Below are 60,948 nucleotides of genomic sequence, written 5' to 3'. Positions count from 1 at the left end.
GAGGATAAATTTCTAAAGTAAAAAAAAAAAACAAATTATATCCGATATAAGATTCAGAGCAACAGCAAGATTAACACAATTGGTGGTGAAAATAACATCATTATCAGTCGATGAGAAAAAACCAGCTCAACTAATAAGTTTGTCCCTCAAAAAGACAAATCCAGGGTACTACAAACTAAAGCTATATCTCAAAACAAGATGATCAAAGCAAAAGATTGACTCCGCTAAGCATCCTATTTCTTCCGTCACAAGTTACCAAATCTACAGATCAGTGAGGATTACCATGATGAAACAAAATTGAGGAAGTTTCTAACCAACTCACTATCATCCTAATCATCTAATTCAAAATCTAGACATTGCACAAATAAACTATCAGTAGAGATAATATAATAACTTACTGCAACTATTTAATAAACTAAATATAATCTGATAAAATAAAATTAAAGTCTCAAAAAATTATCTGTAAACGATAATTCAATTTAAAAGGAGAGACCAAAACATAACACCTAGCGATCACTCATCACTCTTCATCAGGCTTCTTAAAGACATAAGTGGTTCCACACTTCCCACAGTGATGCCTATCGAAATGACTCGCCATGAACGTCCCCGGACCACAGCTCACCGAAGGACACTCTTTCCTCAGCCTCTGAACCTTCCCACTTCCATCGACCTTGTAAAACTGCAGAACCGCGAGCTTCACCTTCTTGTGCTTGTGCTTGATCTTCTTGGGCTTCGTGTACGTCTTCTTCTTCCTCTTCTTCGCTCCTCCTCTCAGACGGAGAACCAGGTGAAGCGTCGACTCCTTCTGGATGTTGTAATCGGCGAGTGTCCTTCCGTCTTCCAGCTGCTTCCCGGCGAAGATCAGTCGCTGCTGATCCGGTGGGATCCCTTCCTTGTCCTGGATCTTGGCCTTCACATTGTCGATCGTGTCGGATGATTCGACCTCTAAGGTTATCGTCTTCCCCGTTAGGGTTTTCACAAAGATCTGCATTTTCTTGTGCTCTCTGTTTTTTTTTTTTTTTTTTGATCGGAGAACGACGGAGATCAGTTCAGCTAAGAGGTTTTATACCAATGGAATTTAGGGCTACGAACTTCATTTCTATTAAACTAATGGGCTTTAGGACCTAAATTAGTTTTAAGGCCCATATTGATTAAAACCATGATGCAAGTATTCACCAAAACAGAAACCACTAAATGGTTTAATTAGAGTTCATTAAAACTCATGTTTAAAACCAAGATTCATAAAGTTGATATATATACTAATAAAGTTGAAGAGAAACTCTCCACAGACCACCACCTCATCTTTATATTCCCATATTGCGCCACGTGTCGAGTAAAGAGAGAGCTTCTTCTTTTTTGCTTTTAATTCACAGAGTAATCGTTGGGTTTTCTGTTAATTTATTGGATCATCACTACTTTGATATCTTTGACCCGTTTTGTGTTTATTGTGTCCTTCCATCATGTCTGACTACGTTTCATGTAACATCTTTTCTTTTCCTTAAACTCAAGCTTTAATACAATCATTAAGCTCCACCCCACCTCTCTTCCCACTCCGTCTCATTTATTACCATTAACGAGCGGTGTCTGTAACAGATCGAAAGTTGACACTATAAATAAGTGTTTATGGAGCGATGAAGATCTACACCATTGAGATGTCTTATAGCTTAAACAATCCGAGGCATCCCCTTCAAATATGTCGTCTACCTATGTTCTTCTCGCCAACTTGGCAGTCTTTAAGCAGTCTGTTGCTCAAACACGGCAGAGTTGCGTCTTCTGAGGTTCTGGGAAGCTCACAATGTCAGGAAAGGTGGAATGCTTATGAGTGTTGACATGCTTCTTCTCGATGAACAGGTAACTTCGACAACTTTTTGTTTCTTATTTCTGTCAATTACGTATTTCACAAACCTCGATGTCTAAATGTTTGGTTCTTTCTCGACGCGTTGCAGTCTACACTCATCCATGGGACCATCAACTAAAATTAGAGTGGAAGATAATCAGGCCTGATCTCGGGAGGATAGAGAAATGGGTGCTACGTAATGCCTTTGATGATGAAGATAAGCCTTATCTTCCAAAGGTTTGCTTTTGTGCTTTTGTATATTTTTTTCTGTCGTAATATTAGCTCTTTTGGTTCTCTATGTTCGAAGCGTACTCTGATATCATTTTGTTTTTCTTCTCAAACATGATTAGATTAGTTGAACACAACCAACACTAAAGTGGCATTTGTCTGTCTTTCTTCAAGATTGTTCAATTATAAATATGCTAGCAAAAAAAAAACCTTGTGTCCTCTCCTCAGCCTCCCATAAGCGACCTCCTTCGTTGATGTCTTATTTGCACGTCGCTGCTCTCCTATGACCATACCACTAAACAACAACAACAACAAGCCTTCGAATGCATCTCCACTTCTCGCTACCAGCATCCCCTCTACAGATATAGCACGGTACCGTAGTGCTATCGACTCTCTTAATTTGTATTTACGGTCTTCTTTCATGATTTTGATCTTTGGTTCCAAAATCTAGCTCGAGCGTCGTAGAGAGCATGGCAAAAAAAGGAAGTAACATATGCAATTTCTTGTGAATCTGATGTGGACACTGGACACAACCGAAAGGATAAACGCTTCTTTTAACCCCTTTCGATATGACACAACTCGCACAGTACTCAGTCACTCATTTATGTTTCTCTATGGTTCCTCCATTTATGAGAAATAAATTGCACAAAACGTTTGTTGGTTGTTTAGTCTTTATGAGAAATAAATCACTTACTCCTCCATTTTTTGGTAATCTTTGAGGAAAGTGCGACGAGTATTTCGATGTGCTTAAATTTTCTTATGGTGTTATTTATTTGATTTTGTTGAGCAAGGTATCTACTTACAATTGAAATGTGATGCTTGCTTTATCGTAATTCCTTTTCTGTGAAATACTAAATAGGACAATATAAAATCTCAGTCTTTAAGACAAAGACAATAGTTGAAATTGTGCATTTGACGTTTGTTACTAATACAAGTCGAGGTGACCAAAATCACGAGGAAAACCAAACAATGAATATTTGTTTATCTTTTTATTTTTATGGAAAGTTTGGGAAAATACTTTAAAGTAAGACTATATATTAAAAACTGCACTATTATTTAGGTTTTTGGAAAAACCCCTTATTTATAAGCGAGACGAGATTACTAAACTATCCAATTTAAATGTGTACTATTATCTTAATAACTAAATTAACAATTTTAATGAAGATTATAAACTATGTGCAAAAGGTAATATTTTCATATCCAATTGTTCATATATACTATGTGCAAAAGGTAATAATTTCACAGCATAATAAATATATATATTTTCACAACATAATAAATAAATATGTACTATGTATAAACACTAAGTTTTCCATAATTATTGTATAATTGTATGAAGTCCACATTTTAAAATTAATCTTATATCTTAGTTAAAATTAATAATTGACAATCAAATAATAAACAATTTGGCTATTACACTTTCAAATTGTCATGCATATGTTCAAACTTAGATTGTCATGCATATATTTAAACTTAAAGTGTTATGCATATATAATAGATAACTTCAAAATCAACTATGTAGAGATTACTATCAAATTAATTGATCTCTATATCATTGATACATTTTTTTTCTAAATAATATTTAAAATGTTCTAAATTATAAAACCAACGAAGTAATACAATATTAGAAAAACCGGCCGGTAAACCACAAGTGCATAAGAAACTAAGAGTAAAAAAATAAGTCAACCATTTGCGAATGCCATTACATGATTTCTTTTTGAACATAGCCATTACATCAAGCTATCTAACAAAAAATTATAGAAACAAATTTATGTAGTTCCACTGAAGTAATGATAGCGATCATGAAGTTCTTTTAGACAATATCCTTGTTCAAGACTTTGAGGCTTTTTTGTTTGAGAAATTAGGCTGTGTATGCACCGTAAAAGACGAAATTAAGAAAATGATCAAACATAGGTCACGGCACTGTGATCTTTTCGATATTCCACTTTTACCCCTATGTACCTATGTATCTATCAATCTATGATATTCTATGAGATATATTTTGTGTCGGAACGTAACCTTTCTCACACGCCTAATAAATCACGAAAACTACTGAAGATAAAAAAAACCTTGGTAAATAAAACGTAAAAGCAGCAGTTTTATATCTGAAAACACAGTTACTACGAGTGAAGAGGAAAAGGGAAAACAACGGAACAATACAACGAATTCACCACCACCACCTTCTCTTTTTTCACCATCACCACCTCCGGCTATAGAAACCTCAACTAATCGCATTGTATTTTAGCCGTCACAACACCGTAACCAAACCGTAACTAAAGAAGATATTTTGCCACCAATCACCACAGTGGCGGAGGCAGCCAAAAACTTTAGGAGGGTCAATTTCATAACAAACATATATTGCATGGGTCAATTGTCAAATTTTTATGATATCTTCTCTGTTTTTTTATATCAAATACAACTTAAAAAAATTACATAGATTTCATGTGGGTTAAGTGACCCACGTCCTCAAGCGATGGCTCCGCCACTGAATCACTATCGTTATCTTTTCCTCACATGATTCGTTCCTATTTTTTTTTGTACTGATGATTCTTTTTTTCTTTTTATCAATTATACTGGTGATACAAGTATTCATGTGTAATGGAATGTGTTGATGTGAAAAGTGTTTGCTTTTGTGGTATATGAAATGGACGCGCTAAATTAGTGAGGTTCCTGAGAAAATTATTTGTAGTACCTTTTTCACCCAGATTTGTATGATAAAGACAATCTATGATAAATAAAAAGTTACTTGTTAATAGTTATTGTTATACGTTAAGATCTAGACGAAGAATGTCAGGTGTGTCATAAGTTTCCAATTATCATTTTCTTAGTTTCCAGGTTGAAGTTGTCTTTCGTGTGTAATTCTTTTCAGTCAATGATATCTACTTAGTTAGATGTTAACATATATTGTGCATGTTATTAATAGCTGAAAACATAAGATGTTAATTTCTGTTGTCTCATTTACATGTTACTAACATAAAATACATTTTACATCTTCTCTTAACCGTTAACTGAAATTATACATTTTACATCTCTTACCAAATTATTATCCGTTAAACCTAATATTTAGTATATACGTACTCATGTTAGATGTCTAACTATTATGTTAGCGCCATAGTAGTAAACGATAATGCTTTCTTAGCTATATATCTCTTGCCTAATATTATCACATCTTTGTAATAATCATGTTAATGTAATGGTTAGAGGTTATTAGTGTTAGCTATAGTACTAATTAACAAGATAAGCCTTAACTATCCTACTAGATTTTAACTCGTTTTCATATTATCCCAAAACAGCATTTTATTCATAAAGGTGCATATATACTATTTAGATGCCAGACGCTACATACGAATGTCAAATTAGAGATTGCATCAATTTACGTGTAATACAGTTGAAAATGTGTGGTCAATAGCTCTCTGTTACAAACCTACAAGTTGAACAGAAGCCTATACTACCGAGTGACATATCTACTTAGATTTAGAATCAGGTTTCTCTCTCACTGTGTGTACACACATTGGAGGTATTTCCGGCATGACACCTAATTCTGCTACAGGGAAGGAAGGGTTTTCAGCAGCTTTGTGTAGAAAATTAATATTGGATGTTTTTGGGTATATTAATCCAATTCTCTCTTTTTGTTTTGTGCTTCTCATAGTAAAAGTATATAACATTGATGATGATAATAGTAACCACAATTGCTGCTATTATGATTCCAACAAGGGCTGAAACATCCAGTGATCCTACTTTGATCTTATGTTTTTTCTTCTTTGAACCTACAATTTAATTTGTATAATGAGTGAATTAAATAAGCGCTTAAGAATATCCAATAAAAATAAAATTAAATGGATCACTTTGTTTAAGTGAAAAAAAATCATTACTCTTGGATGAAGTGTGGTCATAAGCTTTATTCACAGCCACTTTTGAGCCAGCGAGTAGAGCTTGAAAAGTTCGAGCTTTCACTAGATCTTCAACATCAATCATCAACGATCCTTGCTCACTCGTGGCCATAGAGTACGATTCATCATCGTCTTGTCTAAACATATAGAAATAATATGTATTTGTTCAAAGTTTTACGTAAACATATGAGACAAGTAGCTAGGTCGGATTCGAGGTCTTTTTCATACTTAAACAAAACATCTCTTGTGGGATGAGAATAACTAGAAGTTAGAGAAATAGAAACGTGTACGATGAAGACGGTGAGAAGAATATTGTAAGCCATTAGAGTTGTCGCCTTGTGTTTTGCCAAACTATGAGCACATTTGCGTCATGAAAAACCCCAACTTTTTTTGATAAAAAAATATCTCCAACTTTCAAATTTTGGCCACTAAAACATCAACTGTTCGACGGATAATTTAAAACATTAAATTGTGTTTGACTTTCATTTTGAATTCCAATTTTTTTGGTTGACTGAATTATATTAGACATGCTATTAGTCGTTTTGTTTGCTTTGGTTTGAAAGAAAAAAAGAGTTACAAAAATCCTAAATTTTAAAAATTTCAGCCACTAAAAACACCAACATTTATTTAGACCATTTAAGATACCAAACTGTATTTGAATTTCATTTTACATCTCAAATTTTGTGTTGACTGAACCAACATAGGCACATTGTTAAATAGATTAACATTACTTAAATTTAGTTAGTAATTAATAACTAGGTTAAGCAAATCTATACACTTGTCAAGTAATGTCTATATAAGTAATTAATTTATACAATATGTATATATATATGTTAAACTGCTGTTTCGATAGCCAAAATTTATATAACTAATTATGAGTCATTTATAAAAAAAATCATCATTGAAATCTTTTGATACCAGGTAATGACGGAAAGACGAAAGTAAGATAAATCCAAGTTCTTTGATAAAATAGAAGTGAAGAAACGTATATATTGTATAAGTTAATGTATATTTAATTACTTATATAAATATTAATCAATTACACATTATAAATTAAAGTAAAAGATATTTTATAGTAACAGATCAAAAATAAAACTAACAAAACCTATGTTAAGTTATTTATCAATGTTTTAATTTGGTTTAGTCAACACAGACTCATGTTTTAAAATAAAAGTCAAACATAACTTAGGCTTCAGTTGTTTGCCACAATTTTTGAAAAAATGATAGTGAATTTTTTCATTCTTCGAATATAATGTCATTCATGTTGAATTTTTGGTCAAATTATAGATTAATAGATTCCATTTTATTTATCTCATGTCTTTATGAATGAAAACAAATTGCGAAGAAAAAAATTATTCTTCAATTTGTATGAGGAATAAAATGAACACAAATTCATATAATTTAGACTTTTTTTAATTTTTGACTGAATTTGTGTTCATTATTCTATTTTATTTTCAATTCAATTCATTAGTTACCAATTGAAGCCTTAGTAATTTGGATGGTTCAAATGAAATTTGGTACTTTAGCAGTCAAAGTTTTAAAAAGTTCAGGTTTTTATGACCTTTTTTTCCTTTTTTAACTACATATAAATAACTGACGTCTTAAAAAAATTTATGACGCAAAAAATGGTCAAAATTTGAAAAGTTGAGGATTTTTATTGGCATTTTCTCTAAAGTTGTACTAATTCTAGGGAGATGATAAATCAGCTTAAAAACTTAATGGGCTTTAGAGCCAACTTAACTTGTAAAGCCTATAATGATCAATACGACGACGTTTTGGAGAAAGTAATATCTCCAAGAGAAAGATTATCTTCGTGTTCATTTTCGTTTCAGTAAAATTCAAAAACATTATCAATGGCGATTGTAGCATCACTGCCAGACGTTAACCTCTTCTCTTCTGTACCTTCAACGCCTCCACCATCGGACTCACCGTCACGTTCTTTCCGTCCTACTCCACCGATTCCAATCCCAAAGTACTCACCATCCCGTCGCAATCGTAATCCCAGAACCGAGCCGAAGCCACAACCAAACCCCGCCCTGAAGCTTCCGCATCGCCGAACGAGATACTACAAACCAGTGAAAGAAGGAGTCATCTCCTCCGACGGCGAACGCACGATCCTCATCGGCGAATCCGGCGTCTCCTACCAGCTCCCCGGCGCTCCCTTCGAGTTTCAGTTCAGCTACTCCGAGACTCCCAAGGCTAAACCGGTGGGGATACGCGAGCCTGCGTTCATGCCGTTCGCTCCGCCGACGATGCCGAGGCCGTGGACGGGGAAGGCGCCGCTGAAGAAGGCGAAGAAGAAGGTGCCGCTGTTCGATTCGTTCGATCCGCCGCCGGAGGGGAAGGCGGGCGTTAAGTATGTGGAGATGCCTGGGCCGTTTCCGTTTGGGAGGTATCCGAAGGAGGGGATGATGACGAGGGAGGAGGTTCTTGGGGAGCCGTTGAAGAAGTGGGAGAAAGGGATGTTGGTTAAGCCTCATATGCATGATAACCGTCAGGTTAATTTGGGTGAGTTTGTGTTTTTTACATTTTAACCAGATGAGTAAGTTATAATTTTTAATTAGAGTTTTGTATGTGTTTTGACAGGGAGAGATGGGTTTACGCATAACATGTTGGAGCTGATACATTCGCATTGGAAGAGACGGCGTGTTTGCAAGGTTCGCTGCAAAGGTGTTCCCACCGTGGATATGGATAATGTGTGTCGTGTTCTTGAGGTATACTCAAAGCTTTCTCAGTAATTATTAGTTTCTTGCTTAGCAGTAATACTAGAACCTTGTAGGTCATATCCAAACTGGCACTAAGTAGAAATGAGATTTTTTCAGAATGTTTTGTAGCTAGTGTGATTTGTATATGAGAGAGTGTAAGTGGTTATTTGTGTTTGATTTGTTAAGGACCATCTCCAACTCATCTCTATATATTTTCCAATCCATAATAGATAGAATGCTATTTTGAGGGAAAATATAGAGGTGGGTTGGAGATTGGTCTAAAGAAAAGATATACAGCTTGTTGGAATATAATATTATGCAGAATGATCAGGGTTGTTTGATATCTTGATTTAGCTTTGTGGCTTGAGAGAGTAGCAAAAGATACCATCTTTGATGTCTATTGGTGTACTGTTGGGTGAGTGGATGACCTGACTCTTCCAGCTTTCTGAACTGCTGCTTGCCTAGGAAAAAACAGGAGGAGAGATCATTCACAGGGTTGGAGGTGTCTTGTATCTCTTCAGGGGAAGAAATTACAACTACCGCACACGTCCTCAGTACCCATTGATGCTGTGGAAACCGGCAGCTCCTGTTTATCCAAAGCTTATTCAAGAAGTTCCTGAAGGATTGACCAAAGATGAAGCTCGTGAGTTCAGGGTGAAGGGCAAGTCTCTTAAGCCCATATGCAAGCTCTGTAAGTTTATCTTACTGTTAAGGCTTTGGTTTAGCTCTTTCATGTTTTGTTACCTTTGGGCATTAACTTAAGTAGAAGAGGTGAGACAATTGGCTAAGTATTTACTACTTAGTTGTCTCGGTTTTGCATTGCAGCTAAAAATGGAGTCTACGTGTCGCTGGTCAAAGATGTTAGGGATGCCTTCGAACTGAGTCCCTTGGTGAAAGTTGACTGCCCAGGTCTTGAACCAAGTGACTATAAGAAAATAGGCGCTAAGCTTAAGGTCTTTATATCCTTCAGCTCTGCATCTTCATATCATTCACTTTTGGTCGATTTCATCGAAACATTTAATGTTAAAAAAAAAGAGTTGCATGTTCACTTGGCTTAGGAGTTCCTCTTATACTCTTCATTTTCCATACTGTTTGATTTCTCTCTGATTCTCTTTAAAAAACTCCATGCGGTACTTTGCAACATTATGCTTGGTTTCATGCTCTGTCTCTCGTTCTTTTACTCTCATATTCATTATGTAGTTTCTCAGGTCTCATCATCCAACATTCTCTATGAATCTGACAAGCTTTATCTTCATATCTTTTCACAGGAGTTAGTTCCTTGTGTGCTTCTATCGTTTGACGATGAGCAAATACTCATGTGGAGAGGACGAGATTGGAAGTCGCGGTTTCTAGACTATCCTTTAACTCCAATCCCCTCTGAGACCAACATAGCAGATGATGCAGGTATCACCAACACTTGGAATACTCAAAAGAAAACGGCAAAAGGGTCTCCACATTCCAAGCTAACACCTATAAATTGCTTCTGATAAACCTTTCATCTCTTTTTTTCGTTTCAGACAAAACCATTGAAGAACAAACAGTGTCTGATCAGAATACAGTGATCTCAAACCCCAAAATGATCTCACTCTGGAAACGAGCCGTGGAATCGTCTAAAGCAGTAATCCTGGAAGAGCTTGATCTCACTCCAGACGTTCTATTGGAGAAGGTGGAAGAGTTTGAAGGCACCTCGCAGGCTGCAGAACACACTTTCACAGCCTTGGTCTTGCCGGGAAACGACGGTGCCGAGGATTACGTAGATGACGAGGACCGTCCTGAGGAGTATAGTGACATAGACGATGACTTTGACGACGAGTGTTCTGATGATGATGAGTCGTTTGAACCGGTGGGTCCAGAGGGATCTTTGCCCGTTGACAAGATAGTTAGGAAGCTGAGGGAGAAACTAAAGTAGAGCCAGAAGTGTTTTAACTGTAATTTCATCTTTTGTTTCGTGTATATTGTCGATATTTAAAACATACTAAAAACAGTCCCATAAGAAAGTGGTTGCATATTGTCTCTCTTGCTTCCTAGCCAGTGGCTTCCAGCCTCTAATTATTCCAGACAAAAAATAATAAATTAATGGCTAAATTATTATTTTATGAAAAAAAAATTAAGATAGTTTTTCTTTTAAGTTTTTGTCACAAAAAATAGCAAAGAGAAAATAACCAAAAAAATTTTTTACTAAAAAGTAAGTATGCATTTATAACCTAGGATTAACTAATATAGATTTGTGTTTCAAAAAAAAAACTAATATAGACTTAAGATTTGGAGTTAAGGGGTGAAGTTTTGAAAATAAAGATTCAAATTTAAAAAAATAAATATTAAAACACACTCGCACAAAACAACAATTATGCCAACAGAATTACGTAAAATATGCTTACAAAGTAAAAGAGAAAGATGTACCTTTTTTATTTGTTATTTTGATTTGGTCTTTTGATTTTAATTTACATTTTAAGATTCATTGTTTAGATTCGGTGTTAGAATTTTTCAAAACATTTAGGATTGCTGACTTGGATTTGGTGTTTGGTTAAATTTACATCTTGATTTTATGAATGTTACTTGAGTTGTACACGTGAAGTAATGACTATTTGTAACTTGAATTAAACTTTGAAAACAAATAAAATGGGAAGGCGATAGGTGTACAATTCGAGGAATTCACTTCTGTTATAACTTATGAGTAATGACAACTTGTAACTTGATTCAAATTTGATAATGTATGACTAACGCTTTCTTGACTACTTTAAAATTGAAAACTTAATTATAAGTCATAACTAATGGATGTAAAAACAAGTTTTCCTCAACCTAATGTTGACCATGTGTTTATAGTGTGTGCAGGTCCGTAAGCATGTGCACACAATGGAAGAATCTCATCATGCGGGCTCACCTGCTAAATCCCATACACTTTGCAGGGCGGGTTTGGTCATCTTTTCTGGAGATTGTAGCCCTCGCAAGACAGACACACCGAAATCCGCTCGAAACCAAAACTGCAGCATGGCGGAATGGGACGGGAAAACCCAATTACCATCACTAGTTGCATGTGTACTCCAATCAAATGCTGATACACAAACACAACCAACACAAGACCTCAACAGTTTTGCTGTTAATTTTTTTTTCTAGCGGAAGAGAGCATGTCCTTTTTAATAAGGGAAACTAGACATTGACCCGTCCGACCGGACTAGTATTTATTTTATATCTTTAGTATTTTTTACTTTATATTAAATAATTCATTTGTAGTATTTAAACATAAATTTATATTAAAAATTAATCTTTGCGGTTATAATAAAAATTAAAATTAAAAGTTTAATAAAATATTCGGATATAAATTTTATCCTAATTAAAAAAATATAGAGGTCGGTCATAATTTTTCCAATTTAAAAATCTTAGCATCCCTTAAAAAAATTTTATAAATACCTAAAAATATATAAACATATTTAGAACTATAATTTCTATTAAAATAAATTTGTTAAAGAAAAATAATCTTACGCTGTTGTTGTTTATTTCTAGAGATTGGCCGGTGACCGTATAAATATTTGCTTTCACTTTAAATTTTTTCTTTGTACTAATGGTATAATATATATATATATATATATTTGTAAATTAAAATGTATTACATAATTGTTAATATAACATTTTAAGACATAAATTTTTATTTATTACTTTGAATAATTATATTTTGTGATTATAATTGTCTATTACATCACATTGTATCATATAAAAAATCCAATATTTATAATAATCATATATTTTATTTATATGCTATATAAATTGATTATGATGTGTGATATTTTATTTTATTATTTATTACTAACAAATATTAAAAATATTTAATATGTTAATATGAAATATATTAGAAAATCTATTTTGGTTAAGATTTGATTAAGGAAATCTATTATTTAAATTAGGAAAATAAATTAAATGCTTAAATCTATTATTTAAATTAGGAAAAGACAAGCATACTTAAATATAATTTCAATAAATATCTCAATGGCATTCTAATGTAAATAAATTGTAAAATTAAGGGATATTTCTATTTTGTACTTCTATTTTAATAATATAGATAGATAAATAAAAAAAAATCAAAATTTCAAATTTAAGTAAAAATTTTAGTTCCCAAATATTTCATTTTAATCCTAATTTTTTTAATCAGACCTGTATACATCTCATATTTATGTTTAGTGGTTTGTTATTAAATTTTAGTTATATTTAAATGTTTACTGGTTCATTATTTAATTTTGTTAGGTAGATTTAAATGAGGGGAAATTTATTGTTTACCACTTTAATGGTACCACTTTTCATCTTTACCACCACTAAATAGACATTTTCAAAAATATCTTATTCATTAAGTGGCAAAAGACTCTTATACTTTTATTCTCTATATATATAATAAATCATTATTTAAATAAATAAATAAAAATAATAATAATAATAATTTTTTTATGTTTTCTTATTATACTTTTTCAAAAAAAAATTATTTTTTTCGAATTTTTTATTTTATTTTTTCAAATTTTCTTTTTGAAAATTGAAAATTATGTTTGACACTATTTTTTATAAAAGAAATATATATTTATTTATATATTTATTAGAATCCTAAATTTCATATCCCAAAAACCCTACCTTACCTCCCAACTCTAAACCATAAGTCTAGATTAGTCAACCCTAAGGGTATAAGTGTCTTCTATCCTTCATTAAAAGTGAAGGTAAAAGTGATTAATGTAAACATGAAAAGTAGTACTATGAATGTGGTATTTGTGGCAATTTCCCATTTAAATGTTGATTTTTGACGAAACCAAAATAACTTGATCAACACAAAAGTAAGATTTTTTTTTGTTCTCGAAAGAAAATGGCTTACTTAAAAATAATTTATTTAAACATTGTTATATTTTTCTTATTTTGATTAAAATGGCTTTATTTAGCTTGAACTTTTCCTTCTTATAGCTTAAAACTAAACAGTGTTAAAAAAACATAAATTTATAACTGATAGTTGCTTTAACAAGATAATTATGCTCGTAAATGTTTTTGAGACGATCCTGATAATGATTCTTTCTACAAACAAAAGTCATTTAGTGACTAAAACAAGATATTCAAGTAAAGATTAAAACATATAAAATATGCTTTTTTGACCAAAAACAATATGCTTTTTTTGAATTTTTATAACATCAAATAAATACAACAGAGTCATATCGTATATGTGTTCATGTTTGCTTGAAGCATATATCTTACTCTTTTTATTGTTGCCAAAATAAAATAAAAAATCTTACTTGTTCACTAACTACGTATTTTTGTAATACTGGATACATCATTATATAGTCTTCATTTCAATTACAAATTATGATAAATGTTTTCCAACAGTGTGATATCGATGAGCAACTTCACGAAGAAAATCATGTCAAAGCTCTACCTATAACATTCACACTGCAAATATGACATCTTGATGGACTTCTTGTCTCTGCAGCATACGGTCACAACGAACAGTTATGTATGGGTTATTATAAAAATCTATGATAAGTTTGCATTCTATACTTCGCAAAAAATTACATCTTCTAACAATTTCAAACTTAATGCTAAAGTTTTTAAACCACTAGACCACAATGCTTCCACGCAAACATAACTATGTTTCAAGAATATCTATCACTTTAATGTTTATGTTTAAATTTTCTTTGAGATTAACTTTAACCACTTACTTATTTTTATGTTATGTATGAACATTTTTTTAGTTCTTTATTCATTGATTTCAAGTAAGCCATTTTTAAATAAGTTACTTTAATCATTAACTTTTAAACTAAAACCAAAAAATCACATATTTTTGTTGACTAAGTTATTCTGGTCTAAATATAACTAACCAAACTAAACATTGACGTTTAATGGGAATAAAATGGATTGATCAACAAAAATATAAAAAAAATTTGTGTCAATTTTTTTTTTGACACTGCATTTCCTATTGAAACCAACACGATTGGTCCTCTGCACGCGAAAAAAACACTGTCACAGTATATATAACCTCGCGTATATGGTCCACAGAAATTGGTCCAAAGTTCCCATCAACTTATAGTCTCCACTCAGATCACAAGCCCACGGACATTTGTGTCTAATTTAAAGATAGAAACTAAAATAGTGCGTTTGTGAGTATGAGTTAAAAAAATAAGGATTATTTTGTTAATTTTCCCTATTAAATACAATTGCTGATGCTCCATGAAAATAGATACGAATATGTTAGAAATCATCTTCCATGAAATTCAAAGTATTAATGACATATCATTGTCAAGCCTTATCATGTAGGTTGTATGAATAGCTATCGATCTAATTTAAAATCTCAATTTTTCGTTATCCATGTACATCTTTCTCACGATCAGCTGTGGTCCTTGATATCTAACCTGTGGTGGAATGTATTTAACAAAACATTCGGGTCCACTTTTATTGCCCTGTTCGAAAACTCAAACCATCGATAATGTAAACAAATCTGAAAAATACAGTCCATAAATAGTCAAATATTGCATTTATGATTTGAAATGGTAGATAGATACTACAGATTGTAAGAGCATCTAAAAAAACTATCTATTTTTGCAAAACTTTATATTTGAAATTTCAAAATATTTTTCTGCAAATACAAAATTTCAAATCCAACTTTAAAATTATTTGTAATTTACACTATTATTCTTATTATTTGTCATAATTAATAGAAATCCTTAAAACTTTTATAAATAACTAGCACATAAATATTACAGTAATATTAATTAATAAACTCTTACACTAAAATATAAAAATATAAGAAATACATAATTAAATATTAAAGTACAAATAAAATATCACATTATTTCACAAAATTATTCCCAAAATGTTCCATCTTCGATCGATTACGCCAAATTTGTTTGAACAATATTTTAGAGGTTCCCGAAAACATTTTATTAGACAATTAGTGTGGTTGTAATATTTAAATATTTGAAATAATTATGTCTTCATGTATCTTTTTTTAAAGTTATTAAGTTTCCTTTTTAATATTCTTGTTGTCTAATTCTAGTTTTAAAATATTATAAATTTGAATTAATAAAAAATAAATTTGAAATATTTATGATATACAAAAATTTTAACGATTAAAAAAATAAATGAAAAAATATTTAAGAATCATAAATATGATATAATTAATTATAAGGAACAAAATACAAATAAAAAGATGAAATTTTAAATTTGGAGTTTTGAATAGTGAAACTTTAAATATGAAATAAATAGGAGTTAATAAATTGTGACACATTCACTAGCTCAACAAACTCTTGAAATAGCAGAAGAGAACTTTTCACTCCTTGAAACTCTAAATTTGAAGTTTTGAAGCTCGTTTTTTAGAGTAAAAAAATTTATATTTGAAGTTATAAAATTTTTTTTGAAAATGTTCTAAATAATAATAAAAACTTCGTAGACGTCCCATTTGGAGAGGAACACAACATATTGATCAAATGTGCATTTACAGTTTGCTTTATCAACAAAGTATCAAATCCATTAATAATCAATTGATTTTGTGTTAATAGTTTATGACAATCCCAAATTTGACAACTTTAAAGAAAGTTTTATATATAACTAAATGTCATACCACAACAACAAAAAAAAGAATATAACAGATCACTAGACATTGATCTGCGCGTCCGCGCGAATATATTTGTTAAAAATATGTTTTTATTTGTTTTTCATGTCAATAATATAAGGGCTAGGCAAAATAGTTGAATCTAAATCTGAAGAATCGAACCGATCTCAATCCGAAAAAGTAGTACCAAACCGAAACCGAAATTGATTAAATATCTGAATTATTCAAAATTTAGTTTTTGGAGAGCCAAAACCGAATCTGATCCAAACCGAAGTATTCCGGGTACCCGAATGTATCTGAAATAGATTTATGTACTTATATATATTAACTATTTTTAGATTTAATATATATAAAAACATCTAGAATATATATGATATTTTTAAGCTGGTTTAAATACTTGAAAATATATACAATTAATCAATAGTAAATATATAAAATAGTAAAAGTATACTTAAAACACCAAAAACACTTAAAATAATTATTGATTCTCTATCCAAATATTTGAACTAAAATAATTTATATGTTAAGATAACTATTCTGACATATGTTATTCAAATTTCTATTTAATATATTATTTTGTTTATAGTTTTTGAGAAATTTAAAGTATATAAATATATAATGAATTTTAGAAGTAATTTAAATGGGTTATCCGAACTCGAACCGAACCCGCAAAAATCCGAAACGGACCCAAACTAAAATTTAGAAATATTAGAATGAGGTTGAAATCTTTAACCACAGAAACCCGAAACTCAAACAGACCTGAACCGAACTTGATTAGGTACCAGATAGATAGTTTCTCATAATATAATGGACTTCCAAATTTTCTTAAAAATATAAACCAGTTACTTTTTTCTCTCTTAATATACTGATATTCATGTTTCCAAACAAATCTATTTTTTAAAAATTACAATCTATGTTTCCAAACAAACTTTTTTTTAAACTGCAATCCATGTTTTCAAACAAACTTTTCCTTTTAAAACTACAATCCATGTTTCCAAACAAACTATTTTAAGAAATTGCTATATATGTTTCTAAATAAACCTAATTTGTACTTGAATTGTAATAAGATAATATGACTTTTTTTACTACGCTATATAAACACAAACCTCTATTCTTGTATTGCTAGTCTGTGCACTTTTTTCTTGCTTCCCTTTAATTGTGAACTTGTTCTATTTTGAGATTTGAGGTACTACAATAATTGGTAGATTAACTTGTCTTATCTGTGAACTCATTCTATTTTGAGAACGTAAAATAATGGTACGTTGATTTGTCTTGAGCACCACCACAAGTGTTTTACTGCCTTTTTCACGGTGAAATCACTTCCATTTTTACTACGATAGGATCGAAAATTGTAACTGATAAATATGTTTAAAAATTGATGGAATAAAAATTATTGACTGCAACTGGAATGATATGGTCTATATGGAATGAGATATTTCACCAATTTCAATATTTTAGTTATTTACCTTTAATGAAATGAAATTGATAAAACTAAATAATTTCTATTTTTATTTACCCAATAGTTATTTCACCAATTTTAAAAATAAATAGATAAAATGAAAAAAAGTATTCATGATAAATTTGATGACAAACGAATGAAATGAATTTAATCTATTTTTATGTATTCTATTTATGTATCATTTACCACTGACAGCGAAATAGATAACATGAATGATATATATTTATTTCATTCATTTCTAATCAAATTTGTTGTGAAATAATTTCTTTTGTATTTTATTTATTTATTTGTGAAATGTGGTGACAATGCACCTCAATGTGTGAAATAGCAAAAAAATTCTTCACCTCAATTTGTGAAATACAAAAAAAAAAAAAAAAAACTTTCACAATTGATGGAATAACTCATTTTATATCATTTCATTTCAAATACTGACAATACAGTAGTAAATATTATACTACCATAATTCTTCACCTCAATGTATATTGGATGTATTAAGACATTATCGTATAGATAGAATGACCTGAATAAAACAAAAAGTCTATATAAATGCTCGTAGGTGACCAACTTCTCCTCCTAACTCATAAAAGGCCTATCACTTGTGCATTATTATCAGAATCGCATTTGATGGAGGATAAGAATAAGAACGGAGAAGAAGAAGAAGAATGTTCTATAGACTCAGACATACTCGCCTCCATCCTCTCCAACTTGCCCCTCCTCGACCTCGATTCAGCTTGCCACGTGTCCAAATCCTGGAACCGCGCCGTCTTCTTCTCCCTCCGTCGCCTTAAGTCCACACCGTGGCTGTTCGTCTACAAACAGAGGACTTTTTCGCCGTACACCTTGGCGGCGACGGCGTACGATCCCAAGTCCGAAAAGTGGATCGAGCTCAAAACCGCATCTCCCGTCGAACACGTGTCCGCTGCTCGATCCTCCCACTCCACGCTGCTCTACGCGCTCTCCCCGGCGAAACTCTCCTTCTCAGTCGACGCGTTTCACCTAAGCTGGCGACACGTGGCGCCACCGAGAGTCTGGAGGATCGATCCAGTCGTCGCCGTCGTCGGAAGGTGTCTGATGGTGGCCGGCGGCGTGTGCGAGTTCGAGGACGATAGACTCGCCGTGGAGCTGCTCGACGTCGAATCCGGCGAAGAAGCGTGGGAGAGATGCGAATCGATGCCGCGGTGCCTCTCGGGATCCGCGTCGTCCACGTGGCTTTCCGTCGCGGTCAGCGCGGAAACGATGTACGTGACGGAGAAGAGATCCGGTGTTGCTTGTTGCTTCGATCCAGAGACGAAATCGTGGACGGAGCTTCTCGATTTCTCTCCCGGCGACTGTAGATTATACTCGCGCGTGATTGGATTCGTCGGTAACCGTCTACTCATGGCGGGGGTCACCGGAGACGAGGATAATCCGACGGGAATCGAACTGTGGGAAGTTGCTTCCACCGAATCGCCGATGAAACTCAAATTCGAATCGATTGGATCGATGCCTACGGCGTGTTTGGAGAAACTCAGAGGGATTGATTCTGATTGGCCGTTAACGTCGATAGTGTTTAACGCGGTGGGAGATATGGTTTATATGAATAACGCGGCGGAGACGGGAGAGATTGTTGCGGCGGAGATGGAAGGAGGAAAGCTCTGCAAATGGAGGACTCTGCGTTACGCAGACGCTAGAGGTCACGCGGGAGAGAGACTTATCGTTGCGTGTTCAAACGTTAGTTTTAGCGATTTGAAACGTGCGTTTAGAGATGACTTGCGTTTCTCTGTGATGGTCTGAGCTGTGAACAAGTCAATGTTGACGTTATTTTGATTTTTATTACAACAACCCAACTTAAGTAATGTATTCAATAATAATATTGTTTTAACACTTTATAGATTTTAATATATTTAATAATATTATTGTATTAATACTTTACAGTTTGAAGTAGTTACGTGCATAATAATCCAAAGAAGTTAAGAGGCGTCAAACGGATGAGGATTTTTGTTAGCTGAAGACTGAAGAGGAGTTGTTCACTACGCTTAAGTAAGAGTGACGTGCTTGAAAGTTGAATGTACGTGTATTACGTAACTCGGCCCATAAGTCCCAAAATTGCGGCCCATTTTAGCTAGTGAAAATGTGAGTTCATACGATTCTAACATTCTATGACTTGTGATTGGACACTTTTCCTTTGATTATTCGTTTATGTACAAAACCATATACCTGATATAATTCTTTGTTTAAATTACTACGTTTACTTGTGTCCTCTATTTCGTTTCTCGTACTCTTTTATTTGAGAATCAAGATTCATATTCTATTGACCTATACCGGCTCTGCATCTACGAGTGACATCAGGATCACCAATCCGAGAACCATCGTTAGCTAGAACATTAAAAGATTCATTGAGTTAGACAAACCAAAAGAGACTGATCACAACATATTTGAAAAGAGCTACAAAAGACTTCATTCACCTAAAAAATTTCATGCACCTTTTGTTTTCTTTAAAAGATTTTTAGTAATTAAACCCATCAACTAAAGATGAATCGTAAAAAAACCTTCAACTGAAAAATCATGTGAAATAAATCTTCAACTTTAATTCCGTTAAAATAGGTTACCCTCTGTCTAAAAAACCGTGACGGAGGGTGACATACGTTAACGGTTTACAAATTGAGGGTTTATAATGTTGAAAACTTAGTTGAGAGATTTTTTTACGATTCAAAAATAGTTGAGGGGTTTTATCACAAAAAGTCATGTTTTAAAATCTTTATTATTATTTATGCATTGTTTTAGATTGATTTATAAGCCTTTAAAACTTATTTATAAATTTTAATGCATTATTTTATAACTGATTTATAAAGCTTAGTAAATATTTTAATACTTTTACATATGATTAATACGGTTTCGCAATGATTTTATAATTTTTTACAAATTCTGCTATTTGTTAGGATAAAATAATCTAATATTATTGAGTTCATGGATGAATTATCTTTGACACTACTTAAAACTTAATATAACTTAGAAACTTTAAATTATTAAATATTTGACAATGACGATATAAACACACAAATTTTCTTATATCATTATTGCCAAATATCAAATAATTTAATTTTTTGAAGTTATATTAAGTTGAAGTAGTGTTGAAAATTATTAATTTAGGTTGTTTAAATTAATTTTATAATAAATTAATGTATTAAATATATAAATTAGTTTAAAGGCTAATAAATCAATCTAAACCAATGTATAAATGATAATAAATATTTTAAAACATTTAATGACTTTTAGTGATAAAACCCCCTCAACTATTTTTGATACGTAAGAAAACCCCTTAACTAAGTTTTCAACATTATAAACCCTCAACTTGTAAACCGTTAACGTATGTTATCCTCCGTTACGGTTTTTTAGACGCAGGGTAACATACATTAACGAAATTAAAGTTGAGGGTTTACTCCACAGGATTTTTAGTTGAGGTTTTTTTTACGTTTCATCTTTAGTTGAGGGGTTTAATTACTAAAAAACTATATATATTTATCCAACCATTATAACTGGTATGCAAAACCAGGTTGATTAATATGTATTTTATTATTGTATCGAACAAATATTTAGATAAATGGTAACTGTTGGACCCAAAATCGGTCCATTCAAGCTCAACATCGGCCGAACAGAGGGCAGACCCATAAACGAGGAAAATGACATAAAACAGAATGAGGATGAGAATCTATCACACGTCCCGTTATGGAAATAAGGCCCAGCTCAGATAAAACACTTCTAACAGGCTGATATCGACGTCCGAAGATCGCAGAGACGTTGAGAAGAATTCAAGTTAAATCGACTATAAGAGGAGGAGATCAAAAAAGGAAAAAACCCAGCAAAAACCCTAGAGAGAGCTTAACACATATCAACCTCAGTTTCACTTCGCTTTAAGTCCTTTCTTTTGCCGATCTCGTTTGTAACATTGGATCTCGTTCCACTTAGTGTATAAAGTCTTATTCATCAATAAAACACATCTTTGCCTACCAGAATCTGATAACATCGTTGTGTTCTAAAGATATCGTTGCCCACATCATATTTTCTTCTCCAGATTAAAATTTCAATCACTACAAAATATTTAGCGTAGATTTTAGGATCTACATTTTGGCACCGGGAAAAAAGTTTTTAGAAACCGATCTAAGGTTTCTAAGCGCGACTATGGATCTAAACCGAACTCGATATGACTGCATCGAAATGATCAACCTCGATCTCTCCAGATCGTAAAAACCGACGTCGTCGAAAGGCGCCATTCGAATCAGTCTAACAGCTAAAAGGAAAGACAACGACCAATTAAGAGAAAGCATCTCGTCCCAAAGACATGTTAATTCCTCTGACGACAAACGATCCGATACTTCGCGACAAACGACGTACAAATCAGACGTTGCACCTCCCGAAGGAATGACGCAGGAAGGCGAGACTATAACTTTCTACGACCACGAGACCATTAAGTTCGATATGCCCCACGGCGATGCCCTAGTCATCACATTGGAACTCGCGGGCATCACCTTTTTGAAGATCCTCGTCGACACTGGAAGCGCTATCAGCGTCATTTCACAAAAGACACTCTGATCAATGGATCGACCAACTCCGATGATCGATCACGAAGCAACCCCCCTTGTCAGTTTCGAAGGAAACACAATCCAATCATTCGGAACCATACCGCTAATCACTAAATCCCATGACCTCGAACTAAAAACCGAGTTCACCATAGTTGATCGTTTCATGCCTTCGACGCCAATGTGGGGCGCCCATGGCTGCACAAAATGAAGGCAGTTCCCTCGGTTTACCACCAGTGCGTGAAATTTTTATCGCCAACCGGTGAAAAGACCACACGCGGGACGCAGAAACAATCGCGAGCTTGTTATATGTCCGGATTCCAGAAGATACCCCGGCAAGAGGAGAATATTTCGCCCGCTTGCGATCTCACAGTGGGGGACCCCGATAAAGATCTCTCAGGCGTTGTCTCCCTGAACGAGAACTACCCAGAAAAAATGTGTCAATATCGGGAACGATCTCTCTCCTGAAATCAGACGCGATCTGCTATCCTTCCTAAAGCAAAACATCAAAACGTTCGCATGGTCCACAGCAGACATACCCTGAATCGACATCAACATTACCTCCCATTATTTAAACGCTGATCCGACATTTAAACCCATCAAACAGAAATGGAGAAAGTTGGGGCTGAACGAGCTAAGGCCGTGAACGACGAGGTCGACAAGCTCCCAAAAATCAGTTCCATTCGCGAGGTTCAATACCCTAATTGGCTCGCAATCCCGGTTGTAGTAAAAAAGAAAAATGGAAAATGGAGACTGTGCATCGACTTCACCGATCTCAACAAAGCTTGTCCAAAAGACAGTTTCTCGTTACCGCATATCGACCGACTGGTAGAAGCCACAGCTGGACACGAACTGCTTTCCTTCATGGATGCATTTTCCGGCTATAACCAAATCCTCATGAACCACGATGATCAAGCAAAAATGAGCTTTATCCCCGAACGCGGAAACTTAAAGCATATATACGCGAGCCCCCCCATACTCTCCGAACACGCAGTAAGCGGAGTACTGATTCACGAAGAAAGCGGAGAGCAAATACCAATATACTACATAAGTAGGTCCTTGGGGGATGTCGAGACAAGATACACCGTTATGGAGAAACTAGCATTAGCGGTCATAACCGCCGCTCGAAAACTGACCTTACTTCTAATTACACTCAATTATGGTCATGACATCACAACCTCTACAAACAGTACTCCACAGTCCAATTCAGTCGGAAAGATTGGCAAAATGGGCAATCGTACTCACTGACAAGTCCAATTAATATCAAGGGTGAGCACGACCGATCACTAAGCAGACTACCAAATAAACTTTGGGTCAAAGCCCAATCTCAAGGGTGAGCCTTGAGCACGATCAACCACTAAGTTGTTCCAAGTGGAAATCGAACTTGGAAAGAATAGGGGAGCGAGATTACCCCTTACTCCAAAAGAATGTTGGTGGTATTGATAAGTAAAAAAAATAGAGCACTTGCCAGTCGCCACTTTGTTAGAGAATTTACTCGAGGGGTGAGATCAAAAGAGGACATTAAGGGTGTAAGGGATTACAATTTTTTTTGGAATAAAATAGTATGAAATGATTTATTTCTGTAGGTTCCAATTTTTCCTTTACCATTTGGATGAAACCAAAAAACAGATCTTATTTCATTGATTTTTTATGGATTGTACGGAAGAAGATAGAATGTAGTTATAAAACATTTGTGATTAAAAATGTTCATGAATTAGATGAAATGAGTGGAATAAAATTCTATTTTTTATTCCATAATTTCTCTTATTCCATTCATCTCCAGTTTTGAAAAAAAAATAATTTATTCATGATGATTCCTAAAAATGAAAATCCTCTAATAGGTTACATTTGGAAAATTATTTGGCTATTTAATTAGTTTTCATCAACGCAACTCTATAACATATGTACATAATTTCATTATAATATCTTTATTTTTAGTTTGAAATAAAATAAATATTTATTTACGAAAATTCTAACAAAATCTTTTAAAAATCTTTTCAGAATTATTTTAAAATTTATTACCAAAAATTGTTTAATTTAAATTTTAGTTATCATAAAATATAATTAGAAATTTAAATTTATTTTAGTTTTGATTGATAAACGAAAATTAAAAATTCCATAGTAAAACATTTTAATAATAATAACAACTTAAACTTATTAATTTTCAAAAAAATTACAAAGATTTTAAAAAGATTTTGTTGGAAAGCAATATCCATTTCTATTTAGAATTTAAAATAAAAATATCTTATTTATTGAACACATAAATCATGACATTACATATGTGATTTTTAAATTTAAAATAGCTCTGAAAGGTCACAACTTTAAATGTTTTTATCATGTAATATTAAAATTTATGTCAATAATTTTTAACACAAATCTAATATTATTATTAATAGTTAAATTTTAATTTACACCCTCTTTCATAGATGAAACATTTAACCTCTTTGCATATCATATATATAAAGCTTTAATCAACTATTACTAGCGTTTATATATTCCATTGAGTTAAGAAACCTTTCATTTTAATACTTAAACTATACCAAATTAGTTTATTAATCACTATATATAAAGTTTTACATCTCCTACTCCAACCATTAATAGATGACATTATATATACGAAATGATATATACATGAACGAATATATTAAACATGAACACACCTTTATCATGTATATGCATACAAATGTCATAGCAAGAATGATTTATGTATGTCAAAAATTTAATATTCCAACACTATTCTATATAAATAGAACGCACATTTATCAAACTGGTTTAATTTTACAATATATAACATAATTCCAACAAATTTTAATTTTACTTCATATTTGATACTATTTTCAAATTTACTTTTAAATTATTATCATTTTCATAAATATCTTAAATTTATTATTAAAAGACAAAACCAACCCTTCCAAAACATGTATAAATGTCTAAGAATTATTTACAGAAATTTATAAACTCAACTTTACCACCGAAATAATAAATCCTAAACAATAATCGTTAAACCCTATGCTAAAATATTAGGATATCTTTAATTGAGTTTTTTAAATGATATTCAATTTGTCGTATTTCAAGCAATTTCTCAAATAGAATCTTTTACTAGAAAATAATTTTCCAAGTACAAAATATTATAGTTTTTTTTTTAAATAAGCTTTGTTGTTTTTAATAGTATCCCAAAAACATTCTTCTCTATTATATAGGTTCAGTTTAATATAATTTTATATAAATTCTAAATTTTAGAATGAAATATAAAATTATATAAAATAGTATTATTCCATAAGAATATTTACAAAATACAAGAATTATATAAAATAATATTGTTACATAATAATATTATATAAATTAGAATATTTTAGTATAGAAAAAATAAAACTCGCACGGATATGTGGGTCAAGATCTAGTTATGCATTGAAAGAGTATTTGTTTATGTAACTACAGGATTACATATTTTTGTCCAAAATCTTTTAAGAATCCAAACAAAATTAGCCCTAAATTTGTTTTTTTTTTCTGTCACAAAATGGTTTTCAGATTACTATAATTAATTTTGTGACATCATCTTCTGTATACTTTTTTCTTTGCTTAACGATTCCAAATTTTTTATCCCTTATATATTAATTGAGAAGCATTGTAACATATTTTTGTAGCCACATGTCATCACTAAGATGATTCTTAGAACACTTAGAAAAATATGTTGATCCATCTATATAATAAAATTTTATTAAGTTTTTCATTATTTCGTTAAATAAAAATTACGGAATTGCCTAAAATGGCTAAAATATATATGATAATTAATTATTTTGAATAATAAAGATTTAGTAAAAATTAGTGTATCTTTTATCATATTTGTTCAATTTTAAGTTATTAAAATAAATTTAACAACCATATTATTAAAATTTAGATTTTTCTCTATATGTTATATTTTGATTTTTTTTATAACGACTATAAATTACTAAAACTGTTAAAAGTGTCACATTCAAATTTTGTGATCCATGATTTAGAAATTTTGCTATAACAAAATACAAATTATTACAAAATTATATAAGTGGAAATTTTCATTTAATAAGTATTAAAATTAAATATATATATATATATATAGTTTTAAATTAAATTATATACCATATAAACAGTTGTTTTAGATAAAAGTTTTGAACAAATATTGACCACTTAATTTTTTATTAAAAATTATAAATTACTAAAACTATTAATCTACAAAGAAAATCTTGTTATCAGTAATTTAATATTTTTTCTATAAAAGATACAAATAATATATAAAAAATTATATGAGTAGAAAGCACCATTTATTAAATATTAATTTAAAAAATATACTATATATGCTGATATAATTTAAATTTAATTATATATCATATTAAATAGAAAAGAATTATTGTTTGGGTTAATAAAATATATTTATATGTTTACACCAATTTATTTATATACATAACAGTGACTGACTTTTTAGTTGTTTAATATATGCTTATTATTTTATAATATATAAAAAACATATAATACATAAAATAATAGGCAGATTTAACCTAGTATTTATTACATGCCATGCGCAATGAAGCCTTTTTCAAAAAAATGCCCAATTAATGGAATCACCGGGTTGAAAGTATAATCCGTGTCAGGTCCACATGAAGTACCGGAGAGTTCGTTCTTTTCTATCTTTCTCTTATGCTTTCTCATCTTTGTTTCATTTTGGTAAGCCTCGGAATAGAGAAAACAACAAAAGAAACATGAGTTGAAGGACCACAAGGAAAGTAAGTAACATGAAAGAAATATTCAAAGCCAGCTTTTCTCGTTTCTGTTAGATCGAAACCTTAATTAGTTAACTTTGGACACATTTTAAGATTAGGAAACAAATTTAAAGACAGTTTGTACATCGTCTGATGGACCACAGACACAAAACTAAGGACCACTTCCAACAAAAGAGAATATTAGCTCAACAACCAATTAGCACTTTTTTTTTTGAACTGAACCAATTAGCACTTTGCTGCATCATATGATATGATGACGATGTTTCTCTTTTTTATGTTTCAAATGCATTCCCACTACATCACCAGAATTTTCGGTTTATACTGTATACACAAACACGCACGTGCAAGTTTCCTATACAATAAAATAAACTCTAATAGAATTGTTACTTGTTTTGTTTTTGACTGAAGAATTGTTTCTTGTGGGTTATATAGAAAATAAGGAAACTCGGTTATAAGAGTAAATAGTATGGACTAAAAATATGGAACGCATATGTTCTCCCGACCGCAGTGGACGGGCATAACAGTGGTGGTGATCCATTTTTTATTAGTATATAATGAAAGGCACCTTTGTGCTTTCACGTTATTTTAAAAGAAGATTTCCTCTTGAATCTTCATTTGTATATATATATAATGCTTCAGACCGGTTCTCTTCAAAAACATTTCACTAAACTTGATAGCTTGAAGAATGTTATCTTATGAGTGGTTGCTGATCAATCTAACTCTTGTTATAATTAGCCTCAAGATCACCATTTGTGGTTGTCTTAGACGTTAATTGTTTGGTTTCTTAGGAGCTTTTAAAATTTTTTTGCGGCTTCTAAAAACATAATAACCTTTTAAGCATATTCTGGTTCAACAATGTTGTAACCAAACCTTCGTTTCTTTCCATGAATGATATTTACTATTTAGCAAATAAAAAACTCTTGTTATAACAATATTTTATTTTATTTTCCTGGTGATATTTCATAGATATTAAATTATTAGTATTGAATAGCATTAGTTTGTATGCTACTCATCATTTGAATAACATGATAACTTTAGAATCAGAACTAGATATGTAATGATATTTTGCATCTTAGATGATAACTGCAGATCGTATGTGTGTATTAAATAATTGATATATAAAAAAAGAAATCAATTCCAAGCTTACTAGCTAGACCAGACTGAATAAATTATAAAATTCTGACCCCAAAAGAGAATATAATCACTATAACCAATTGTGCATATCCATGGTAAACATAAGTATATGGTTCGTGCTATTTAAGCTGCATTTCAGTAGATATTCCCCCATCTCTTATATATTAATTGAAAAACATTACAGCATTGTTTTTTACCCACGTGTCACCCTGAGGATAAATTTCAGAATTTTTAAAGAAATAGGTTGGTCCATCTTAACTTATAATATACTTTTTATTAAACTAACTATTAAATTAACACTACAAAAAAACACATGCTTAACGAGGAAAAACAATCCTCGTAAATTTACGTCGATTTTACGAGAAACTTACGTGGAAAAACAATGTCATCGTTATTTCCTCGTAAAATAACGACAAATTTCGTCGTAAAGTCGCTGTAATTTGACGTGTCTTTTACGAGGAAATACTATTTCCTCGTAAATACGACGTAAACTTCGCGTGTTATTTACGAGGAAATAATTTACGTGTATTTAGCGAGGAAATTTTGAATCCACCAACTTTGTAGGTGTTACACGTTTTTTTGCCACCTAATTAATTTTCGTCGTAAATTCATAGGAAAATTACAACTACCAGATTCGAAATTTCCTATAAATATGGATGTTTGAACATCATTTTAAACACACCAACAACAAAAAACGTGAAAGAAAAAAAATGGATGGCTCCAGGATTATTTACGAGTTGCGGAAGTGGATGTATATGCATAGAGATACTAACGGGAGAGTGACGAAAGAATACCATGCGGGCCTGGAGACATTTATGCATCAAGCAGATTCAACACCGCTCGCCCAAAAAAGTGGTAAGATGTTCTGTCCTTGTCGGAAATGCAACAATTCGAAACTAGCAAACCGTGAAAATGTTTGGAATCATTTAATAAATAGAGGTTTCACGCCAAATTACTATATCTGGTATCAACATGGAGAATGTTTTAATTATGATCAGAATGAAGCTAGTAGTAGTTATAGCAATTTTCAGGAAAAAGAACCGGTTGATCATCATTTGCATAATGAACATAGTTACCATCGGGAGGAGATGGTAGATTATGATAGGGTTCATGATATGGTAGCTGATGCATTCGTAGCTCATGATGAAGATGAAGAACCTAATATAGATGCAAAAAAGTTTTACGAAATGTTAAACGCGGCGAATCAACCACTTTACAGTGGTTGTAGAGAAGGTCTCTCTAAATTGTTGTTAGCTGCTAGAATGATGAATATTAAAACTGATCACAATCTACCTGAAAGTTGCATGAACGAATGGGCGGACTTGTTTAAAGAGTATTTGCTAGAAGACAATGTGTCTGCTGATTCTTATTATGAGATTCAGAAACTGGTTTATAGTCTTGGGTTGCCTTCGGAGATGATAGATGTTTGCATCGACAACTGCATGATCTATTGGGGAGATGATGAGAAGCTAGAAGAATGTCGATTCTGCAAGAAGCCATGATTCAAGCCACAAGGACGGGGACATAATAGGGTACCGTACCAAAGGATGTAGTACCTACCAATTACAGACAGATTAAAACGATTGTATCAATCAAAGCAGACTGCTGGAAAGATGAGATGGCATGCCGAGCATACTCAGGCGGATGGTGAGATGACTCATCCATCAGATGCAAGAGCCTAGAAACATTTCAACAAACTACATCCGGATTTCGCTAGCAATAGCCAGAATGTCTATCTCGGACTATGCACAGATGGATTTAGTCCGTTCGGAATGCCAGGGAGACAATATTCATTGTGGCCAGTCTTTCTTACACCATACAACCTGCCACCTGAGATGTGCATGCAACGGGAGTTGCTATTCTTGACCATATTAATACCTGGTCCGAACCATCCAAAAAGGTCCCTTGATGTTTTCCTACAACCACTGATAAAAGAGTTGAAGGATTTGTGGTCAACATGGGTGAGGACGTATGATTGTTCAACGAAGACGAATTTTACGATGCGAGCGATGCTTTTGTGGACCATAAGTGATTTTCCTGCCTATGGGATGTTGTCTGGATGGACTACACATGGGAGATTAGCTTGTCCATATTGTAATGGAACGACAGATGCGTTTCAACTGAAGAATGGTAGGAAGGTAAGTTGGTTTGATTGTCACCGTCGATTTCTTCCCATTGGTCATCTTTACTGAAGAAACAAGAATTTTTTAGGCACAAACGGGTTGTGAGAGACACTCCTCCTCCATATCTAACTGGAGAACAAATTGAAGCGCAAATCGACTACTACGGAGCTAACGAAACAGTTCGTTGGGGTGGTAAATGGCATGTCCCTCGTAATATGCCTGATTCTTACGGTGTTCATCACAACTGGCACAAGAAGAGTATATTTTGGGAGTTGTCATATTGGAAGGATCTTCTTCTGCGCCACAACCTCGATGTGATGCATATAGAGAAGAAAATTTCTTTGAGAACATCATGGATACAATATTGAATGTCCCAGGGAAGACAAAAGACAACATAAAATCGAGGTTAGACTTGCCGGATATTTGCTCAAGAAGCGAGTTACATATTAAAAGCAATGGACAAGTTCCCGTTCCGATATTCAGATTATCTTCAGAAAAAAAGTCGGTGTTGTTCAACTGGGTGGCATCAGAAGTGAAGTTCCCCGATGGGTATATTTTGAATCTCTCTAGATGTGTTCAAAAGGGTCAAAAGTTCTCTGGGATGAAGAGTCATGATTGTCATGTCTTTATGCAACGACTATTGCCCTTTGCATTTGCGGAGCTACTTCCAACAAACGTACATGAAGCACTTACATGTACGTAGTGTATTATATCACAATAATTTTATAACGGTCTAATTTGCAAAATAATATATGACTAACAATGTGTTTAATTTTTTTTGGAATATAAAAGGCATTGGAGCATTTTTCAGGGATCTGAGCACACGCACTCTTAAAGAAGAAGTTGTGGAACAGCTTCAGGAGAACATTCCCATCTTATTATGCGCAATTGCGCGGACCCTAAGCTAGTATAATTATAAAACATATCTCGTTAATTAGTCATTCACAACATATATATTTAATAAATAACAATAAAAAATTTTGCAGTATACAATTGTTTTGCCAGACTCCGCCCATGCAGTGCATTTGGATTGGCCAAGGTTGATGTGATGACTTGATGTTGTATATTTGGTTGAAAATGGAAATTTTGTTTTAATATAAAACAAAATTTGGCCTACGTCCATCAAGAGGTGATGGACCGATGGTGCGTATATAGGACTTGATTAGGAACATCAAAGACCGAAACATTTGGTGCGATAATTGGGATTTTCACATAGAGAGAGGTGAGAGAAAATCTCTTTGTTCTCTCTTCCCGACTCATCTACTCTCGGCGAGCTCTTCGATCCTCCTCCGGTGGCTGGTGGTGAGTCTCTAACCGCCGGCAACCACCCCTAAAACCGCTTCTCTCGATCCAATCCTCTCCCTGTAAAGTTGTTGGCTTCCACACCTCCTCTTTGCTCGTCCTTCTCTAGTTTTCTCCGGATTACGGCCGGATCCGGTGACCAAATCGACGTCTGGGTGTGTCCCCTGTATCTCCGGAGAGAGGGCGAGGTCGTGATTGTCTGTATGCTTGCAGGAAGCGCCGTCGTCTTGGTAGATCTAGGGTTTGCCTCGCGCTGGATCTGGGTCAGATCCGCCACGGTGGTTTGTCGGAGTGAAGCGCGTCGCTGCCTCTTCTCCTCCGACCTCCGCCTCCTCTGCTTTCCTCTGTCTCCTCCGTCGGCTGCTAGTTTTAGAGCTTCCCCGTCTTGTTCTAATGGTCCGAGACGAAATGACGAGTCTGAGGAACTCGTTGGGGACCTCTCATTTATTTCAAGTAGCAACAGCCATGGCTTCCTTTGGTGGTGTGATTGGCTTCGCCTTCTTGCTTCCGACATCGTCTACTAGGGTTTGAGGACAACCCGATGTGGTGATTCATTTGCTTGTAGGTGGAGTTCTATATCGCCTTCTGGGTTGCCTGTTTTCAAGGAGAATTAAACCTCCTTCTATGCTTCATACCCTTATCTTCAAAGCTCCGACAGTCCGAATTAGTGTTCCTCGTGGTCTCTGCTGCATTTTCTGTGTCGCGTGGGCGGTGAAAAGCGCATGTTGTACCAGTCTACGCTTGACCGTAACTTGTGCTTCTATGTTAAAAGCGGCGATTCGGGCCTGAAATTTTGTCTCCCAGTTGAGATAGCTAGGTTTGTTGGTCGAGGTCCTCCTCCAGCGGAGCTCCGGGGCGTAGCCAGGAGACTCCGTCGATGCCTGCTTGGAGCCACTTCGGTGAGTTCTCGACTGAACTTCCCCCGGCTATTCCCTTGTTTCCTCTGAGTTGTTCAGATGCAGCGAGAAGTGCTTTGTTTAGGGTGATTAAATTGTTGTTATACTTGATCTTACTCCCTATTGCTTTCAAGTAAGTTTGAAATCAATCTCATGTATCTTTGGGGTTTTTTAATTTTTTTTGCGGCCTCTAGGATCAAATCAGCATCTAAGCAGATTGTGGTCACAATTAAGTTTGTAACTAAACCTTCATTTTCATTAATGATATTTACTTTTTAGCAAAAAAATATTAGGTGCGATAATCAGGTATCCAAACGTTCTAGGTTCATCTTAGTCCTCACGTATACCTATTTTGGATTAGTACCTTGTTCGCTTCCAAGCACAGGTATGTTCACATTTGAATTTGTTGAGTACTTTATTTTCCTGACTGTTTATACAAAAATATTTTTATTAGCAAGGAATGGGCATATTCACCCCACTGCTCGATCATAACAATCATTCATCTTACATACGTTGCTCGAATCATATCATTTATTTTGTTCTGCATCACATTCACAATGAAGATATCCAGAGTTTTCAAATCATGCATATACGGAGCATTCATATTTCATCGTTATAAATAGTTAGTAAAAAACCCCCACTAACTGATGTTTTTATAATACATCTCCGTATATGTGGTATGTCATCCGTACTACTCTTCGCTCTGATATAAGACGACATGCCCATTATATTAGAATATTTATGCTTCCAAAGAACTGAATAGCTAATTACCTCCTTCAGTTTATGTAAACACTCTTATATTAGGCTATATATAAGAGCATCCTTATTGGCTAGATCTCTCCAGAAGATCTCAAAAATTTTAAAATAAAATTTTTTATTTAATAAAACCACTAATATGAAGACAGATGGAAACATAAGTTCTAAAATGCCAAAACAAAGATCTTTGCAACGAACCAGTTGTTACTCTTTCTCATACTCTATCAAAAATGACTAATGGGGCTATTCTAAGAACAGCTTCATTAACAGTATCTAGAGAGAGTATTCATTATTTATAAAAAATGAAAAATTAGTTAAATTACGAAAAAGAGTATTCAGAAACTATGCTATTGTCACCTTCGTACAAAATCAAATTTTGTCACTTTTGGATTTTCACTACCGTTCAAAGTTATAAAAATTCATATCAATTAATTTACAATGCAAAAAAATTAAGAAAAATCTAAAACCTGAAGTAGTCAAACATGTGCATCTATGAAAAATATTTTTGGATTAAAAAGATATTTGGAATGGTAAATTGAAAAATAAGCTAAAGGTGTTGGTATATAAGATCTACCATCTACGACGATTCAGAATATACATTCTAACTGAAACACAATGATCTACATACCGAAGAATGCGCATTAGACCGGAAACATTAAGATCTAAGATGGCAGAATACAAAATCAATATTGTCTTCTATGTTCTGCCTTTCTGGTAGATCATAAGTAATAATAAACGTTCTTATATCTTCTATGGAAGTATATACATTCTTCCCACTTCTCATATATCTACAATATCTGTATTCTATATCTACCATATTATCTTTATTCTACCATACGTAGAATGTACTTTCTACTAGATTTTAAACAAAATCCGAAAATCTAGGATAAAACGGTTAGAAAATATTCCCTAAATCTATTAAATCTTTTTTATTTCCTTTTTTAAATCTTCTTCCCTAAATTTTTCTTTCTTCGTTGCCAACCACGATTTGGACCAAAAAAACGTGGAGCTTCTTCTCATTCTCATAGTTTCTCCAAACTTTTGTCAATCTAACGTGAGAATATGCACATCTATGCCTATTCTGGTTTTTGGAGATCGTCCAAAAAAAAGGGTGGAAGTTTCTTGTTGATGAAGAAACAGGAGGTAGATTACTTACTTTGGACACAAGCAAAACCTTTGACAACCTAGGAGTTATGGTTTGTGAGGACTTTGGAACCGATCTAAACTTGGTCGTTATCGAGCTGAGATACTTACCTTCCGATTTGGTGATTGGCCTCGACTCACCACTTGTTTTCATCACCAATGATCGACAACTGCAAAATTTTCTTACATATGTGAAGACCAAAGCTTCAACAAGGTTATGTGTGTGTATTCGATCTAAGGTCGGATTTAACTTGAATGAAGAGCCTGCTGAGTTTCCTAACAGAGAGGAAGTGGGTATGTCGGGTGAAGTTTCAGATGATATTGATGGTGAAGCCGAGCTTGAAGAAGAATATGCGAAGATAGATGAAAGTGGTGATGAAAACAAGTGTGAGAAAGATATGATCAACGGAAAGTATGTCCGTTTTTCTCTGGTTGATGTTTTGAAGAAGGGTCAACATTTTACTAGCAAAGCAGCTCTGCAGGCAACAATGGAAATATGCGCAATGAAACATAATTTCGACTACAAGGTTGGCAAAACGGATAGAAGATTTTGGTACGTTCGTTGCGCGGATGATGATTGCCGCTGGCGTGTTCGTGCAGAGGGATTAATAGGTTCTTCATATTTTATCATCAAAAAGTATGTACCTGATCATTCATGTTCTCCATCATCAAGGAACCACTCTGTTCGGACCGCTTCATCAAAAACAGTTGGTAGTCTCATTAAGCATAAGTAAGAAACTGTCAAGGAAGGGCCAAAACCTAATGATATCATCCAGTTTATGCGTAATGATCATGGAGTTGAGATATCCTACTCTTTAGCTTGGGAGGCACGTGAGTATGCAGTAAATGTTGTGAGAGGCATTCCGGAGAAGGGTTAAGAAAAAGTTCCCAAATACTTGCACATAATGAAGGAAACTAATCCAGGATCACACACATTTTAAGAAACTGATAGCAATGGGAGATTCAGATTCCTCTTCATCTCATATGGTCAGTCTATTCGCGGTTTTTATGCTGCCATTCGGAAAGTTATTGTTGTGGATGGGACTTTCTTGGAGAGCAAATACAAAGGAGTGTTACTGGTTGCTACTGCTTTGGATGGAAACTCGAACCTATATCCTATTGCATTTGAAGTTGTCGACTCAGAGAATGACCGCTCGTGGGAATGGTTTATGAGACAACTTAATGTTGTCATTGCTGATGATTAGGGTTTAGCTTTTGTGTCTGACCGGAATACTTCACTTGCTAAAGCTATTGCAAAAGTGTATCCGCGTGCTCATCACGGAATTTGCATTCACCACTTGCTGAACAATGTTGTTACATATTTCAAGGGTAAAGGAGTCGCTGGTTTGGTTGCAAAGGCTTCTAAAGCTTACCGAGTTGCTGATTTTAAGAAGTAATTCACTGCTATTTTCTCAATTAGTCCTGCAATTGGAATCTATCTAATACAAGTTGATGTGAGAAAGTGGGCTCGTTGTCAATTTCCGGGTTACAGGTACGATGTTAGGACCAATAACCCTGCTGAATCAATAAATTCTGCTTTGCGTTCGCCAAGAGAGTTTCCAGTTATACCTTTGTTGGACAGCATAAGGGAAATGATGACTCGATGGTTTTTCAAACGTAGAACTTTAAGTTCTAAGCATAAACATCCACTGACCGTTGCTGTAGAGAAGAAGATTGATCGAAGGATTGAGAAGGGTAAGAAGTTTCAGGTTTTCCCAGTTAGCGATAACAGGTTTTTGGTTCGAGGTGACACTTCTGAATGTATGGTCGACTTGGTCAGACGCACATGTTCATGTGGGAAATTCGATCTGATGAAAATCCCATGCAGACACGCCATAAAAGCAGCTTTCAGCGTAGGCATACAAGCACACACACTCACTGACGACATGTACACCACTGCTTCATGGAGATCGATTTATGAGGAAAGCATAAATCCTATTGGTGTCCCGGAAGATGCATAGATTGTCCCATCTCACGTTCAGCAAGCGAAAGTCCTTCCTCCAGAAACTAGAAGAGCTGCAGGTCGGAGAAAGAAACGTAGGTACGAGACAGTTGAAGACAAGATCCGCTCGTCACAAGGAACTCAAACCTCTAAACGTCGTAAATGCAGTCGATGTGGTATTGAAGGTCACAACCGGTCGACCTGTGATAGAGCAATATAGGATACAAGCCATTCGGTCTATGCAAGTTACTTTTCAGAGTTTTTTCTAAAATTATCTTTGTTGCATGTCAAACTCTGTTTTTTCAGGACCAACTCTGTTTTATGTTTTGTGCACGTTTCCAGTATTTACTTCGTTTTATGCAAGTTTTAAGTCTAACGTTAAGATTTGATCCATAAATTGACAACACATCTGAATACCAAATTGATTTGATCTTTGACAAAGTAGATAGATCCAGAAAGCAATTACAAGATCAATCAAATTTTGAACAGAGGCATAAAATAGTGAGAATGGATCCAATTAGTCCTACATTTCACGACTTCTTGTGCTCGATAACTGCTTCCTCCACTGTCTTTTTCAAGGAACTTCTCAAATCTTCAATTTCTTTGGCCATTCTCGATTGTTGCTCATGCATCCTTTGTATCACATCAAGCAGGGCCTCGTCGACCCACTTAAAAAGATGTTGCTCTTTCTTTCTCTGAATTGAAACACAAAAAGGTCAATTGGAACATAGAAGAATTAAAAGTCATAATTTAAGGTAATTACCTTCAAACCAATCTCACATCGGAAGAATCTTCTGTATGGGTTCTCCTCCATTTTTGAAACATAAGTGACAATCCCCTTCCAACACCAGCATCTGGAAGGAATCCCTACATTGTTAGTCATGATCGGTTTTTGAGAAGGAGAGAAAGACGGAGAAGAGAAATAAACGATGAAATAAGTAGGGTTTCTGGTCATTGGTGTTATATAAGTTTTTGTTTAGGGCAAACGACTACTGTTAATCGGGGTGTAGGGATTCCTTCCAAATCTTAAAAGTCAATACAAATCTTATGACTATCACAACACATACAAGTAGACCCTATGCTATTGTCAATACTAAACTAAGATTTGTATTGACTATTAAGATTTGTAGCCTAGTTAGGTTAGATCGTGTATGGCTCCCTGTTTAGATTCATTTAGGGTATCATTAGGGGTTCATATGTTGTATGGCTTAGTTTAGATTCATTTAGGGTATCGTTAAGGGTTGATATGTTGTATGGCTTACTTTAGATTCACTTTATTTAATTTTGTAATCAGCCACTAATGTCAATAGTTTCAATTAGTCCAGTGGTTTATGTTGTCGGTACAATTACCGTAGGTGAAGTGTTCGATGCCCTCCATCTCCATTTTGTTCCTACGATAGACTTTAATAAGAGAATCAAATAAGACCATTTACATTCATTTCTTGCCGTAATCTCAATAGTTTCAAGTAGTCCAGTGGTTTATGTTGGACTTATAAAAACCCAAGTGAAGTGTTCGATGCCCCTCATCTCCATTTTTATTTTTAAAAATTTTGTTTGCTACAATAGCCTTTAATAAGAGAGTCAAATAAGACCATTTAGATTCAGATCATGTATGCCTTTGTTTGTTCTCGTGTATGAAATCCAATGCTAAATAAGAGACTCAAATCAAATGCTAAATAATAGATTCAAATTCCTCATAAGAGATGCAAACCAATGCTAGTTACGAGTCATATAAGAGTAACTAAAAACGTCAATAACAGCCTGCTTGGTAAACAAGGCAGTGAAAATAGCATTATACAATCTCAACCGTAGGAGAAGTTGTAGCCTTCGGAGGAACAAACATTCCCATTCTCGAAATAAGCTCAGGATCATTAGCAGCTTCCCATAGGTCATAAGCAATCTTGTGGCGAGCTTCACGAATGTTGTCGTCATTCACCAACGTTAAGTCCATGCCTAGAAGTTGTGCTTCAATGTGCTTCAATGCATATACTCCACAATCGCTGCTAGTCTTGTTTAGGAAGAAGGGCATTGGAGCGTAAGTGACATCATAGGGCTTTACGGTAAATCCCCTCTTCTCTGAAGACTGCACGGCTTTAACAATTCTAGGGATGAGATGGGCAAATGGCTCCAAGTCCTTGTTGTGTTTCAGTCCCGCACAGTCAAAAACTTCTATGGAACGAGTAACAAAGTTAACACACATAGAGATCCAGTGGTTACCGTGTACAAGAAGAGGCACATACATACAATTGACATCAAGATCCCACACTGATCTTGTTCGTCCGTGTGAAGGAAGTTCACCAATTCCGTATTGGTGGAGTAGTCCTTCTACCCTGAATTTTTTTCTGTCTTTCTTGAACTCTATGTAAGAATTCTTCATTTGATTACTGAATATGCAGCTCATGAAAGCTACTTTGGATGGATTCCATCGTCGCAAAGAAGTCCTCTCGCGAAATAAGAAGAGCATAGCATCAATTTCTTTAAAAATATGATACAAACAGAGTGAGTTGGCGTGTTGCTAAAGAAGAAGAACAGTAAGTAGGCGTGCAAAGTAATGTATAACTTACTTGATTTTGCAGCCACACTGCAGGTCCCATAACACGTTCTGCTAACTTAGTTGTGTACATAGAAGGTCCAATTTTAAGGTACCTGCGATGCAACATATAATTAAAATTTTGTTGAATTTAGAACATAGAGGGAAGGCATAGACTTACTGTTTGGTAGTTGAGCACCAATGAATCAGTTTGGCCCATGAATCCTCAGGGACAAACACTAATGAGTAGTCGTCGTCGTTCACCCGGTCCTCAGGTAATTCCATATCTTTGAGAGTGGGTGTTCTCCAATCTCCAGGCTTCAAGGATGATAATGGAGTAACTCATTTAGGTGATTCTTCATCACTCGTTTTTTGTGAGGGATCGAAACCTTTAACATGGGATACTTGAGAAAGGTTCCCCATGGCGTCTTGTAAATACTCTTGTGTGCTCATTTCTTCTTTTTTCGATGAAAGTTCCCCATGGGTAGATGATTGTGAAAAATTCTTCAAAAAATCCATCATATCATCAGTTTCGGTTTCAATCTCCTGTTAATAAAACCAAACTTAACATTATTAGCCAAAACAGTCATCAATATAGTCATAAGTTCACTTCATAGTAAACACCAAAATACATTACAAGCTGATTTCCAACAAGCCGATATTACAAGCAAACAACAATGACATTACAAAAGAGTCAAGAGAAAATTACAACAAAAAGATAGTCCGACATATTACAAAGCTTCATTTTATGGTTACCTTTCTTCCTTGCCGAGGGCTACGACGAACCGTAGGAGAAACCACACTCTCCTCAACCTTACCTTTGCCTTTTTCCTTTGTTGCTGCAGGACACAGACTCTGTGATGATTTCCCCATTGTTGCTGAAGGACAAGGAATCTTAGATGCGCTGTCTTTTCCCAATGTAACTAAAGGACCCGGAATCTGTGACACCGCTTGCTTGAGCTCGGCCATCTCTTTCTGAACGTTCTCAAAACGCTCTTGGATGTCATTCTGCACCACCTCCTTGAAAGAGTTGAAAGCAGAGGTGAACAAACCTTCAATGAAAGTCATCATTCCACTGGAGATACCAGTGTTATGTTCACCCGCCCGTTGACAAAGCAATTCTTTCTTTCGAGCCTCCGCACCAGGATCATTTAGCTTACGCTTGCCCCTTCTTGCAACAACAGCCGGTTCCTCTACATGTGTATCTGTGACATCTTCGACTTCAACATTCTCTCCATCCTTTTCTGAATCAGAAAGCTCCAAAGTTGGAGGCAAAGCCTCGACTTCCCATACGAATTCCGTCCAATCCTATTTGGCATTGAGAAGAGTAACAATACGACCAACTCGTTCATCTTTCTTCTCATCTTCCCTATAGAACTCAGTGCTAACAACCACATCATTGTTCCCAGTAGTAGATATAAATGGGAACAGCTCTCCCTGACAAGAACAAACCCAAACAATAAAGTTACTCTTTGTTTGTTAACTCAACCGAATATAATTTTTAAAAATTTATCACCTTATTAAAGTGGGACTCTAGGCTGCTGATATCTGCATAGGAAACTTTCCCACTTCCTTTCCAATTCCTACATCTCACTTTGGTCATGTTTTTTTTTATCTTTTTACCCACCATACTACCAATGTCTGGGATTGCCTCCATAACCCATATCTGAAACGCATAGGAGAATCCATCCAACACGTAACTGTTCTTCAGATGCAAATCTCTCCTTGCTTTGAGTGTTGATGCAAGCAGCTCGTCATACGCGTGAAGACCCCACAGATACATCCTCATCTTCTCAAAATCCATCACCAAACGGATGTATTCATGAGGGATGAACACTCTTGAATCCTTAGCTATGAGGAATCCATGTATGACACATAGATACACTAGCCTAACCCTGTCCACATACGTCCACTTGTTGCATTCGTGAAGAAGCTTCGTCCTTATCATGAATAAGTTGACCTTTCTATTTTTCCTCAGCACATTGCTCCAGAACCCCTTATCATCTTTCCAATCATTGAAGTTTATGTCAGGTTCATCTTTGAACTTCAATCCTGTCACAGCATGAAATTCTTGCGCAGAAAACCTAAGAGGCCTCTTTGCAAATAGAAACCACAGCTCGTGAAGCTTCGAAACCTTGAGCTGCTTGCATATGAAGCTGTGAATGATCTTCCCTGAGTAGATGAGCTTGTTCTCTATGATTGCCAAAAGCGGACCGAAGACAGGATCTTTCAAAACTTCGTCATACTCAATGTTGAGAACACCCTTCACTTCCTCCAGAATTGTAAGTCTACATGTGTTGTTAATCTTATCAATTTGCGTCTCAGATCCTTCTTCAAGTATGCGTTGTGGAAACTCATATGCCATTCCTATAAAACATAAAAGCAATAACTTCAACTCGTTAGCAATGCCTTAAGGAAATCAAACTATAACTCGCAATCAAACTAGTAAACACTTTATATTGCCATGTAACTCACAATCAACTCAACCGCAATCTACAATGAAAACCATCAACATGAATTAATTTGTTTTTAAACAATTCAATCTCTTCCTAGTACATAACGAACAAAAAATAAATTTCAAACAATAAACTTGAATCAATTTGATTTCTACTCCATTCAAACTTTTAGTAAGATATGAACATCAACTAAATAAAAAAAAATCGAAAAGGGGATCTCAAAACCTTACCTTCAATTTTAGGGAAAGAGAAACCGAGATGAAAATCGAACAACGTCAATCTCTTCGTCCGTAGAACAACTTAAATCTTTTCCTAGTGCATGCAAATAAAGAAATTAAGATCAACACATCAAGAAAACATAAAGGGGATTTCGAAACCCTAACCTCAAAGATTTTGGTACCGAGATGAAGTAAGAGGAAGAGAAAAACAACGTGAAGCTAATCGTCCTTTATCAGCGACAAGAAGCTTCTCCCGAGCTTGAACAACTTCAATTGTAGCCGGCGGAGATTGCAAAGTAATCCTACTCTGTCGTGTTTATAGAGGAGAGAAGAAAGAATGAGGACGAAGTAGAGATGTGACGATGAGTTCAAGGTCTACGACAAACTAAGACGGCCGGAGAAGATGGTGGCGATAACGAAACCTAATCGCCGCCTCTTCGTAAGAGAGAAAGCAAAACCTGAGTCGACGACATGTTATGATTTTTGACTCTGTAACTGTTTTTTTTTACTTCTTAATTATTTCCTGAGTAAATTACATGACTTTTTTAATATATGTATTTCAAAATTAATAGAAAGGACAAAACGGGATTAGCATTATTGTTTATACTATAGGGACAAAGATTTTGGTTTTAATTATAAGGGGACAAAAAGTAGTATTTGTTTTGTTTTCTTTTCCCAAATTTCTGTTTAAAATTTCTACCAAAAGATGTCAGTCCACTATAATTAAACACAAATAAACAAATTTAATATCATTTTTTTTTCTTTTAGAAACTGACATGATTTCTAACCAATAACCATGCTCTAAGCTTACAGTTATTGCTATGACCAGATATAACTAACTATCAATTCAAATCTTAGACAGAACAAGCTGTTTAAGCTTCGTGTATGGATTTAAATTAGTAATCCAGAATATCAATAAATGTTGGTGAGGATCAACGATGGAGATACAAGGGAGTGAGATGGAGGGACCAAAGCAATGTTTGTTTTTATATGGATTCATACGGAACCATACCTTTGTGTCAGATAATTTTAGAACAAACCTGGCCCGAAAATGAATGGGTCAATCAACCTGTCCATCAACGGAAAGACCCTTTTGCACATCTCATATTTTTGAAAAAAAATAAAGCAACGCACCCCATAATATATAGCCGGTCATTGATTAACCGGGTGCCTAAAACCATCTCCGTTGTATTTTACTATTTTTTTTTCTAAAATATAAAAATTCTATAATAAAGATGGATTTGTCTCCAATATATTCTTCTATTTCTTCCTCTAAAAAGAAATATTCTTGATATATTCTTTTCTAATTTTATAAATATTATCTTTTATTTGTAAAAGTTGAAAACCAACCCAATTTAGTGTAACATTCGCGAGGTTCAATACCCTAATTGGCTCGCAATCCCGGTTGTAGTAAAAAAGAAAAATGGAAAATGGAGACTGTGCATCGACTTCACCGATCTCAACAAAGCTTGTCCAAAAGACAGTTTCTCGTTACCACATATCGACCGACTGGTAGAAGCCATAGCTGGACATGAACTGCTTTCCTTCATGGATGCATTTTCCGGCTATAACCAGATCCTCATGAACCCCGATGATCAAGCAAAAATGAGCTTTATCCCCGAACGCGGGAACTTAAAGCATATATACGCGAGCCCCCATACTCTCCGAACACGCAGTAAGCGGAGTACTGATTCACGAAGAAAGCGGAGAGCAAATACCAATATACTACATAAGTAGGTCCTTGGTGGATGTCGAGACAAGATACACCGTTATGGAGAAACTAGCGTTAGCGGTCATAACCGCCGCTCGAAAACTGACCTTACTTCTAATTACACTCAATTATGGTCATGACATCACAACCTCTACAAACAGTACTCCACAGTCCAATTCAGTCGAGAAGATTGACAAAATGGGCAATCGTACTCATTGACAAGTCCAATTAATATCAAGGGTGAGCACGACCGATCACTGAGCAGACTACCAAATAAACTTTGGGTCAAAGCCCAATCTCAAGGGTGAGCCTTGAGCACGATCGACCACTAAGTTGTTCCAAGTGGAAATCGAACTTGGAAAGAATAGGGGAGCGAGATTACTCCTTACTCCAAAAGAATATTGGTGGTATTGATAAGTAAAATAGAGCACTTGCCAGTCGCCACTTTGTTAGAGAATTTACTCGAGGGGTGAGATCAAAAGAGGACATTAAGGGTGTAAGGGATTACAATTTTTTTGGAATAAAATAATATGAAAAGATTTATTCCAGTAGGTTCCAATTTTTCCTTTACCATTTGGATGAAACCAAAAAACATATCTTATTTCATTGATTTTTTATGGAATGTACGGAAGAAGATATAATGTAGTTATAAAACATTTGTGATTAAAAATGTTCATGAATTAGATAGAATGAGTGGAATAAAATTCTATTTTTTATTCCATAATTTCTCTTATTCCATTCATCTCCAGTTTTGAAAAAAAAATAATTTATTCATGATAATTCCTAAAAATGATAATCCTCTAATAGGTTACATTTGGAAAATTATTTGGCTATTTAATTAGTTTTCATCAACGCAACTGTATAACATATGTACATAATTTCATTATAATATCTTTTAATATCTTTATTTTTAGTTTGAAATAAAACAAATATTTATTTAAGAAAATTCTAACAAAATCTCTTAAAAATCTATTCTGAATCATTTTAAAATTTATTACAAAAAATTGTTTAATTTAAATTTTAGTTATCATGAAATATAATCAGAAATTTAAATTTATTTTAGTTTTGATTTATAAACGAAAATTAAAAATTCCATAGTAAACATTTTAATAATAATAACAACTTAAACTTATTAATTTTCAAAAAAAAATACAAAGATTTTAAAAAGATTTTGTTGGAAAGCAATATCCATTTCTATTTAGAATTTAAAATAAAAATATCTTATTTATTGAACACATAAATCATGACATTACATGTGTGATTTTTAAATTTAAAATAGCTCTGAAAGGTCACAACTTTAAATGTTTTTATCATGTCATATTACAATTTATGTCAATAATTTTTAACACAAATCTAATATTATTATTAATAGTTAAATTTTAATTTACACCCTCTTTCATAGATGAAACATTTAACCTCTTTGCATATCATATATATAAAACTTTAATCAACTATTACTAGCGTTTATATATTCCATTGAGTTAATAAACCATTTCATTTTAATACTTAAACTATACCAAATTAGTTTATTAATCACTATATATAAAGTTTTACATCTCCTACTCCAACCATTAATGGATGACAATATATATACGAAATGATATATACATGAACAAATATATTAAACATGAACACACCTTTATCATGTATATGCATACAAATGTCATAGCATAGCATGAATGATTTATGTATGTCAAAAATTTAATATTCCAACACTATTCTATATAAATAGAACGCACATTTATCAATCTGGTTTAATTGTACAGTATATAACATAATTCCAACAAATTTTAATTTTACTTCACATTTGATACTATTTTCAAATTTACTTTTAAATTATTATCATTTTCATAAATATCTTAAATTTATTATTAAAAGACAAAATTAACCCTTCCAAAACATGTATAAATGTCTAAGAATTATTTACAGAAATTTATAAACTCAACTTTACCACCGAAATAATAAATCCTAAACAATAATCGTTAAACCCTATGCTAAAATATTAGGATATCTTTAATTGAGTTTTTTAAATGATATTCAATTTGTCGTATTTCAAGTAATTTCTCAAATAGAATCTTTTACTAGAAAATAATTTTCCAAGTACAAAATATTATAGTTTTTTTTTTTAAATAAGCTTTGTTGTTTTTAACAGTATTCCAAAAAAATTATTCTCTATTATATAGGTTCAGTTTAATTTAATTTTCATATAAATTCTAAATTTTAGAATGAAACATAAAATTATATAAAATAGTATTATTCCATAAGAATATTTACAAAATACAAGAATTATATAAAATAATATTGTTACATAATAATATTATATAAATTAGAATATTTTAGTATAGAAAAAAAAAACTCGCACGGATATTTGGGTCAAGATCTAGTTATGCATTGAAAGAGTATTTGTTTATGTAACTACAGGAATACATATTTTTGTCCAAAATCTTTTAAGAATCCAAACAAAATTAGCCCTAAATTTGTTTTTTTTTCTGTCACAAAATGGTTTTCAGATTACTATAATTAATTTTGTGACATCATCTTCTGTATACTTTTTTCTTTGCTTAACGATTCCAAATTTTTTATCCTTTATATATTAATTGAGAAGCATTGCAACATATTTTTGTAGCCACATGTCATCACTAAGATGATTCTTAGAACACTTAGAAAAATATGTTGATCCATCTATATAATAAAATTTTATTAAGTTTTTCATTATTTCGTTAAATAAAAATTACGGAATTGCCTAAAATGGCTAAAATATATATGATAATTAATTATTTTGAATAATAAAGATTTAATAAAAATTAGTGTATCTTTTATCATATTTGTTTAAATTTTAAGTTATTAAAATAAATTAAACAACCATATTATTAAAATTTAGATTTTTCTCTATATGTTATATTTTGATTTTTTTTTTTATAACGACTATAAATTACTAAAACTGTTAAAAATGTCACATTCAAATTTTTTGATCCACGATTTAGAAATTTTGCTATAACAAAATACAAATTATTACAAAATTATATAAGTGGAAATTTTCATTTAATAAGTATTAAAATTAAATATATATATATAGTTTTAAATTAAATTATATACCATATAAACAGTTGTTTTTGATAAAAGTTTTGAACAAATATTGACCACTTAATTTTTTATTAAAAAAATATAAATTACTAAAACTATTAATCCACAAAAAAAAATCTTGTTATCAGTAATTTAATGTTTTTTCTATAAAAGATACAAATAATATATAAAAAATCATATGAGTAGAAAGCACCAATTATTAAATATTAATTTTAAAAATATACTATATATGCTGATAAAATTTAAATTTAATTATATATCATATTAAATAGAAAAGAATTATTGTTTGGGTTAATAAAATATATTTATATGTTTACACCAATTTATTTATATACATAATAGTGACTGACTTTTAAGTTGTTTAATATATGCTTATTATTTTATAATATATAAAAAACATATAATACATAAAATAATACGCGGATTTAACCTAGTATTTATTACATGCCATGCGGAATGAAGCCTTTTTCAAAAAAATGCCCAATTAATGGAATCACCGGGTTGAAAGTATAATCCGTGTCAGGTCCACATGAAGTACCGGAGAGTTCGTTCTTTTCTATCTTTCTCTTATGCTTTCTCATCTTTGTTTCATTTTGGTAAGCCTCGGAATAGAGAAAACAACAAAAGAAACATGAGTTGAAGGACCACAAGGAAAGTAAGTAACATGAAAGAAATATTCAAAGCCAGCTTTTCTCGTTTCTGTTAGATCGAAACCTTAATTAGTTAACTTTGGACACATTTTAAGATTAGGAAACAAATTTAAAGACAGTTTGTACATCGTCTGATGGACCACAGACACAAAACTAAGGACCACTTCCAACAAAAGAGAATATTAGCTCAACAACCAATTAGCACTTTGCTGCATCATATGATATGATGACGATGTTTCTCTTTTTTATGTTTCAAATGCATTCCCACTACATCACCAGAATTTTCGGTTTATACTGTATACACAAACACGCACGTGCAAGTTTCCTATACAATAAAATAAACTCTAATAGAATTGTTACTTGTTTTGTTTTTGACTGAAGAATTGTTTCTTGTGGGTTATATAGAAAATAAGGAAACTCGGTTATAAGAGTAAATAGTATGGACTAAAAATATGGAACGCATATATTCTCCCGACCGCAGTGGACGGGTATAACAGTGGTGGTGATCCATTTTTTATTAGTATATAATGAAAGGCACCTTTGTGCTTTCACGTTATTTTAAAAGAAGATTTCCTCTTGAATCTTCATTTGTATATATATATAATGCTTCACAGATTTAGACCGGTTCTCTTCAAAAACATTTCACTAAACTTGATAGCTTGAAGAATGTTATCTTATGAGTGGTTGCTGATCAATCTAACTCTTGTTATAATTAGCCTCAAGATCACCATTTGTGGTTGTCTTAGACGTTAATTGTTTGGTTTCTTAGGAGTTTTTTAATTTTTTTTGCAGCTTCTAAAAACATAATAACTTTTTAAGCATACTCTGGTTCAACAATGTTGTAACCAAACCTTCGTTTCTTTCCATGATTAATATTTACTATTTAGCAAATAAAAAACTCTTGTTATAACATTATATTATTTTATTTTCCTGGTGATATTTCATAGATATTAAATTATTAGTATTGAATAGCATTAGTTTGTATGCTACTCATCATTTGAATAACATGATAACTTTAGAATCAGAACTAGATATGTAATGATATTTTGCATCTTAGATGATAACTGCAGATCTTATGTGTGTATTAAATATATGATATATAAAAAAAAGAAATCAATTCCAAGCTTATTAGCTAGACCAGACTGACTGAATAAATTATAAAAATCTGACCCCAAAAGAGAATATAATCACTATAACCAATTGTGCATATCCATGGTAAACATAGTATATGGTTCGTGCTATTTAAGCTGCATTTCATTAGATATTCCCCCATCCCTTGTATATTAATTGAGAAACATTACAACATTGTTTTTTACTCACGTGTCACCGTGAAGATAAATTTCAGAATTCTTGGAGAAATAGGTAAGTTCATCTTAACTTATACTATACTTTTTATTAAACTAACTATTAAATTAACACTACAAGAAAACACATGCTTAACGAGGAAAGTTAACGAAGAAAAACAATCCTCGTAAATTTACGTCGATTTTACGAGAAACTTACGTGGAAAAACAATGTCATTGTTATTTCCTCGTAAAGTAACGACAAAAACGTTTCGTCGTAAAGTCGATGTAATTTGACGTGTCTTTTACGAGGAAATATTATTTACTCGTAAATACGACGTAAACTTCACGTGTTATTTACGAGGAAATAATTTACGTGTATTTAGCAAGGAAATTTTGAATCCACCAACTTTGTAGGAGTTACACGGTTTTTTTTGCCACCTAATTAATTTTCGTCGTAAATTCATAGGAAAATTACAACTACCAGATTTGAAATTTCCTATAAATATGGATGTTTGAACATCATTTTAAACACACCAAAAACAAAAAACGTAAAAGAAAAAAAAATGGCAGGCTCCGGGACTATTTACGAGTTCCGGAAGTGGATGTATATGCATAGAGATGCTAACGGAAGAGTGACGAAAGAATACCATGCGGGCCTGGAGACATTTATGCATCAAGCAGATTCAACACCGCTCACCCAAGAAAGTGGTAAGATGTTCTATCCTTGTCGAAAATGCAACACTTCAAAACTGGCAAATCGTAAAAATGTTTGGAAGCATTTAATAAATAGAGTTTTCACGCCAAATTACTATATCTGGTATCAACATGGAGAAGATTTTAATTATGATCAGAATGAAGCTAGTAGTAGTAATAGCAATTTTCAGGAAAAAGAATCGGTTGATCATCATTTGCATAATGAACATAGTTACCATCAGGAGGAGATGGTAGATTATGATAGGGTTCATGATATGGTAGCTGATGCATTCATAGCTCATGATGAAGATGAAGAACCTAATATAGATGCAAAAAAGTTTTATGAAATGTTAAACGCGGCGAATCAACCACTTTACAGTGGTTGTAGAGAAGGTCTCTCTAAATTGCCGTTAGCTCCTAGAATGATGAATATTAAAACTGATCACAATCTACCTGAAAGTTGCTTGAACGAATGGGCGGACTTGTTTAAAGAGTATTTGCCGGAAGACAATGTGTCTGCTGATTCTTATTATGAGATTCAGAAACTGGTTTATAGTCTTGGGTTGCCTTCGGAGATGATAGATGTTTGCATCGACAACTGCATGATCTATTGGGGAGATGATGAGAAGCTAGAAGAATGTCGATTCTGCAAGAAGCCACGATTCAAGCCGCAAGGACGGGGACGTAATAGGGTACCGTACCAAAGGATGTGGTACCTACCAATTACAGACAGATTGAAAAGGTTGTATCAATCAGAGCAGACTGCTGGAAAGATGAGATGGCATGCCGAGCATACTCAGATGGATGGTGAGATGACTCATCCATCAGATGCAAGAGCCTAGAAACATTTCAACAAAGTACATCCGGATTTCGCTAGCAATAGCCGGAATGTGTATCTCGGACTATGCACAGATGGATTTAGTCCGTTCGGAATGCCAGGGAGACAATATTCATTGTGGCCAGTCTTTCTTACACCATACAACCTTCCACCGGAGATGTGCATGCAACGGGAGTTGCTATTCTTGAACATATTAATACCTGGTCCAAACCATCCAAAAATGTCCCTAGATGTTTTCCTACAACCACTGATAAAAGAGTTGAAGGATTTGTGGTCAACAGGGGTGATGACGTATGACTATTCAACGAAGACAAATTTTACGATGCGAGCGATGCTTTTGTGGATCATAAGTGATTTTCCTTCCTATGGGATGTTGTCTGAATGGACTACACATGGGAGATTAGCTTGTCCATATTGTAATGGAACGACAGATGCGTTTCAACTGAAGAATGGTAGGAAGACAAGTTGGTTTGATTGTCACCGTCGATTTCTTCCCACTGGCCATCCTTACCGAAGAAACAAGAATTTGTTTAGGCACAAAAGGGTTGTAAGAGACACTCCTCCTCCATATCTAACTGGAGAACAAATTGAAGCGCAAATCAACTACTACGGAGCTAACGAAACAGTTCGTTGGGGTGGTAATTGGCATGTCCCTCATAATATGCATGATTCTTACGGTGTTCATCACAACTGGCACAAGAAGAGTATATTTTGGGAGTTGCCATATTGGAAGGATCTTCTTGTGCGCCACAACCTCGATGTGATGCATATAGAGAAGAATCTCTTTGAGAACATCATGAATACAATATTGAATGTCCCAGGGAAGACAAAAGACAACATAAAATCGAGGTTAGACTTGCCGGATATTTGCTCAAGAAGCGAGTTACATATTAAAAGCAATAGACAAGTTCCCGTTCCGATATTCAGATTATCTTCAGAAAAAAGTCGGTGTTGTTCAACTGGGTGGCATCAGAAGTGAAGTTCCCTGATTGGGCATGTTTTGAATCTCTCTAGATGTGTTGAAAATGGTCAAAATTTCTCCGGGATGAAGAGTCATGATTGTCATGTCTTTATGCAACGACTACTGCCCTTTGCATTTGCAGAGCTACTTCCAACAAATGTACATGAAGCACTTGCAGGTACGTAGTGTATTATATCACAATAATTTTATAACGGTCTAATTTGCAAAATAATATATGACTAACAATGTGTTTAATTTTTTTTGGAATATAAAAGGCATTGGAGCATTTTTCAGGGATCTGAGCACACGCACTCTTAAAGAAGAAGTTGTGGAACAGTTTCAGGAGAACATTCCCATCTTATTGTGCAACTTGGAGAAGATATTTCCTCCCGGATTTTTTGACGTCATGGAGCATCTAGCTGTCCACCTCCCATATGAGGCATTGTTTCGTGGACCTGTACATTACGGATGGATGTATCAGTATGAGCGAGCCATGAAATATTTGAAGGGAAAAGCAAAGAACCTCGCCAAAGTTGAAGGTTCTATAGTTGCTGGAAGTTTGACGGACGGAAGAAGTTTCTCACTTCACATCGTACTACTTTGCGTCAAAAGTACGTACCCGGAGAAGAGTTCCAAGAAGATATGATGATGGTGGTGTTGCGCCAACATATGCAATTGCTGGTGTTCCATACATCTTTAGCCAGATTGGGCGACTCGGTGGGAAGTCTAAAGTGGTTTGGTGGTCGAGTGAACAAGACGCTCATAGTGCACACACCTATATTCTACTCAATTGCGAGGATCCATTGATGCGTTATTTTGAAAGGTAACATATATGGACACTTCGAAACACATATAAGTATAATTAATTATATAATTGCGAGAGATTCATTCCTATAAAATGTGATTTTACAGCCTATTTGTTTCTCAATTCGAATAAACATTTCCTGGTATATCCACAAGTGACGTAGACAAAAGGAAAGATCAACACTTCATTAAGTGGTTGCGAAATCAGATATTAACTCAAACTCTTTTTTCATACATGATCTGTATTTCATTAACATTCTCTTTATTTTTGCAGGTTGATTATGACGACGATGCAGATTATCCTAAGTGGTTACACAAAGTAATTCAATCTCCACTTGTAAAAGTCACCACATCACAGATGTATTTCACACGAGACTATACTTTTCACACATATGAGTATGGTAGACAGCGGGCGACCAGTAACTAAGGAATATGTGTGAAAGGATAACAGATTTCTACGGGATCTTGACGGAGATTATTGAAGTCGAATTTCCAGGGATACTGAAGCTGAAATGCGTCCTCTTCAAATGTGAATGGTTCGATCCCGTCGTCAACAGAGGTGTTCAGTCTAACAAATTCGGTGTAGTTGATGTCAACGGTGGACGAAAGTACAACAAATTCGAGCCTTTCATCTTAGCTTCACAAGAAGACCAAGTTAGCTTCCTTCCATACCTTCGGATGAGAGATTCGGGTATAAATTGGTTAGCAGTGATCAAAGTTACACCTCGAGGACGAATCATCAGTGGAGAAGAACCACCATTGCAAGAAGAACAGATAAATGAAGTCGAGGAACCTGAACAAGAAATTGATGACATCCTTCTCATTGATCCGCATAATCACGAGTACGAAGATCTTACCGATGATGCCACAGACGAAGCTGTTGAAGACGAGTTTAATGAATATGATGATGTTTCTAGTGATGACGAGAATGTCGATGTATCCGATTGATGTATTTGATTTTGTGTAATGTGTTTTATGAATATGATGTGGGAGTTTGTTTTATGAATAAGGTAATGTGAGGTTTGTTTTATGAATAAGATAATGTGGGAGTTTGTTTTATGAATAAGCAAATGTGGGAATTGTGGTTTGGAATGGAAATAAAGATGGGGTTTGGAATATATGAAGTAGAAAATAAGGAATATTGGGTTTGGGGTTTGGAGTTTCGGATTTTAAGGATTTAAAGATAACACTCGTTAATTCCACGTAAGAAAAAATCGTCGTAAAGGACTCGTAAGCCAACGAGGAAATAACAACGAAATATAAAAATAAGGAACGCAGGGCTCGTTAATTCCAAGTAAGCGCAAATCGTCGTAAACACCACGTATGATGAAATCGTCGTAAACACCACGTATACGAAATCGTCGTAAACACCACGTAGGAGGAATCGTCGTAAACACCACGTATAATAAATCGTCGTAAATACCTCGTAGTGTAAAAACTAGAAAAAAAAAAAGAAAAAGAAGAAAGATACCAGATTCACATGTGGCAAGACTTCCAGCAATTATAATACGTAAGTCTCGCCCACATGAATTCTAATATCTTCTTTTTTTCTTTTTTTTTTCAAATATTTATAATTTGAATATAATTTTGCTGAGGAGATTGATTTGAGATAAGGTGTGATTTGAGAGTTTGTGTGTGGTTTGAGAATGAGAGTTGTGGGTATATTTATAGGAAAGCGCGGCTCGTTAATTCCACGTAAACAAAATCGTCGTTAATACCTCGTATATAAAAACACGGGCCTTTGTAATTCCTCGCCATTTCCTCGTACAAAAAAACACGGGCCTTTGTAACTGCTCGCTATTTTGTCGTAACCTTACGAGGAATTTGCGACGATATGTAATCTTATATATACCCCCGAGCGCTCACTCTTTCTTTCCTCTCTACTTCCTCTCCACTTCCTCTTCATTTCGTAGCAATGGTAAGCTTCTCTAATTCCTCTCTAATTTGGTTAGTTTAGGATAGATTAGGTGGTTAGTATAGGGAATTTAGATAGGTTTATGGATTTTATGTTATTTAGTGTTGATTAGGTGGATAATGTTGGGAAATATACTGTTGATGTTAATTTTAAAAATTAAAAAATTTTCCCAGGTTCGAAAAGGAAGACTTACTGCCCATTACAGAGAGATGTTCGGTGAGCCGGGTAGTCGTTTAGACCCCTCTTCTTCAGCTCCCGGTTCTTCAGGTCAGGAGACTGTCCCCGAGACTCAGTACACTCAGAGAGTCTCTGGGTCTACTTCTTCTAGTGCACCATCGGCTCCTCATGTGCCTTCCCCGATGGCTCATCCGACGATGCCTCCTCTTGTGCCTCCTCCGATGCCCGCCGATATTCATCCCGATTTGATGGTGCCTCCGAGTGCTCCTTACTCGCAGTACACTATAGAGGACATTCCCCGTCTGTCAGGCAGAGAAGGTTTACTAGTCATCGACCCCGACCGACCGGACAGAACTTTGTGGTATGTTGCATTAATTTTTTTTAATTCGTTTAAAATTCTTTTATAACATTAAAAAATAATTTATATTTTAAATTTGTATTTTCCACGTGGGGGGTTGACGGATGTCTTGCATCAGACGTAACCGACACGATCAAAGGTTACTTCTCCAAGGCACATCCGAACTGGAGTAAGACGCCTCACTACGTCAGAAAGACGTGGTTCAAAATTTACGCCGTAAGTTTCTATTAATTAATTATATATACTTTAATTTTTTCATGATTTATATATATACTTTCTAAAAAACTAATTTTTAATTTATTTTTTCCAACAGCAAAAATATAATTGGGCCTTGGGGATCACTGAGAGGGTGAGGAAGGAGTTTAACGCGAAGGCGAAAGTTCGCTTGTTGGACACGGTCTCTAACTGGAAGGGTGACTGGATCGTGAAGGGGTATGAGCGTGGCAAACCCGCTAAGCTCACCACGGATGTGTGGGATGGTCTCATCCGTTAATGGCGTCTTCCTGATTCCATTAGAATCGCCCAGTCTTGCTCTAACTCCCGTAACACGGTTGATGAGCACGGAAACGGGCCGATGCTTCACACTACGGGCCAAAAACCCTACGCCGGTGTCCGTTTGGAAATGGTAATTAAATATTTTATTAAATAAATTTTTTAATATATATTTTTTTATTCTAACTTTCTTAAATGTTTTTTAGGCCAAAGAGACGGGACATCTCCCGTCTCTTATGGAACATTACGAGAGGACCCACAAGAACAAGACGGGCGTATTTGTAGATGGCAAGTCCGAGCAAATCTACAACGACGTGGTTGCTCGGGTTGAAGACCGCCAGACCCAACTGACCCAGCAGTCTACCGACGGATTACCCGTCACCTTATCCACACTTGAAGTGGATAAGATTTACGAGGAGGTAAATTTTCTATAATTTTAATTTTTTATTATTCATTTAATTTAACTTTAAATTTTTACTAACAATATTTAATTTTTGTTTTGAAGGTTGTCCAAAAAAAAAGGGGACGGACGTTAGGGATTGGTTCCGTCAACGATGTTCAGAGCGACATCGTCTTATGGTCAGCGACGGGATGATGAAGTCACTGAGCTGCGTAACGAGTTGACCGCGACAAAATCTGCATTCACAGCTCGTGTGGGTGGACTCGATCGCTTCTTGGACTTTATAGCGGCCACAAATCCGGAAAGGGAGACCATGTTGAGGAACATGCGACGACAAAATCCCATTCCAGGCGAGGGACCATCCGACGACACACATGCCGAGGAGGATGTAGACAGGAGGAGTGATGAATTCCTCCGGGCGATGCACGACTCTTAGTTCTTTTTTTTCCGTGGTTGTATTATAAATCAAAACTTATTTATATATAAAATATTTGCGTATTTATTTATTTTAAAATTTTTAATTTTATTAATAAATTAAATAATTGTAAATATTTTTTAATTATATTTTTAAATTTGTGAAATAATAAAACGAAGTAGATTCATAGCTAATCTACGACTTATTTACGTTGAACATTTACGAGGAAATCACGAGAAATGTTAAACAAGTAATTTACGAGGAAATACTTTCATGGTATTTACGTGAAAATTACGAGGAAAACATTTCAAGGTAATTACGTGAATTTTACGAGGAAATACTTTCGAGATATGTACGTGTCGTTTACGAGGAAATGCTTTCGTGGTATTTACGGGGAACGGTAGCGACATTCTTACGTCGACTGTCTACGTGGGCTTTACGACGATTTGTTTTCTTCGTTTTTACGACGAAATGGTTTCCTCGCTATTTTACGATAAATTAGCGAGGAAATATGCGTTACGACGAACGTATAACGACGAAAACCGTTTCCTCGCTAATGCCTCGTAAACCCTCTTTTACGACGAACTCACGAGGAAAACCGATGTCGTTAAACTTAGGTTTTCTTGTAGTGTAATAAATAGTGTACAAAGGAATGTTCTTGCACTTTCCTTAAATAAAAGCTACGGAATTGCCTAATATAATTAAAGTATATATGACAATTAATGATTATGAATAATAAATATTTGATAACAATTTTTGTATTTTAGCTTTTTTTTGTTTAATTTTATATTATTAAATGATATTAAAAAATCACATTAACCATATAATAAATTATATGTTATATTTTGAATTTTTAAAACGACTATAAATTACTAAAAACTTTAAATGTCTCACACTAAAATTTTGTGATCAATGGTTTAACTTTTTGGTAATAACAAGATACAAATTATCATAAATCGTATGAATATGAAGTCTTATTCACTAGACATTCATATTATATAGTAAATATAGTTTAAAATTAACTATATAACATAGAAAAATGATTAAACATGATAATTTCTAAATTTGTATTGAAAAAGTATTGAAACCTTAATATTTTAATATTGAAATTTGTATTCAAAAAATCGCACATTAGAATCAATAATAAATATGTATATTAAAATATACTATATATCTATGTCCACGTCATTAAAATTTAGTTATATATCATATAAAATAAATAAAATGATTGTTTTGATTAATTTACCAAAACATTATCGTAATATTGTTTTGATTTATGTGTTTATTCTAATTTAATTATATACATAATACATAAATGAATACACAAAATTTTTAATATATATTAAATATTTTTATATATAACATTCATTATGCGCAATTGCGCGGAACCTAAGCTAGTATAATTATAAAACATATCTCGTTAATTAGTCATTCACAACATATATATCTAATAAATAACAATAAAAAAGTTTGCAATATACAATTGTTTTGCCAGACTCCGCCCACGCAGTGCATTTGGATTGGCCAAGGTTGATGTGATGACTTGATGTTTTATATTTGGTTGAAAATGGAAATTTTATTTTAATATAAAACAAAATTTGGCCTACGTCCATCAAAAGGTGATGGACCGATGGTGCGTATATAGGACTTGATTAGGAACATCAAAGACCGAAACATTTGGTGCGATAATTGGGATTTTCACATAGAGAGAGGTGAGAGAAAATCTCTTTGTTCTCTCTTCCCGACTCATCTACTCTCGGCGAGCTCTTCGATCCTCCTCCGGTGGCTGGTGGTGAGTCTCTAACCGCCGGCAACCACCCCTAAAACCGCTTCTCTCGATCCAATCCTCTCCCTGTAAAGTTGTTGGCTTCCACACCTCCTCTTTGCTCTTCCTTCTCTAGTTTTCTCCGGATTACGGTCGGATCCGGTGACCAAATCGACGTCTGGATGTGTCCCCAGTGTCTCCGAAGAGAGGGCGAGGTCGTGATTGTTTGTATGCTTGAAGGAAGCGCCGTCGTCTTGGTAGATCTAGGGTTTGTCTCGCGCTGGATCTGGGTCAGATCCGCCACGGTGGTTTGTCGGAATGAAGCGCGTCGCTGCTTCTTCTCCTCCGACCTCCGCCTCCTCTGCTTTCCTCTGTCTCCTCCGTCGGCTCCTAGTTTTAGAGCTTCCCCGTCTTGTTCTAATGGTCCGATATGAAATGACGAGTCTGAGGAACTCTTTGGGGACCTCGCATTTATTTCAAGTAGCAACAGCCATGGCTTCCTTTGGTGGTGTGATTGGCTTCCCCTTCTTGCTTCCGACATCGTCTACTAGGGTTTGAGGACAACCCGATGTGGTGATTCATTTGCTTGTAGGTGGAGTTCTATATCGCCTTCTGGGTTGCATGTTTTCAAGGAGAATTAAACCTCCTTCTATGCTTCATACCCTTATCTTCAAAGCTCCGACAGTCCGAGTTAGTGTTCCTCGTGGTCTCTGCTGCATTCTCTATGTCGCGTGGGCGGTGAAAAGGGCCTGTTGTACCAGCCTACGCTTGACCGTAACTTGTGCTTCTATGTTAAAAGCGGCGATTCGGGTCTGAACTTTTGTCTCCCAGTTGAGATAGCTAGGTTTGTTGGTCGAGGTCCTCCTCCAGCGAAGCTCCGGGGCGTAGCCAGGCGCCTCCATCGATGCCTGCTTGGAGCCACTTCGGTGAGTTCTCGACTGAACTTCCCCCGGCTATTCCCTTGTTTCCTCTGAGTTGTTCAGATGCAGCGAGAAGTGCTTTGTTTAGGGTGATTAAATTGTTGCTATACTTGATCTTACTCCCTATTGCTTTCAAGTAAGTTTGAAATCAATCTCATGTATCTTTGGGGTTTTTTAATTTTTTTTACGGTTTCTAGGATCAAATCAGCTTCTAAGCAGATTGTGGTCACAATTAAGTTTGTAACCAAACCTTCATTTTCATTAATGATATTTACTTTTTAGCAAAAATATATTAGGTGCGATAATCAGGTTTTTTTATCCATACGTTCTAGGTCCATCTTAGTCCTCACGTAAACCTATTTTGGATTAGTACCTTGTTCGCTTCCAAGCACAGGTATGTTCACATTTAAATTTGTTGAGTACTTTATTTTCCTGACTGTTTATACAAAAATATTCTTATTAGCAAGGAATGGGCATATTCACCCACTGCTCGAATCATAACAATCATTCATCTTACATACGTTGCTCGAATCATATCATTTATTTTGTTCTGCATCACATTCACAATGAAGATATCCAGAGTTTTCAAACCATGCATATACGGAGCATTCATATTTCATCATTATATATAGTTAGTAAAAAACCCCCACTAACTGATGTTTTTATAATACATCTCCGTATATGTGGTATGTCATCCGTACTACTCTTCGCTCTGATATAAGACGACATGCCCATTATATTAGAATATTTATGCTTCCAAAGAACTGAATAGCTAATTACCTCCTTCAGTTTATGTAAACACTCTTATATTAGGCTATATATAAGAGCATCCTTATTGGTTAGATCTCTCCAGAATATCTCAAAAATTTTAAAATAAAATTTTTTATTTAATAAAACCACTAATATGAAGACAGATGGAAACATAAGTTCTAAAATGCCAAAACAAAGATCTTTGCAACGAACCAGTTGTTACTCTTGCTCATACTCTATCAAAAATGACTAATGGGGCTATTCTAAGAACAGCTTCATTAACAGTATCTAGAAAGAGTATTCATTATTTATAAAAAATGAAAAATTAGTTAAATTACGTAAAAGAGTATTCAAAAACTCTCACTAGATTTAAAATTTCTACCAAAAGATGTCAGTCCACTATAATTAAACACAAATAAACAAATTTAATATCATTTTTTTTTCTTTAGAAACTGACATGATTTCTAACCAATAACCATGCTCTAAGCTTACAGTTATTGCTGTGACCAGATATAACTAACTATCAATTCAAATTTCAGACAGAACAAGCTGTTTAAGCTTCGTGTATGGATTTAAATTAGTAATCCAGAATATCAATAAATGTTGGTGAGGATCAACGATGGAGATACAAGGGAGTGAGATGGAGGGACCAAAGCAATGTTTGTTTTTATATGGATTCATACGGAACCATAGCTTTGTGTCAGATAATTTTAGAACAAACCTGGCCCGAAAATGGATGGGTCAATCAACCTGTCCATCAACGGAAAGACCCTTTAGCACATCTTATATTTTTGAAAAAAAATTAAGCAACACACCCCATAATATATAGCTGGTCATTGATTATCCACCATCTCCGATGTATTTTCCTATTTTTTCTTCTAAAATAGTGAAACTCGATAATAAAGATGGATTTATCTCTCATATATTCTTTTATTTCTTCCTCTAAAAATGAATATTCTTGATATATTCTTTTCTAATTTTTTAAATATTATCTTTTATTTGTGAAAGTTGAAAACCAACCTAATTTAGTGTAGCATTCATAAAATTATTATATTATTTATATTGAATATTTTTATAAAAACTATTGTGTAAATAAAAAGTATGATTATATATTTATATAAATAGTATATTTTCGTTAAAAATATTTATTTTGGTTATAATTGTTAAATTAAAAAGTTAAAAGATCATTTTGTGAATAAAAAAAATATGTTTTTATTATAGAGAAATGATATTTTTTCCTCTAAATATAGATGTGAAAATAACAATCTTTATTTTAAAGGAATAAATAAAGTGGAGTTGGAATGATTTTACCTCTAAATACTATTATAGAAGTGGACTGAAGATGCTGGATAACACCAATGTCATAGAGTTACGTTTAATTGCACGATATATACTAGAAATTATTACCATCCATGGAAAATGAACACTAGCTACGAGGATAAACACATTCAACTTTTCAACTATAATCACCATTTACTTTCACATTAAACTATGTCAATTTATATGAGCCAAACCTATAATAACTACATATATGGAGAAACCTGGAAAATGCTTGACACATGAACAATAAGCATCAAGCTGATCCAAAAATATAACAGAGAAATTTATTTGCGTACAAAAAAAACAGGGAAAATTATTTTCTACTAGTATTTTTTGGGTGGCAAATTTTTTACTAGTACTTATAAAAGGAGATATCGCATTCAATTAAAAAAAGGAAGCTAGATATCACAGTATCTACAAAACATTGAGGTTTTTTCCTAAGCCAATAATTTTGGCTGACACCGTTGTAAATTTACTCAATTACTTAGTTTTATTCTTTTGAGGGCATCTCCAACTACATTTTATTTTCCACTCTAAAATAGAATTGAGAATAAAAATACTCCAATATTATATAGTTTATGATTTTTAGCTGCATGAACGTACCAGTAGGCACAAACGAATTTTAAATAAATCTATGTGTACATTTCGCGTTGTATTATTTGGTGATAGAACTATTCGAATTATATGAATAGGTAGAGAGATAGGTACAGAAAATGAGAAGAATCTTCAGTAAAAAAAAAGAATCTACATCACTAAGCCCAGCTATAATGATGAAATAAATAGGAAAAACCTAGCTACGCGAACAACCAATCGTAAGAGTTCTAAGAAAACATTGCATGTAGTTCCGATAGCTCAAAACTCAACATGTAGCATCCAAGTAGTCCATCATATAGATATACGGACATTACTAAAA

General features: G+C 33.9%; 5 protein-coding genes across 5 annotated transcripts; 2 read left to right on the top strand and 3 right to left on the bottom strand.

Annotated features, from left to right (window-relative positions):
- Nucleotides 1–411: 411 nt before the first annotated feature.
- On the bottom strand, nucleotides 412–1,054 carry LOC106399351 (ubiquitin-40S ribosomal protein S27a-1-like). Its single transcript, XM_013839828.3, has one exon. It carries the CDS (start codon nucleotides 989–991, stop codon nucleotides 521–523), a length of 471 nt encoding a protein of 156 aa, XP_013695282.2. The 5' UTR covers nucleotides 992–1,054; the 3' UTR covers nucleotides 412–520.
- Nucleotides 1,055–2,064: 1,010 nt separating this feature from the next.
- On the bottom strand, nucleotides 2,065–7,221 carry LOC111213631. Its single transcript, XM_048758979.1, is given in 2 exon segments — nucleotides 2,065–6,092; nucleotides 6,184–7,221. Coding segments are annotated over 2 exon segments (537 nt in total). The 5' UTR covers nucleotides 6,279–7,221; the 3' UTR covers nucleotides 2,065–5,650.
- A 544-nt stretch (nucleotides 7,222–7,765) lies between these two features.
- Nucleotides 7,766–10,668, top strand: LOC111213632 (CRS2-associated factor 2, chloroplastic-like). Its single transcript, XM_022715428.2, has 6 exons — nucleotides 7,766–8,463; nucleotides 8,542–8,669; nucleotides 9,126–9,351; nucleotides 9,486–9,613; nucleotides 9,929–10,064; nucleotides 10,178–10,668. Exons 1-6 carry the CDS (start codon nucleotides 7,809–7,811, stop codon nucleotides 10,567–10,569), a joined length of 1,665 nt encoding a protein of 554 aa, XP_022571149.2. The 5' UTR covers nucleotides 7,766–7,808; the 3' UTR covers nucleotides 10,570–10,668.
- A 7,411-nt stretch (nucleotides 10,669–18,079) lies between these two features.
- Nucleotides 18,080–19,910, top strand: LOC106401949 (F-box/kelch-repeat protein At1g23390-like). Its single transcript, XM_013842573.3, has 2 exons — nucleotides 18,080–19,517; nucleotides 19,601–19,910. The coding sequence occupies exon 1, from the start codon at nucleotides 18,233–18,235 to the stop codon at nucleotides 19,457–19,459; it is 1,227 nt and encodes a 408-aa protein (XP_013698027.2). The 5' UTR covers nucleotides 18,080–18,232; the 3' UTR covers nucleotides 19,460–19,517; nucleotides 19,601–19,910.
- An 18,174-nt stretch (nucleotides 19,911–38,084) lies between these two features.
- LOC125587102 lies at nucleotides 38,085–41,187 on the bottom strand. The gene is made up of 7 exons (XM_048757249.1): nucleotides 40,339–41,187; nucleotides 40,167–40,259; nucleotides 39,579–40,130; nucleotides 39,228–39,368; nucleotides 39,004–39,140; nucleotides 38,857–38,938; nucleotides 38,085–38,663 (listed from the first exon to the last, which is right to left on the bottom strand). The coding sequence occupies exons 1-7, from the start codon at nucleotides 41,185–41,187 to the stop codon at nucleotides 38,085–38,087; spliced, it is 2,433 nt and encodes an 810-aa protein (XP_048613206.1).
- Between the last annotated feature and the right edge of the window lie 19,761 nt (nucleotides 41,188–60,948).

Source organism: Brassica napus, chromosome C5, assembly GCF_020379485.1.
Source record: "Brassica napus cultivar Da-Ae chromosome C5, Da-Ae, whole genome shotgun sequence".
NCBI classification, from domain to species: Eukaryota; Viridiplantae; Streptophyta; class Magnoliopsida; order Brassicales; family Brassicaceae; genus Brassica; species Brassica napus.
The sequence above is the reverse complement of the archived record's forward strand: the minus strand, read 5'-3'. Positions and strand labels throughout refer to the sequence as shown.

Excerpts from the sequence above, each read along its gene's own strand:
- LOC125587102 (XM_048757249.1), bottom strand. The coding sequence starts at position 41,187 with ATGGCATATGAGTTTCCACAACGCATACTTGAAGAAGGATCTGAGACG. Across the intron at positions 40,131-40,166 it reads ATGAGAAGAAAGATGAACGA|GATTGGACGGAATTCGTATG; the intron begins GTTGGTCGTATT and ends AATGCCAAATAG. Across the intron at positions 38,664-38,856 it reads CAGTGTGGCTGCAAAATCAA|AATTCTTACATAGAGTTCAA; the intron begins GTAAGTTATACA and ends AATCAAATGAAG.
- LOC106401949 (XM_013842573.3), top strand. The coding sequence starts at position 18,233 with ATGCTCGTAGGTGACCAACTTCTCCTCCTAACTCATAAAAGGCCTATC.
- LOC106399351 (XM_013839828.3), bottom strand. The coding sequence starts at position 991 with ATGCAGATCTTTGTGAAAACCCTAACGGGGAAGACGATAACCTTAGAG.
- LOC111213632 (XM_022715428.2), top strand. The coding sequence starts at position 7,809 with ATGGCGATTGTAGCATCACTGCCAGACGTTAACCTCTTCTCTTCTGTA. Across the intron at positions 8,464-8,541 it reads TAACCGTCAGGTTAATTTGG|GGAGAGATGGGTTTACGCAT; the intron begins GTGAGTTTGTGT and ends GTGTTTTGACAG. Across the intron at positions 8,670-9,125 it reads ATGTGTGTCGTGTTCTTGAG|GAAAAAACAGGAGGAGAGAT; the intron begins GTATACTCAAAG and ends CTGCTTGCCTAG.